Genomic DNA, 72,089 nt, shown 5'->3' with positions numbered 1-72,089 from the left:
AAAAGAGTTGTACCGCTCAAAGCAATCTATTTAATTTTATTCTGTGAAGTTCAGATTCTAAAATACAAGAGTTATATGGTGCAAACAGTGAGATATAAATTTTCTGTTATTTCTTCATAACACTACTGGTTCACCATAATAGCTAAGACACAATTCTTTCTGTACTTGCTACAGTTGATAGGGTTGAGATATTTGGTATTTTCTGCTGCTCTGAAACAAACAAAAGAGAAATCAAAGTATTTCTTTATGTGTGGATTGCACTCTTGTATAAAACGCTTTTATATGTTTGGTCATTCAAGGAAGCAGCAAACACCCACTTAAAATCAGCTGGTAACTGCTTTCTGCTGAGTGACTCATCCTGCAAATCAATGAGTCTTATTGTTGAGACTTCAGCTTCTAATTTTTTTTTCAAGTTGCCCTGAGTGTTCAGAGGTGAGCCCAAGCAGTCTGGCTATATAAATCAGGTGTTGTTTGATGCTGTCTGTTTTTATGAGACAATGGATGACATTACAGGTGTCATCCACATTGCTGTTGATGGCAGCAAACAACTATTTTCTCCTATTCATCTCTTCTCATTACCTTTTCTATCAGTCTGTCCAATGAGCAGTAATCCAGTTACCTTCAGCAACAGGAAAGGTGACAGTTTGCCAGCACAAGAGTTTTGGGACATGGATTAGCATAAGAGGGCTTCAGTATTTCTGCCTCAGGATGCAAGTGTGTGTGTATATATATATATATGTGTATATATATATATATAGCATGCACAAGTGTATGGACATATATTATATTGGTGTGTATGTGTGTTTAAAACCACTGCACCCTCACTCTGGTCAGGAGGATGCACACATGGCAGCAGTGACTGGGACCACCCCCAGGCTCCTGGCAGATCACTCAGAGATTTTCTCTCAGGTACCAAAGGTGAAAGGTGTTTGCTTCCTTGCCATGACAGATGGAGTTGCTTGCCTGCTTTCAGCATGGACACTAGCCCTCTTCAAGCTGCCTGTCAGCCAACATCCCAGTCCCATCATGGAAGCATCTTTTTGAGTCAAGGTCAAAGACCCTCTCTGCCTCTTCTCACCAGCCTGCAGCTGGCTGAGCTTTTCCTCTTTGACTTGCCCTCTTATAAGGACAGTGCAGCAGAATCCTCTTTCTCTAGCTGCTGAAACCATTTGCACGGTCACAATTAGAGCTTAAACCCATTAAATTATTTCAGAGTGACAAGACATCCTTTTGTGTCCTTTTGCATTGAAAAGGTTTTGGTGGTGGGTGGCCTGCAGAGGTGGTTTCAGTGCAAAGACACCAGGAACTGCTCCATGTCACACAGTGCCACTTCCAGACAGCTCTGAGACAGACTTGTCGCTGCCCAAAGCAGAGCTCCTCAGTGACCGTGCAGGACCTCATGGCAGAGCAGGTGGAGATACCTTGAAGAAAGCTGGAGCCTGCAGAGAGGCCATGCTGGAGCTGTAGCCCACGGAGAGAACTCTGTGTAGGAGCAAGTTTTCAGGCAGGACCTGTGACACATGGGGACTCAGGGGCAGTTCCTGAAGGACTCCACCCTGTTGAAAAGGACCCATGCTGGAGCAGTTCTTTGAGAACTGCATCCTGTGGGAAGGACCCACACAGGAGAAAACTGGTATCCTGTGGGAAGAGGTATCCTGAAGAATGGGATTCTGTGGGAGGGACTCCATGTGGGAGCAAGGGAACAGTGTGAGAAGGAAAGGCTGGCATACACAAAGCATTCTGTACTGACTATAACCACAATTATTGATTCCTGTGGTCTGCTGAGGGGAGGAGAGAAAAGACTCAGCAGTGAATTTGAGGCTGGGAAGAATTGGAGGTGTGAGAAAAGTGTTTCTAGTTTTGTTTTTTCTTTATTTTATCTCTCTCTGTCCTACCCTGTTAGCAATATATTCAAGTAATTTCCCCAAATCAAGTCTGTTTGCCCATGATGGCAATTGGTGAGTGATGTCCTCGTCCTTACCTCAACCTATGATTTTTTTCTTTTTTATTGTATTTTATACCTCTGTTGTGTGAAAAGTGTAAGCAGGAAAATGACTAGAGAGACATCTGGAATTCAGCTAAATTTAACCTGCCGCAGTCCTTTGAAGTGAAGAAAATAATTATTAATGCTTACAATTTTTAGATGTGGTTCTTGGGTAGAGATGGCCTTCTGAGAACACCTGAATTTTCCTATGCTAGCACCTTTTGCTCATCATACCAGCCATCTCCTGCACATTCCCATCTTCTTTAAACAGCCCACAAATACAGGACAGCCAAAATAAATCTGTTCCTTCTTGCAAAATTTTCATTCCACCTTCTCTTCTAATCTCAACTAATCTTCCCTATGGAATTGCTCAGTAGGTCTTGAGAGCAAATAAAGCTCTGCTAGAGCTTGTGTCACCTTGTTTTATTCCATTCCTCAGCACCTCTCTCTCAGCTGCCATACTTACCTGCAAATTGGACCAGTGTGAGATCTTGCTCTGCTCTGAACCTTAATTATGCATTTAAGGCAGAGTGAGGAAGAAAGCTACCTTAAGAGCACTGTTCAGACTTCAGCTCATGGAATCAGTGCTCCCCTTCCATCCCTGTAGTGTATTCCAGTGCTTGAAGTGCCAGGGGAAAGCAAGGTGGTTTCCTCAGAGAAGCCAAGAAGAAAGGCTATACTCCCAATTACTGCACCTTTGCCTTCCACAGTATTTTGATAACTTTATTCCTTTCTCATTATGTCCAGGTGATATGATCCCTGCTTTCCACTCAACATGACTAGAAATAGCCAGGTTCCAAGGAGATAAAGAAAAAGATTGAATGACAGGGCTCTTTATAAACCAAGTCAGATGTGCCTTTGCTTCCAAGATGCATATATAATGGGAAAGTCAGGTGGGAAAGACCAGCAGCTAGTATGGGGCTGAATGTGAAGCAGACAGCAGTGAAAGTCACCCAGACATGTACAAACATGAACAAAGCAGGGGAGAGCAATGAGTCATTCTGGAGCAGTAGAAGAAACAGATTAGTTAAGTATTTTAATGCCATCTGGGACTTTCTCCTCAGCCCCTTATACTGAATCTTCCTTTTGTATACAAGTGGGAACTATTACCTTAAGTAGAGTTAAATGAAATATTAACCAATTAAAAACTGTATTCTATAGAGAGATGTAGTTTATGGATGGCTGCCATTCAAAGAAAACTTTAACACTGGAAAAACACCTGACATATTGGGAGTGGAACACAGATAAGCAAAGTGCTGCTTGAGAAAGGATCAGAAACATTATTTAATTTTAATCCAGCCTGGTGCATATTCTGGCCAAAGATGCCCTCAAACCTTTGTACCTTAATGGCTGAGATCTGGAAATGCATGTTCTCATGGCATGAAGGGATATATGCTGGAACTGCTTCTGCTAGAAGTATTTGCTCAACATCAGAACAGAATTTTTCAAATGTACTTTACGTTTACTGTGTGGAGACTCCTTGAGCACTTTCCTCCTCAGGGACACAAAAAAGTGTCTATGTTGCAGTGAAACACATGATGGATGGTTTTGTAAACACCAAAGCTGGCTTTACCAAATGCAGTCAAATATTGATATTACACTTCCAAATACTTTCCTTCAGTCCCAAGTCGACTTACAGCCTACATTAATCCACAAACTGCAGAAGTCCTCACTGCACTGCCAACTTTTCTATTATGAGCTAGACATGATTATGCTTAAGTTATGCTGAGGTCACATCTTTGGCTGCAGCAAAACTTGCTGTAAAACAATAATGACGTACAATCAAGAAAGTCCCTTTCTTTGGCACAGAACTGTCCAGCTTGGTGGACCCTGCCAGTTCTCAGGATATTTGGAGTGAAGTCCAGCAATTGCATGTCCTGATCTTTAAGGCCTGCCTATCACAAGGAAATTTGCACAATAAATAGGAGAGCTATTTATAATGCTAGGGCAAGGCAGAACTTTCATTCTGCAAAACGAGAGTGCAAACTGCCCCAGTGCATGTCTGTTCTGCCTCAAAAGCAGTCAGGATTGCGAGGGGGAGCTGTTGAGTCAGGGCTTTTCATTACAGTGCTCAAACCCCTATTTTTAACTAATCAGATACAAAAGTGGTTTTGAAACTAAGGTTCTAATCTGCCAGATTCAGGGGGGAGGATGTAAAGCTGATTTACCCGGTGTGTAAAGAGGATTTATTGGTGTGGATGGTCAGAAGGGTGTGAGAACTGATTCACAGAAAGAAAACCAGAGAGGGAAGATCAATTTGTTTATGAATATCAGTTTCAGAATTAATGAAGCCTGCTTTCCCATGAGTGTAGGTCTCATGGTTGATTGACTTTTTAATTAAATAATATCAAGGCTGCAACATGAACTCAACCCTTTAAAGATCCTAGTGAAACTGCAGAGGGTACACTGCCTGACTGGAGTCCCTCATGCTGACCGAGGTAAGAATTAAGACAAAAGAACTCTCAACAATTTCCCTGCATAACTGACCACTGAGTCAATGAATAAACACCTTGCTCCAGTTTCTTAGGAAAACAAGCTTAAAAATGATAATTTAAATAGGACAATATATTTCTGATAAAACTCTCCTCAATACATCCCTTGGATTATGGGTTATGTCTCCATCACCCTTTGTCATTTTTACTTTACACTGTACATTCTCCAGGACAAGCACTATGTCTGCTGCTGGTCTGAAAAATACCCAGAATATTTTGGGTCCTAACACAATTAAAACAATGCTAATAATGAAACAGGATGGCTTCTAGACCAGAACTTGCAGTCTGAGATCCTAGAACAGCTGGATGTCAGGTATAGATATTGACCAGAACTGTATTCAATTTACAGCCCTATACACCCACAAGAAATCCATTACTATTTGCAGAAGTACTTCAGATGGCTTTACATTTTCTCCTGAATTGCTGAAGTCAGAATCTGACCCATGCTGATAGATATTATTGGATCAGGAATAAGAGTGTAATAAATCATAAACCAGAGAGAGAGGGGAGTTTGGTCTCTCACCAGTGAATTTAATAAAGTGCACTCTAAAGTAAGAGTCTTTGTATTATTCACTTTCTATTAGGTTATTTTCCTTTTATATGTCCTCCCAATACCACGCTGGCATGTAATTTTCCCCCACTTCTATCTCCTACATGTAGAGAGGGGAATGGATCTTTCTCAGAGCTATGCAGAACTGAAGCCACATATATTTAAGTCAGGAATCTGATGATATTCTCCTGACACAATGGGCTGCATCTTCCAGCTTATTGCATCTGTGTATAAAAGTGGGATAAACAGGTGAGTCACTTCAGATGCTAGCACCTGGCCAGGCTTAATTGTAAAGTGCATTCTCACCCGGATTTCCCTTCCTTAAACTGCACAGGTACCATTCAAACTTGCTCAAGATGAAGATTGAATTTATTGTCCCCACCTTACTTCTCTTCCCTGATGCTGTGGAATATTTGAAAGAAGTTTGACTTAAATAAACAAACACACAAAGTCAGATGAGAAGGAGGAATCTCTGTGAAATCCTCACAGCTGTAGTAACCACCTTCTTCCTTTTGCAGATTCAGGGGACTGGAGGACAGGCAGATGGGAACTTTCTCTTTTATTTATGTGTTTACATATCATTGACATTTTTGGAGACCATGTTTGATATTCTTGACTACTGATCATTGGCCACATTAGGGTGCCTTTTTTATATTCCTTACTCTTACTCATGTGTGTGCTCTCACTTTAAGATGAAAAGACAGCAGTCTGGACAAAAACCCATTCAAAAAGAATATGAGGTGGAAATAAGGGAGTGATGCTGACTTGGTGGTAACCATATTTATTCACCTGTTCCATATAGCTTAAAAAACTTGCAGCAGACAAAAAGAAAGAAGCAGAAGAGCAAGAAGTAACTGCCAGTTTGATTTCTATTCAATACTAAAAATAAAGGGAGAAAAAAAAAATCCACATTTAAATTTATTTCCTTTACCTAATTTAGCTGATTAAAAGTGCATAAATCTGCTTACTCTCCCTTGCTTCTTCAGTTTTGCAACAGAGACCCTTCACTTCACCTTGAATTTCCCAGCAGTGCAATCAAGAATTACTAGTAATTATTCTAGAAAGTGCTTTATGGATCTCCATTGCCTCCTTCACATTTTCCTGCTACTCATCTTTCATGGGAAGCTGTCTTGTACATTCTGGAGACAGACTTTTTTGTTTCACTGCACACACCTTCTGCAAGACTGAAAAAATCTCTTCCCGCTGACAGATGATAAAGATCTGATTATACAGACTCACCCAAGCATCATGGCAACTTGCCCTACTATCAAGGGGAATTACTAAAATGATTAATGATTATTAATGATTATTAACGTATGGAGGTTTATAGGAATCTCATGAAAAATACTTAGACTATTTTGGGGATTGGTTGAATCTAAAGAAATTAACTAAGATGTCTTACACAAGATTCTCAAGTCCAGCTTATGAGTTTGGTGGAAGATTACCTGGGAAATAAAAAAGGTCAGAAGGCTGAAAAAAAAGCACTTCCCAAAGCATTTTGTTGTCATTCATTCATGGTCTAGACAGCAGAAAATATTCAGAAATGCTGTCCTCTCTCCCTCTCTTCTATTTTTAAAGGCATGGAATTTTAGACTTTGTGAATCCAGATTCTCCTTCCCATATGTAAACTAGAATACCTTTGAAAACTAATTTCTATGATCAGACAAGCCTATCCAGCACAGCAATGAACACAGAGGATTGCTAATATGCTGAAGTCAGGGAAATATGTATGTGCAGTACAATATCATTGTAAGTTCACTGGAAGAGTAATTTAACTTCATAAATGCAATGTATCATTGCCACAAACATGGCTCTAATACTCAATTCTGAGTAGTGCCAAATGCCACCTGGAAAGTGCTGGTAGGCTGTTGACAAATATGTTCAGCCCAGAAGATTGAGGCCTGAGGGCAGGCTGTATCTTTACAAAGGCAGTTCAATCACTGAGCTGTCTGAGCTGTCATTACACATTGCTTTCTGAAACAGTATTTTCCAGCCTCTAACTACCTTTAATTATCTTTTGTTTCCCACAGTGGGGCTCAGAAGAAAAATTGTTAGCAAAGCTGTGTGTATTTATGCCTGCCAAAATCTCCCTGCAGCTATTTCCAAATGGATTTTTTCTATAGAAAACTTTAGGCTCATACCTGCAATATCTATGCAAGAAAAACAAACCAATAGGAAGAGCTGACTGAGTGACTGAACTATAAAATTGTTCCCTCTGAATTGAGGTTTGACCTTACAGTTCTAACCCCCTTACTGCATCCTCTAACTCTACATCCTAGCTGCAGCTGGGCCTGGGACCAGGGATCTGGACATGGGAACTGGGCAGATCTGCAAGGCCTTAGGTGCTGTGCTCCCAGGAGGGTGTGCACAAGGGGCAGGTGTCTCAGTGCAGGGAGGAGCTCCATTCCTTTCGCTAGGAACTGTGCCACAAACACTGTGCCACTGCCTCAGGTCCTGCAAACATTGATTGCAGTCTTCTCCTTATTGCAGGGAGTGTGGAGCAGTCTCCAAGGGCCTGTGTCCACACCAGCCAAAGGTTTTCCCAAAGACCGACTCTGTGAAGCCTCCTAAGTGCAGAACCTCCTGCTGTAATCCCACAGTAACCACAGGGGTGAGGCCCCTGCAGCTGCTGGGCACGGGGGTGTACCTGCGGCATGGCATCCTTAGATGTGCCTGGAGCAGCTGCAGGTGTTTTCATTCCAGCCTGACAGCTGTGTAACCCACATCCTCTGATGACCACCCTGTAGCTTTGTGTAAGGCAACGCTTACACAAATGCTTACAAGAATGTGTGGGTTTACACTAATAATAAAAACCACACCCTGGTCCACCAGAATTTCCCACTCTGTGTCTTCTTGGCAGCTAAAGCAAGGGCTGGCAAATCTGGACTCACTCACATGGACTTGGTCTGCCTGATTGGCCCCAGACCACTGGAATCTCCTCAATTTTTCACTGAGAACCCTTCTAGGGTTTGGTCATGCCAGAGGGTCCAAGAGAACCTTTAAAGAGCAGGGGAAGAAAATGATGAAGGGGGAATTAGGATCCCTCACCTCATACAGGTGGTGTGAGTTCAGGAGCTAATGTCCTTCCTTGGGGTACAGCAGGAGACAAGATGACACTGTAGATACATAATTGTTTCCCAGTGGGGACCAGAAATAGTGGCTGCTGCCCAGGACAGACATCAGACAAGATCACTGGGACACTGGCATTGTGAGGCATCCCAAATGAACAGAGAATTTTTTTGAAGAGATGTGCCAAACACAAGTAAACAAGTCCACTGGGAAAGGAGCAGTTATGGGAGATGCTGTACTGCAGTTTGGGCTATTTAATGGCTTCTGCAATATTTTTCAAGCATGGGGTACTCTTAAACATGTTTGTTGAATCACCCCAGAGGACATTTCAAGGCTGAAATGTTTGTCCTAATGTGTGAACAGGAATATCCCTGAAGGTCCTCCACAGGAAATGTAGGCAGTCAACAGGGACTCTAAGACTCAAAACAAAAAAGTATTAAAGTAATGCTATTGGAGCTCTCTAAAGTGATACATGGAAATCTTCACAAATGCAAGACTTAGTGTGTTAAAACCATACTCATGATGTGAATAGTTCTGTACTTTAAGGGCAAAACCTTTTGGCTGGTTGGTCTATGCTGAGAAGAAAATTTTTGATTTTTTTTTTTTTTCCTCCCTGGAAAGGTAGAATGAACCAGTGGGGAAAACACACACACACACAAAATCTTTCAAAAGCTAGCTGCCTTCAAAAGATTTTTTTTAACTTTCTTTGGGGAAAAAATAGCTCCATAAAACTTACTTGTTTTGTTGCCATGGGATGACTTTTTGAGGAATTATAAAACCATCCGAGAAACACAATCAGTCTGCAGTAAAATGAAGTGCTGAGGCAATGTAGCATATTTAAAAAGCTCTGACAGCATAAAACTAGAGTCAGCATGAAATATACAGACTTACCTATTATGAATTTATAATGAACAAAAATTAATTCTGTTTTAGATATCTATTTAATGGATATTCTCAATACACAGCTGTTCAATGTGCCTTTGAGAAGATGATATGTTTATCTTTTCGTTTATAGCAGTACACAGGAGCTCTTCAGCTCTGTGTAAGTCAGGCAGAATATTTCTTGTCATACAGAATATGGCTGAATTGAATTTTTCTTTAAACAAAGAAATTAAAACTTCCTGATTCATTAAAGGGGTCCATTACCTTCTTAGCCTTAGATCACTAACTGTACTTAATGCTTATCTTTGTCTTTCCAATTCTTCCTGCAAAAGAATTCTGCCCAGCCAAAAATAAATCCCAAATTTCCTGTGATGGCTCCAGAAAAAATGACCTCAGGAGAATAGTTATAGATGTCACCTGCCTATGCTTCTAAAAAATTTTTATTTGTTATTTTACCTTTGATATTAAACCATCCCCTGACTAGATCTTCTTGTACTGTTTCTCTATCCATCTTTGCCTTGTTTCTCATGTATCAAGCGAGCCCATGTGAACCTCATGATGTTCAGAAAGGCCAACTGCAAGGTCCCCTGTGCCTGGGTTGGGGCACCCTTGGTATCAATACAGGCTGGGGAATGAACAGATCAAGAGCAGCCCTTGGGGTTGGGCAGGACTTGGGGGTACTGGTGGATGAGAGGCTGGACATGAGCCAACAATTGCAGCCCAGAAAGGCAACAGTATCCTGGGCTTCATCCAAAGCAGCGTGGCAGCAAGGCAAGGGAAGTGATTCTCCTCCTTCACCCACCCTCAGGAGACCCCGCCTGTGATGCTGCACCCATCTCTGGGGTCCTCAACACAAGAATGACACAGACCTGTTGGAGTGGGTCCAGGGGAGGTGGGTCCAGTGATCAGAGGGAACTTTTCCTACGCAAAAAGACTGAGAGAGATGGGATTGTTCAGCCTGGAGAACCTATCAAAAAGTCTTCCCTGTGGCCTTTTAGTACTTAAAGGGGTCTTATAAGAAAGACGTGGCCATTTTAGCACGGCCTATTGCAATAGGACAAGGGGTAGTTGTTTTAAACTGAAGAATGGTCTATTCACACTACATAAAGGAAAAAAACTTTTTACAAACAGGTAACGAGTTGCCCAGAGAGATGACAGATGTCCCAACCCTGAAAACATTCAAGGTCAGGTTGGATGAGGCTCTGAGCTGATTAAATTGAAGATGTCCACGGCAGGGTAGTTGGACTAGATGACCTTTAAATGTCCCTTCCAAAGGCTGATCTATGATAGCAAAACTGCTTTCCATAGAATAGAATTGAAGAAATTTCCTGTGAACTTATGATTCATTTAGGTGAAACAGGAAGACCAGGCTTTTATAGCCTGGAAGACTCAGCAGACTGTGTCTTTCATGTCGTTTGTGTGAGAGCTTGCCAGAGTCGATGGTAAGTGAGTTGGAAAGATGATGCATATTACTCATGCTAATTGCTGTGACCGCCCCAAGCCTGACATAAACAGCTGGTGTAATAGAAAGATCCATAGCCCATGTCTGATTTCACATCAGCCAGGAGACATAGAGTAATAGGGCTGTTTAATATTTTCCTAGAATATATTTCTGACCCATAACTGTTGTCAGAATATGCACTGACATGCCATGCCCTCACATACAGTATGACAGTGTGTCTGGATATTTCGTGTCACTCTTTTCTTGTAGTGGCTGCTAAAAGTGGGAGAGTGCATGCAGAAATCTGTAAGGTTTGGCAGCAGATATCTGAAAAAAAATTCCTTTACAATCAAATTTGGATCATATGTGCTGCAATATATGCTGTTAAACCCTTGCTCTTCAAGCAAACAAAAACCTACATAAGTCATACCAAATTTTTTATCAACAGCAGAATGATATAAAGAATTTCATACAAAGTGGTACTTCTTCTCTGGGAAACAAAATGAATAAAAAATACAAAAACCATCCTGTCATAAGCAGAGAACATTGCCTGAGATTCAGAAAATTAGTAAGAAAACAACAGCATCTCCTCTGTATACTTCATTATATCCACAAGTACCTAATCCAGGCTTTATAAAGTGTTTATACTCTTTCAGAAGAAAGTTGCATAAAAGTACAAAGGTAGTTTAGAGTAGTTTTTGATTGATAAATTGCCCTTTCAAAAACACATTTTAATTTAAAAGCACATACTTTTCTCAGGAAAACACATCTTTACTATGTGCTTTCATTTTTGATGGATGATTCCGTAATGTCTTGCCTTTTACTTTCCAGGGCTTGAGTGATATGAAGGCATAGGGCCTTGTTTGTTGTTTGTAATTCACAAAACTCTGTACAAGAAATTTGAGGAAAAACATCTCGTCTCTAATAAATCTATTTGTTTTCTATTTCTATTTCAAAAATCTCTATTTACTACTACTGGTGAATGTTTTTCTGTTTTAGGAAAAGGAATTGACATATGTTAGAAACTAGATAATAGCTGAGTTGTTCAGTCAGATCTCACCATCTTTTCCTACCTGTTGCAGCTGTAGTTATCCCAAGTCTGGATTGTGGGATCTTGTTCTACTTTGCCCCTCCTGCTCTTGGATCCCTCTCTCAATATTGGGATGCTAATTCCACCTCTGCACTGCGGGTCCTTCTGTTAAAGCTGAGTGTGCTAACCCCCTCTGACAACCAAGGTCTGGTACAGAGCAGTGCTGGCTACGTATATGTTATTAATGTGCTCAATCCAAGAAATTAATAATTTTATAAGGCAATTTCACCTCTTTTACTTCTTTTACTTTACTTATTTTAATGTTATAACACTCTATATTGGGTGTATTTCACCCAACTGGAAAATTAATCAAACTGTAAGATAAACATAATTTTTTGAGAAATGAGTCTGGCCTCATCCAGGGCATGACTCCAAATGCTACTCACTGGAGGCTGCTTGTGGAGATGAAAGGGTCGGTAAGGTTCACTCAGCTCTCAGCATCTTCTGTTAGACTGTATAGGATAGAGTGACTTTGTGAAGCACAAGACCCTTCCAAGCTCATCATAAAAGATGTGCTAAGTAGATGCTGCTGAGAGAATAACCAGCACAGCTCCCACCCATCCTTTCACCGCCGCCCCTTGGCACACAGCTCACTCCTTGCGCAGGGCCAGCCAGCTGATGGTTTGCCAGCAAAGGGGATTTTGCAGCTGTGTTGTGCTGCTAAAGTCTCCAGCAGTGCCCCTGGCTGACCTTCTGCCTCAAGGTCTTTCTGGTAATCTAAGCCACCAGATGCCAGCCTGGAGACTGAAAAAAAGAAGCAGAATTATGACAGAGAAATTAAATTTGCCTTGGAAAAAGGAAGGCTGTTTTTTCTGACCAGTTTCTGTGAGTGAGTGCTACGTGCAGAACACAGACTGGCTATAAAATCTTGAATTGCTGGATCCATGGGGTCTTTCATTTATTTTCTTCTAATAAATCATCAGTGTGAGAATAGACTGATGAGTCAGACCCTGCTGACAAGAGCATCTTCTGAAGTGGCTGAGGAACCAGCAGAGACCTTGATGATTTCAGACAATTTTTGATCAGTATTTATGCCTCTGTGAATAAAAGCTTTAAACTATGCCTCCAAACTAATGCTTGATGCACTGGGGATATGAATAAGATTTAACACCCCAACAGGCATGGGGTGGAGGACACGAGGCTTACCAAGCCATCCACTGCATGCTTCCAGCCTGCTGGAATACTTTGATGAATGTAAAGCCTGTTGATGATGGTATTAACCAAATGAGATGGAAAACGCTGTCTCCATTGAATAAGGGAAGAGATGACATTGTCACATTTAAATTTTTCTCAACGAATGAAATAACTTGGAAGATCCTGGTTTGTTTTTTTAAAATGAATCTGCAAGGACACAAAATAAAAGTAGCTATAAACCTAGCCTGATAGATTTTCAGTTCCCACTGATCCTCACTTAGTGATACTACAATATAATCTTTTCCTCTGGGGCAGGATTTTCAGAAGTGCTCCATGTTCTGTAAACCTTCTCTTCATGAAGTGGATGACAAATATGAGATGTAGATTCACTTTTAGGGAAGATGGGAAATGTAATGTAAGTGGGGATTTAACCCCATGACAATACACAAATTCTAGGTGGTGTGTTTTATGTCACCTGGAAAAAGACACTTCATCTACAGTGGATCTGCATCTCTGCATATACCTGTGGGAGCTGAGGTGGGCCCAATAATGAACCTATTCATAAAACCCCAAGTACATTCAAACTGCAGCTGGATGAATACACGTGTGGGGACCGAGTGTAAAATAGTCTGACATTAAAATGAAACTAATTTGTACAGCTATGACTGTAAAAAATTGCCATAGCTTTATTGTCTCCTTTCTTTTGCAAGTTCACACGTGAAATGCCAAGCTTCCCTTAAGACATAGTTTCTTCTTTTCAAGATATTGCATAAACTGTTAGATATAAAGGTTTAAAAGGCTCTTGCCTCCCTTCAAAATGTATCTTTTGTCTAAATGGCTATATCTAATATCTTATAAAAGGGACCTCACTGGTGATCCTTTAGTGTGACAAATGAAGGTAGCTCATGTTTTTTACAGTACAGGCACTTTTCTCTTATTAATGCTGCGCAGTAAGAAAGAATATTTGCAGTGCTGCAGTGGTGAGATGGATGTTCAGGATAATAACAGAGGAGGCCTACCATGATCCTTAGGAGATTTTGTCCTTTAAAATAATATATAAAGCTGTATCTAGGAACATGCTGGAACTATGTATATTTATTTATAATGTGGCTGTATCTCATCAGTGAATTTCCCTTAAGAGAGAAATACTTTCTTCAAGGACATCTATTGCTCGAACAACCCTATGGTACGCACTTTTCTACTTTAGCCCTGTAGTCAGTATACAATGCAGAATTATACTGAAAAATCACATAGTATTTCTTAGCCTACATGCCAAAATTTTAAGGGAAGTAGGTGAAAAAATACACCAGACCATTAGAGGAAAATAAACTGCAGAAAAAAAATACAAACACCCTTTTAAAAACAAGTTATCTCTTCTATTTTTTTTTTTTTAATTACCTTTCATGTTTGCATGACAGCACCAACTTCCTAAGACAAAAAAAAATCTTGGGCCTCCTGCTGTATTGCACTGATGCCAGTAATATGGGTTTAACAGTCTTGTTTTGAATTTTGCCTTGAGCTACATTTCTCCAAGGAGGTTATACCCAAAGCCAGACAGACATGACTGTCTCTGAGGGCAGTGTGGAAAAAAACTCACAAAGAGAAGGCTTCTAAGACCAATTCCCCTCACCTCTGGTCACTGCTGTTACACTGGACAAGACTAAATAGAATCAACCAGGCAACTTCAAAGTGAAATCCAGCTGTAGAGGTGGTACAGCAGGCAACTGACTGCCAGTGCACAAAAGTGCTACTTCTGTCTATAAAGTGTCATACTGATGACTCATCTTGTCATCATTACATAGAAAATGAGTAAGTTTCTTAAATATGTCAGATAATCTGTTGAAGTTTGATTTAATGGCAATCAGTATAATCTATTACACATCACATTAATCCATTAATGAAGTAACATCTGTAAGTCAACTGGCTCTGCTTTTATCTATATTCAAATGGTGCATTTAAAAAGAGTGCCCAATAAAATGTGACTATTTATCAAGCCATAAGTGTTCTGCTTAGCATTTAAGGCATTGTTCATTAATAGTCTTCCATTGTGTGCTTTAATTGGGCTCTGAGCAGATGAATAGCATGCCTGTGCAAAGTGATTAATTAATAGTTTTTCAGATACGATTTTAACCACATAGCTTAAATGGTTGAAAAGTTTTCTTTCGTAATGGGTACAGGCACCTGCATAATGTGTGCTGAAGCTGTTTCTCCAGCTGGAGAGCTCACAGTTACATGCAAACAAGCCCTAGCCATTTCAGTCAGACAAAAGAGCATCATCAAAATGACTGGGCTGTCTCATACCATTAAGTTGAGGAGATACAATGTGTGACTGAAATGGGTAACTACAGAACTACTCCTTTGCACATATCTCTGACATACTTTACACTGAATGACTAAGGAGAAGGGCTGAAAAGTTGAGATTCACCTCGGCAAACATAGAATCATTTCACTAAACCGAGTTTCCTTTAGAAGCAACAGGAAGAACAGGCATTTTCAAAGTATGATTCACCATACTACAGGTGACTAGAACAGCTCACAGAAGTTGTGTGTTATTAGTGCTGTTATTGCTCTTTTGACTACAAGCAGGTTGTCTGACTAGCTTAGGTGCAAACACCTCCGCTGTAATAATTTAAAGTGAATGATGAGTGTATGCATGGACTGAGGATGGTGTTGGAGTAGTAGGTTTGTTACTAGTGTCCATCTTGGGCACCTGGACAGTGTCACAACTGCAGTGTCACAACTGCACTGACTATAGATATATGTGGTGTGATAGATAAGTAATGTGATTGTTGACTCTCAGAATTAAAAGGCAAATATTTTATATATGTTAAGTGAATGTTTAGAGATTTGAAGTTCTGTTTTACCCCCCCCCCCTTACACTGTTATCATGGTTACTGTGGCAACACCTGACCTCCAATCAAGATGTAAGACAGCGATCTCCACCACTGGACAGCCAAGAAGGATTTGATTGACAAGACTTTGGGAGGGGCTAAATGGTTAAAAGGACAGAGCATCCATTGTGTGGGTGACCGCGGGGTGGGAAAAAAATCCTTTGCTCCTGATGCTGTGTATTTCCTCTATTCAATCTTCTGTTGTATTTTTTGATAAGGTTTTAATAAATCATGTTAAATTTTTGGAAGTGAGTGGCATTTCTCACATGTGGCATGTGGCCCTTCTTTCCACAGTGACATTGAGATGGCTGGGCTCCATGGCTCTGCAAGCTGTTGCCTTGGTCACAACAGTAGTTTCATCTTGCAGGCAGACAAACTCTCTTTTTAGCATTTCCCCTGACACCTGTCCTCTTCTCCTGACATTGCTCTGCCCCTTGTAGGGGCAGTTTGCTTCAGAAAGTGGCATCTGCCTCTGCCCCTGCCACCAAGACTCCCACTGCTGACAATGCCAGGTTGAAATCCTTCCTCAGGAAGACATGAGAGGGAGTTGTTCCCTTTCTCCTACTGGTCAGCAAATACAATTTCCACAGCAAAAGGTTCAGACCAGGAGCAGCTGTTCCTCCTTAATCACAAGTATGACCATCAGTTCCCTATCCCTACTTGTTCTTCAGCGATCTTTTTGTAGATTTTCAGTTCCATTTTCACTAACAGAAACAAAATGCATTCACAAGTCTCCATCTCTCCTTTTTCAATCTTCTTTCTCCACTTTCTCCTCCTAGCTGTTGCTGAGCTGCTTTTCAAAGTTTACTTGTAAGGCAATCATACAGCTCCAGCAAGGCTACTGAGATAACAAGAGCATATGTATGCACATTCAGTTTGCTGCTTACTGAGGAAAGTTTGTGGGGATGTTGTTGTTTTAAGCCCAGCTGGAGATCAACCATCACACAGCTGCTCATCCAATAATCCCTTCCTTCCCCCCTACCCCAGTGGAACTTGGAGGAGAATCAAAGTTCAACCTGTATGTTGAGATAAGGACAGTTTAATAACTTAAAATAAAGGAAAATAGAATAATAATGTTAAATAATAATAAAAGGAAGAAATCAAGTGCTGCAAAATACAATTGCACACCACCTGCTGACAAATGTCAGACCCCACTTCCTGAACACAGATTAGCCTCTTCCAGGTAACTCCCCCTAGTTCATATACTAGTTATGATGCTCTATGATGCTGAACATCCCTTTGGTCAGGGTCACCTGTCCCAGCTATGCTCCCTCCCAGTTTGTTTTGCATCTGTCCTCACTGGCAGACCATGAGAAAAGGAAAAAAACATCCTTGACTTAGGATAAACAAGACTTAGCAAAAAACCCAAAACATCAGTGTGTTATCTACACCATTCTCATTCCAAATCCAAAGCACAACATTGTGACAGCTACTAAGAAGAAATTAACTCTAGCCTAGGTGACCGCCAGGACAGGGGAGATAAAATAACATCCCTTATTAGGACAATTAACACAGCCACAAAAATTACAGTAGGTTTTGGGCATCTAGTTCTCTCTCTGAGCTGCTGTTCAGGTTACATAGTACTGATGATTTAATATATGGAGAAACTACAGGGTTTTACTGTTATTCTTTGTTCCACACACAATACTTTAACAAACAATCAATGATGGCCTTTCCCATCTCCCAAGGTGTGTATAGTCAAAGATAATTTATGTTTCACAGAAAGAATCTCTTTTGTTCCTTGTCTTGTTTCCTTTCTCTCTAATCTGTTACGATCTATTAGACAAGAGAGAATTAATGGTGCAATTTAGGCTTTAAGCCTTCCTTTCATAAATTCTTAATTGAATGTGAATTTCAGGAATGCAAGAAATGCAGAATGAGGATTTTCATCTGTAAGCTTCAGGTAGAAATTTCTCAGGCTGATCTGCAAATAGTGCAAGTTAATACAGTTATGAAGTGAAGTCTGTGTGGAGTTATGTAAATTTACACAAGATACACAGGTTTGTTTGGTTTGTTGTTATGTTTGGTTTGGGGTTTTCTGTTTTGTTTTGTTGGGTGGTTTTGTTTGTTGTTTTTGGTGGGTTTTTTTTTGTCTGCTTTCCTATTTACAGTGTAATCTGTATATTCTACAGGTTTCAAAAGTGACCTAGCTTTGAAATTTTGTGGGCAATGACAAACACTCATTTATACAAATGATCCAGGGGGATCACTCATTTGTCAGCCAAGGATAGGGTTTTATTCCATTCTTGATACGACAAGAATCCATTAAGTGGGTCTTTGATGTTATTTTGGCCCAGTTTGATGTCATATTCTATCAGTGCCATGCCTTTTGCTTTTTCGTGGTGTGGAAAGCAGGTACAAAGTCAGCATTAGGAGCAGGAAGATAATCAGAACCTATACATGAAAATGAGACAGGAATTTTTCTGATTGATGAAAAAGAGGGGAAATCAGATGGATTATCTGTCACTTTGACATCTTCTCCTTGTTCTATTCTTCATCAGTGTTCCATTTCCTTCACCTGCTTCTTCACTTTTGTCTCTCAATGCTTTTCACTTATGTTCTCTCTTCCTATGTAATTTCAAATATGGAAAGGTAATGCAGACTGATGTGCTACCTGCAACCACAGTTCATTGTTCTGGTGTGCTCTGCCCTTGTTCCACACTGGGATGACTTGTCTGTTTCACGTCCTATCTGTTCCACATGTCCTTTGAGGACCCATTCATGGATGTCTTAGTTTCATGACCATTACTGTGTTAATAAAAGTCCACATTTATAAATGAGTAAACAGAGATTAAAGGGTCTTATCTTCACTAATTCAGATGATGATGGCCTCCTGTAGCTTTGGAATGATCCCAACTCACAGGTTTTGATGTCTGCCCTAGCCAAGGTTCAGCTTCACATTGGGATGAGCTCCAGGGGCACACACACTTTTCTACTTAGTAATACTCAGCACCCAGTGGTAAGCAATTGTGCAGGCTAGATATGAGTCATGATGTTCTTTAAAGCCTCTCAGTGTATTCAAGTGGAGTATAGGAACCAGTTTGTAAGATGTCCCACAGTGAGTTCTCATCCCTCAGAATTGTCATTGCCCCTGTGGAATAATGGCAGTGCCTTCCCTTTGACAGCTCTTTGCTGCTTCATCTCATCTGTGCCTATCTACTGTCAGAGACTGAGCACCCTTAGTGTAGGTGTGTGCTGCAATGGGAAATGGTCAGCTCTGTTCCCACTCACTCCCAGTCACTCAGTGATCCTGAGCTGAGTACAACCGCAGAGAAACCCAGAGCTTTTTCTGGCTCTTCATATTTTGATATAATTTTTTTTTTAGTTTTTCCAAGAGTCTGCAAATGGCAAAGACAAGGAGGAAATACTGTTCATTTTAATAGCAGGACACCTGTTCTAACACCACTGTCTTTCTTTGCTTTATCAAGTCTTTTACTTTGCTTTCTTCACACTTCCTAATACAATGGCCAATTGCAAATGAATTCCTTGATATTTGTGTTGAATAAAGTAGGTGTATTTGGAAACATTGGATGTTACAAAACAATTGAGATAGTAGCATAGTTACAGAAAGTGTAAAAAGCAGCAAGAAAACTATGTTTGGCATTTGCTGATTTCCAAATTTTTGATTTGTCAATTTATGCTGAGGAGATCTTTTGCTGTGAGGGTTTGAATTGAGCATCATTTCCTCCACTGTATTAGTAGGAGGCAATAGGAAGCCTTGGCAACACATCAAGGCATATTAATGTCTGAACTTGAACTTTCCAAATAAGCTGCTGCCAGCTGATGCAAAGAAATAACCCAAGGAAGAGCTGTCACCCTGCACCATGCTGGGCTGCTGAGCCACCTGCTCCCTGAGAGTGTACCTGGTGTCCTACTCTGCTGCCTCACCCAAGCTGAGCTTTGTTTGCTGGCTCTGTGGCCCCCCCAGTGAGACTGGAATGTTTATGTCCCTCCACTCTTCGGCACGAGCTGAACTCACAATTCAAGTATGACAACTGGATTTTTCTGTTAATATTATGTACCAGCTAAACCAGTAAAGAATTTTACAAGGTGTTTCCTGAGCCCAGATGGTTTGGAAAGATCTGAATAGTGTCAACAGCAGGGGTTTCTCCATAAAATGCCCCCAAAATATTTTTTAACAGAAAATGTTAGGTAATTTATTTTTATGAGCTTTAACCATCATTTTCAGTAAGAAATTTACTGTAAATAAATTGAGTTTTCCTGGTGTAAAACTAAACACAGTGGCAAGTAAGATGCATCTGTGCAGCAGTTCATAACTGATGTATTAGATTTTGTCTTTCACAAGAAATATACTTGCAATTTAAACTAAAACAATCCAATAAATATTCCTGTCTAAGTTCGAAACTTAGAGCTATTTTTCCTCCAGGATCTGTAACTCAAACCCTCTTGTATATATGAAGACTAACTTTTATGCCTTTAATTTTCACTTTTCAGCTATTCAATTTTTAAGATATTTACACCTAAATTTATGACAACAGGCTTATCTGAAGTGGTTGCACCCCGTTGAATATGACACAGTTAAAAAGGTGAAGACTGTAGCATTGGACTGACAAAAGTTCCTATCAAACATTTCCACAAATGCCAAACTCATCCTTTCTGGTGCTGTGACTCACCTAGTCATCTTGCCTCAAGCAAAGGCAGAAAGATAAACATTCAGTTGCATCCTGAAGGACACTATTTATCATTGCTTATATCAAGCTAAAACAGATTTTTCATCTCTTTTCTTTCTGTTTCACAAAAATTAGGTGGTATCTTAACTGTGGAGGTAGTATTGGAGACAATGACTTTAATGAGTACCTCCTAAAAGACCAATACATGAAAATATTTGGATTTCTGTACTTGTAATCACTATATATAAAATACATGCCTCTACAGACTCTGCCTGGATAACAGTCTTTTTACAGAAAGTCATCCCTCTCTGCTCCCCAACAGCAGGCTAGTCAAGTTATGATATTTAAAAAGTGGTAAATAAAGACAAAATTTTCTTTAACAAGACTGGATGTCTTTTTCTTCATGACAGAAGTATTTGAAATTAGGGACTTGGAAGTACAATTTCAATCACAATTACATTGTCAGTACTGTAAAGTTATAATCACCATAAGAGCAATTGTTGAATATATCTTATTATAGAGGAGAATGCCTGAACCAATCAATAGAAGAAGAGTGTTAAGTTGAAGAACCAGAGCTTCTGCTATGAAGATCAAGCCAATAAAATGTTCTGACTTTCTCTGTGTACTTACAGCTTGCGTGGAAGTTTGGACACAATGCAAAACCAATAGATCATATGAAACATCCAGATAATAAAGCTACTTGGTCATTACCAAAGCAGGTCAGGCTTCAGCCAGCAACCTCATCCATTCTCTCCAGTCATCCATTCCCCAAAGGTCTTTTTTGATGAATTTTACCAGTTTTTTTGCTTCAAGCTAAAGCTGTCTCTGCACTGCCAGGTTCTCACCATGCTGTGAGCATTGCCAAGTCAGCCATGGAGCTCACCACACAGCAATCTCTACTGATGTTTTGTGTGAGACATCTAATTGGTTTTGCTTATTTTATGCTGTGAGAATTACAGAAAATGAACAACAGCCCACTGCTCAGTGTTTGCTGCCTCTTCCCAAGAGGCACCTAGATTAAATTATTTTAGAAGCTCAAAGTACAATTTTAATAACATCTTGCAGCTAAAGAAACTCCTCAGTTAGCTGCAGAACAGTGACTCTTTATCAGTCCCACTCCCTCTTGCTGCTCTAGCTTTTGGCAAGATCACTATCTTCCTGAAGTGATGAAAGACAATATTAAGTACATACATCAAAATAAAAGACATGGTGAGTTGTTTTTTATCTTAGTGTTTATTAAGACTGGTCATCCATGATTTATTAAGAGTGATGCTTTTAATTGATAGTAGTGAATATTAAATCTCTGTCATAATAGATCATATCAATATCTCCTTGTATCCAAGACTAAAACCCAATACTCTGTTATTTACTTCTTATAAGGAATATTGTGCTGCATGTGGGAAGCCAGTCTTTTAGGTTTTACTTCCAGACTGGAGTGGCAGTTCAGAAATATGGGGTGATATCTCAGATATACTGGTACAATTAGAAACCAATTAAAAATTTAGGAATTAGGCAGGCTGGTGAGAGAATGCTAGGAGAGAGAAAGAGTGAGACATAATTATCAGGCAGATGTGCAGAGAAGCAGGTAGAAGTCAATAGTCTGGGCCTTCACAATATTACAAGAGCAGTTTCAGCTCTTTCTGGTAACACTTCCCCTGTTTTCCTCTCAGATGTTAAGTCTAGAATCCGTCAGTAAGAATAGTGCAGTGAGAATATGGCTTGTGGGGAAAAAGTGCCTTGAAAAACGTCCAAGGTCCAAGGTACTCAGGAGTGCATAGATTTGTTTTGGCATCCAAACTGCCATCACATAAACTTCAGAGCATTGGACCTGTGTTTCATACTTGCAAACTTCTCACTTTTACAGAAGAGTGTAAAATAACCTGGTTGTTTCCCGTGCCCAAAACCTATGTGTGTTCAACTTTGTCAGTGTCCAGCCTTTGATAACAGCTGGCTAGCTTAATCTTTGTGATAAGAGAGAGGCAATTCACATGGATCTGCTGAACCTTCGGGCAAAATGCTGAAAGTACCACCTGTTCCCTGGAAGCTCAGGGCACATTCATACCTCCCACTCAAAGGAAGTTAGGTGATTTCATGTAGGGTGGCCTTAAACACTGATTTGGTTGTTCCCATTTTTATCACTTCCATACTCCCCTGCCACTGATGTCAGTCAGCTTCTGACATGTTGCTGGCTGCTCCCTTGGAGGCTGGCACTTGCTTTTATCGTTCTCACACGGAGAACAATTTCTTTGCAGGCATTACCATGGGAATTTGTTGGGTACATGAAAATGCAGGAATGCAGCAAGAGGCAAACTCCAAAAAAGTGATCCAACTTCAAGGAGAAGCAATCTGCATTACCCTGGATGACTTTGCCCCAGTAGATACTTAAGATCCACATTTATCTTGAAGCAGATTTCTGTCCTATTACTCAGTTCTTTCTGAGTTATAATTTCACCCTTAGAGGAATGAATATATAGTTGCCAGTGAAAGTAACCTGTTCTCAGGTGTAGAACAAGCAGGATTAGAAAAGTCTGTCAAGATCTGATTACTAAGGTTCTTAGAAATGCCTCTGCCCGAATTAAGGTGCAAACAAGACCATATGCCTGTGACAATAGTGTGGGTTTTATTTGATAATAAATCTGAGAGAGGGAGAGAGGGAGGGAGAGAGAAAGAAATAGAAAATAGGTGGGGGTGACAGAAAGAGAGTAACAGGGATGGAATAAGGAAAATATCACCACTCCATGGATCCCCATGATGTTCCATTGATCCTCTCCAGCTGGTCTTCTTGTTGTTGAAGGTCCCCCCTAAAAGCATGGAATCTGATGGGTTAATATGCCCTCAGGCCAGGTAGGAAAATCCAGGCACCTCCCTGGGGGGGATTTGCCCTTGTCTCTTACAACAGACTCTGGGTTTGCTGCATCACGTTCAGTCCTGTGGTGCAAGGCTTTATCTATGTCACTGTCTTAGGAAGACTGACTGGTTTCCAATGCATTTCTGTCATCAATAAAATGAGTTAAAATATTTGGCAATGGAATTACTGCTGCAGTATCTTTTTCCAGAAGCAAAGGTTGTGCCTTTGGCTATCCAATAGGTGCAAAAGCAGCCAGCCAAATTCCTGAATGCTTTCCTCCCAGTGACTTATTCCTTTCTGGCACACTAAGACCAAGCCTTGTGCCGGTCTTAGGCCCTCGTTCCTAAGCATTAACCTCCAAGTTTGGTCCCCCTGCAGATAAAACTCAGCTTGGCTGGTGACATCAGGCACTCTCTGTATGAGCTTTTCATGCTGTAGCTGCATACTTGGTTACAACACTAAGCATCAGCACAAGTTCTCTGGTCCTGCTGCTGCTACTGGCAGCCACTTCAGGGAAAACTGCCTTGCCTTCTGCAGTTTGTTCTTAGTTTAATCTTTTTGACACAATAACCCAATCACTGTCTTTAATTAAGACTAGCTTCTGATCTCCAGTTTTGGCATTGAAAAAAAATCCTAATCAAACATTTAAACAGAAAGTTTTTATTTCCCAGGGTCAACTTCAGCCAAACACTCTTCTCTCCCCCTCACATCAAATTCCCTTATTTTCGCTGTGGTTACACTCAGACTCTCCCAATGCTTTCTGTGAAGAGATAGGGAGTATAAGCTGTTTGGATTTTGTGCATATTGTTTTTTTCTGCTAACTTCTGCTTCTTACTAGCTTTCTTCTACCCTGTTGTGGATCACCAAAGACTGCAGTCCCTTGGGGATGTCCTAGTCCTGGCATCTCTCACACTGGTGTTGGAGTGGCCTGGACCCATTATGTGCATTCCAGGCAGTTCCTATCCTCTCCTTCCATACAGGACACCTGCAGACCCTGCTGCCTGAACCTGCTCTACCCAGAGGAGGTTATTCTGGAACAACAGAGCCCTAAGGGGAACATTTTCTCTTCTCCTAAATTCATTGCTCTGTTGGTGTCTAATTCATTTCTCTAAAACCATAGCCCTTTAGCTTTAGTTGTTATCCACCCTTCCAGGTGTTCAGCTGGGACTTGAACCAAATGAAAGAGGAGGAAATTTACAGCAAATCCCAAAACTGTGTTTTGGCTAGGTCTCAGTGCTACAGGTAACTTTTTAAAGTGCTCACACACAGCAGTATCTTTGTCATTAGCCATTTTCCATGTCTGATATTTAAAGCAGGTACTTATGGTAACTTTAGGGTGACTGCTTATTAAGATTGGCCCTTAATAAACTGGTAGGGAGGACCCAGTGGGGAACACAGCAATGAGTAAATGTTTTTAAGAATAAGTGCTTATGACAGAGATTTCCAATAAGAATTGATTATTCACAGAATCCTTGTGGCTTTAAATAAATTGATTGAATCATCTGTCACAGCCAAGCTTGGAAAAGAAATTTCCCCAAAAAGCAGATTACATAAAATATATATTTATGAAAATTTTATGCTGACAGAAACAGCCCATGGATTGCCATGTCATATCCCCTTTCAAATTTTCAGCTTTTAAAAGACATGTATTTACTTATTCTTCCTTTTACCAGTGATTTCTTATACAGATTGACAATAAGATACAACTCACATGTCCCTTTTTGCCTTTTCTTTGCTTTTGCATTTCATTTTGCCATTGTGTTTGAAGTGGAATAATGTACACTGGCATAGATTGTGTTTTCTGTTACTTTTGATTACTCATCAAATCATTCCGGAGAGTTTGTTGGGCTTTTTTCCTAATTATTTGGTTTGATCTCTGCTTGGGGAATAGGGCATTCTTTGCTTTGCTGTCCTGAAAATAATTGCATTTGCAGTGATTGTTTTCTAATAACAGTTCTGTGGAATAAGTTCTTTGAGGCTATATCCGGCTTTATTTATGAGAACAAAATAATTCTGCCCAAATAATAATTGAGTAAGGACTTTGTGTGTTGGTTCCCTATTTGTAAAATATTTATACACCCCATGACAGCTACTACATATCTTCACTTCTCCAGTACGATGAAGAACAACTATTATGTCAAACCAACTGTTACAACATTGTCATCCAATCTGGACAGCAGAGTGCCTTGGTATGGACATGAGGCTTTCCAGATATTCATGAGAGCTGATGGCCCAGACAGGGCAGAAAGATCTGCAGTAGACATCATTCTGTAGAATAACATTTTGTTGGGTTTTTTTAATTGTAATAACAGCCCAAGTTGATTGTGAAACTTTTGGCAGCACTGAAAAACTATTTCCTTTCCCCAAGTATTCTCATTTATTTTATACTGGGAATATTCAGGCTCACAGAAAGGTAATGAGAAAGAATGACAGTGTTTTAACTGGGTTCTCAGCATGTATTTGGGTTTTGAATAATACCTAGTGATTATGTGGCATTCATTCAAAGTGTTCCACAGGTTCGTGCCTAGGTATCCTGCAGTGCCACTCTTCCTGACATTCATTTTGAGCAGAGTTCATAACAGTTCAGACAAAGGCTTTCCACTGATATTAGTAGTAGATCTGAGCAAATAATTCCTGCACAGAACAAAGACCCTATCATCCTCCAGTTCCTCTTTATTCTTGTGCTACAATTAACATTCAAAGTAATATTTTCCGTGGTATATTTTCATTTTTAATTTACACTTTGTGAAATATCGAATATTTCAATACATGTGTTTTTCAAGTTTTCTCTTCTCAGCTGCATAAATCTAACACAGAAGCTCTGTCCTTAATTATTTATGCTATTCCAGGGCACCAGTGTAATTCTTTTAATATATCTTGTGGGTTTAATTTTTGCTTTTTATATTCTATAACCTGCAAGAGTACGGTACAAGAACTTTTAAAAGTTGCTTCAAGAAATAGGTTTTGTTGTTTGAGAAGTCAAGAATCAAATATAATATTTAGTATTATCTCTGGAGAGTTTTCATTCTGAGGAATCATTGTGACAAGCTGTAAAATAAATGAAAATATAAGTAAACATCAGGTATCCTTGGATACAGAAAATAAAAAAAATGGAAATAAAGCTTCCAGAGTTCTGTTCTTCAGATGTCAATTACAATTATTTATTATTATTATTTGTCTAAGAAAAACCTCATTGTCAATGCAATATATTGATCATTATTTTGACATCTACTAACTGATCTGCCTGCACATACACATTTCAGAGTAGTTATACTGATTAATGTGTCGTTAGCACTGTTTATTAAGATGCAGTGGTTTGTTCAGATTATCAGAAACCCAGAAAAAATTATAAATTTGGATATCATTAAGGTTAAATAGCCATAGTTTCTGTTTTTTCCTCTCCCTCTTAAAAAATCAGGCCATTCCTTTTATTTTGCTGTACTGACTTTTACATGTTCTTCTCTCCTTTCTCCCTTCATAAACCTATTTTTCCATCAGCCAGCAGGGAGTTATAGTCTGTAATGAGAAAGTTGCCGCTTTTGATCCTTTTATAAGGTAACTGTGATTAATGTTCATGGGTATTATACAAAAAGGAAGTGGACAGAATTTATCCCCAATTTTAGGATCAACAATTAAATGCTTAGGTATACCTTTGTCATGGTTTGAGAGGAAATGAGGTTTTTTGGGATGGTGTAGTCAAACCAATATGTGTTCAGATTTTAATATTGGCACTTGGTTTGTCCACTGAGGGCATGGATACACTTCTGAGAACACAGGGGGTTAAAAGCTGTGAACTCCTGGGGGAAGTTCTTTTTGGTTTCGGTCTTGGAGGAGAGCAGACCTTCCCCTGCCCAGCTCTGAGCTGGGCGGGGGAGGGGAGGCCGTGCGGCCAGAGGAGGTAGACCAGGCTTGGGACAGAAGGGAAGAGGCCCCTGCAAAATGGAAGGGTGGAGGAGCCCTGTGAGGCTTCGGGTAGTGTCCCCCCGGAGGGAGAGAGAGGGAGAGAACCTGTGCCTGTGAAAGCGCGCCTGGCCTGAAGGAGAAGGTGGGGTGCCTGGCAGGGCAGCCAGCCGTGGGAGTTCATGGACAGGCTGAGCTTGGGACTTTTAACCCTTCTTGTAGATGATGGAAACCTTCTAAATGCTGATCTTCCTGGAGTTGATGAGATTGCAAGTTGGGGCAAGTGAAAAATGTTGAGATAAGCTGAGAAGGATCTTAGGTGGGAAGAGATGATGGAGTGGCTTTTGGCTGGACTTTTCTTGTATAGCCATGGGCAGAACCACTTGTGTTCCTGTGACACAGAGACTGCATCTAGGGGCAGGCAATGGCTCAGAGCCAGGAGAGTGTGGTGATGTGAAAAAGTGCATGAATAGAGATGATGGGTGAAGAGGGTGGTGGTGGTGCCCTCCATCTTCAGAGAAGAAGAAGAAGAAGATGATCTCTGTTCAGGAGACCCCTCGGCCCCAGGGGGTGAAATTTGAGGGAGACAGGTGTCTCAAAAAGAGAGAGAATGTGCTCTTTTTGGAGCTGGGCAGAGCATCTTTAAAAGAGAAAAACTTCAGAAGCAGCTCTGGTCCATATGCAGTGGTGAGAGCACTGGACATGGAAAGAAGAGGTCTTGATGGCAAATGTTCTCCGGGCGGTGCCGCATGTGACATGGAAACACGAGAAGTTTCGAAGTCTGGTGCAAGAGGGACTCTTCTCTTCTCGAAGAATTGAGAATTGATTATTAGAAGGGTAGTGATAGACTGAGAATGTGATCTGAGGGGTAGTAACTGAATTGAAAATCCAAAGTTTTGTTTTACTGTGATGTGTTGGGAATCTGATGGGGGGAGGAGGAGGAAATTTAGAAAGTTTTCATCCTGTGTTCTGTGTGTTTCTCTTATAGTCTTAGGTTAATAAAGTTTTTTTTCTTTTCATTCTTAATCTGGAGCTTGCTCTGCTCTGTCTCTGATCACATCTCACAGTAGATACCAAGGAAGAAGTATTTTCATGGGGGCACTGGCATTGCGCCAGGCTCAAACCATGACAATCTTACTCAAGTAAACCTTCCAGGGACATAATTTACTAAAAAATAGATGAACCAAACAAAGTGGAAGACTATGAGGATTGAATTTATTGCTATATATTTTTCCTGACATCACTTATTACTGCAGTGGTCAGAGCCTTCCTGGTAATTACCTATTGATACTCTTGAACATGTTGGGTTTGGACCCCAAGCAGTGGAAAACGTGATTGCAAATTCCCTTAATTGCAGCCAAAGTATTTTTTGGCTCATCTGGCACTTTTCCTTTAGTTATCAGTCCTACATGGACCTAAGATCATAAACTCAGCCCTTTTTAGCTCCCAACTCTAGTCATAACCCATGAAGAATCCGCAGGATTAAAAGCAATCTTTTTTTACTGCTTCCTCATCTGTTTTATAGGCTATCCTATCAAGAGAGGTTTAAACCAGGTATTATAGAGACTTTGTATTGATTTCATATGGGTTTGTTCTTTAATTTAGATGAAGTAAAAGATGTAAATGTCGATTGAAATATCAAACTTCCATGTGCCTTTACTTTAGTTTCCTTGCTATTTTGGAGCATTCCCTGGGTTACTGTGGCAGTAATTTGCAGTTTCAGACTTCCCCCAGAAAGAAGTGGCCAGTGAGGGACATTTTCTTTATCTGAAGATGTTATATATTTTTTATATGTCACCAAACTTAAAAAAAAAAATCCTATTCATATTTCTGCAGCAGAATATACGAGGGTATGAACTCCTTCTTTGCCTAAGAAGGCTCTGGTTTGGACAGTGTGATAATGAAGTGTAACAATGCTCTGTTGTCAGGAATGGTTAAGTGTAAACATATATGTCCCCAAATATCTTCCATACTGCAAAAAATTATGAAAGAATTCAGTTCTACACTCAAAATGGTCACAGGAAAGAAAATAGGGCTTGGAATTTGAAGAAATATAGAGAAAAACACTAATCCAGGAGATGACTGATACTGAAAGATGCTGAAGAAGCAGACATGCTCTTTTATGTACCTTACCTTTTCTGTTGTTAAATATTGTAATATATTCAGCAAGTATTCCTGATAGGTTTAGATCATCTCTATCTGATCAATGACTCTTTTCTGAATAATTCATTCAAATATTAATGACAAACCAGATCAAATAAGTTATGGGTTCAGTATTTTTTCAGTGCTCACTGGACCTAAAACCTATTACAGGCTTTAATTCATAATACATACTGTTCTATATATAACAATTTCACAAGCACCATGAATTATGGAAATACAATTTTATCAAAGGTGACATTGTAAACCTCAAAAATTAGTCTCCAGCAGTTCAGAGAGACACAAATATTACAAAATAGAGTGATAGCCCCATAATTCAAAGCACACTTACATTTTAATTACTATTAACAGTAAATCTTCTTTCTTCTTTACTACATAGCCTTATTTGTCCTCTTTCTACTTCAGTCCCTCTCTGCATAATCACTACTGTTCCTCCCTATGCTGGTGCTTCTCCCCAGCTCCCACTACACCCTCTCAGTAGACATCAGTGTGCATCAGGGCAAAGCTAATATCCATCTAGGAAAAATCCAAAAATTCTTGCTTATAAGGCAAGAGAGCTGTCCTGCTGAAGCCAATGGGACAATGACACATCTTGACCAGTGCTCAAGGGACTTGAAGGCTGCCCAAGGGGTGGATGCCAGAGTGATCCTATTGCCCCGCCTCTTTCTATCTCTCTTTCATACACTGTGCACACACTAGATTCCCAATGTTATTTAATCATGTCCTGTTTTTTGCAGAAAAGGGAGAGAAACTGTTTTCCCCTACCCTCCACACTGGCAATTGTTTTTCAGTAAGTCTGTCTAATTTTAACTTTGACTAATAAATATATGATTTGAAAAATAGAAGATAGCTGGTTTTGCTGCCATTCAAGAAAGATTATTTTCTTCCCTCTCTGAATAATTGTACTTTTCTGAATACCTGTCATTTTACTTCTTACTGTTCAGGAAACATTTCCAGCCTCAGGTTTTGAGTGTTTACATTGTCATTGCTCTCACAGAATGGTGAACAAAGATTGGAAAATAAATCCTGTGCCCTGAGGCATACTAGCTTAAAAAGAGAACCCAGTTCCACCCCATAAAATACACCTATCTTGAACACATCAAGAAAAGCACTTTAACATTACTGACTTCTAAAAAAATTGCATTGAACCCCCTCCTCCCCTATCCCTGTGTAGCTTTCTTTTTCCCCAAAAATTTTGGTTTAACACTATTTTTGATGGAAATTTTGAGGCATGAGAAATTAGAAAGAATGTGCCCAGTTGTGTTTGGTACTCTCTAATTTTTCTCCTCCTTCCCTTTCCCCTGCCCTTTAAGCTCCATGGTTGCTTCAGCCTCTCTTTCTCTGCAGACTGAGGCCAGACATGTTGAGGAATCAGCTTGTGGTCCCTTGACCACAGTTACAGAGTCTCAGGTGCAGGAGAAATTTCTTCCCATACTTAAAGAGTCACTTCAATTTTCTTTCAAAAGAGAGGACTGTCTAGAGGTCAGAACTGCCAGAACAGTTTAGTTCTGTTTAGAAAATGTGTTCTGTGTACATTGGGTTTAACCACTAGCTGGAGTACTGCAGATACTGTGATGTGACTGCCTCTCTTGTTTTTTTCCCAGCTCATTTTATAAAAGCCTGTATGTAGTTAGTGCTGTTACTTTGAGAGTGTGTCAAGTTGGCAAAAATAGCATCTCAGGTTTCTCTCCTTTGTAGTTGTCTAGTTGGGAGAATCCCTCTTCTACCAGTAGATTTTAACAGAACGCAAGCTACTCTGAGAGTCACAGACTCTTAATATGATTCAGCTTCCAGATTAATAAAATTACTCTCTCTAATGAAAGTTATCTTCTCTTTCATTCATCAGCATTCTGATTTTGCTTGAAAAGTGCACTTTGGAAAGTGTCACACATTTTCTTCTTGTCTATTCTAAAGAAATTATATATTTTCCTTTAAAAAAATCTGAGCTCTGTCAAAGCACTGGACATTGTAGGTAAATATAAAGATAAAACAGTTTTAGGCGATGCTGTCTGGATCTGAGAGAAGTTGATGTTCTGATCTAAGTTGGACCTACCTTGAATGGTTGGAAACAGGTGACCTCTCAAGGTGTTTTATAAACTTAACTACTCCATGAGTCTATGGTACTCTCCCTACTAGGAAAACTGCTTCCTCTCAGTGATGCCAGTCATCTTGAGGCTGGTTCCTGGGACTCCATGAACTCAGCTTTTTTTCATTCTGGATGAAGCTCACAGCTTCACTCTGCATCACTCGGCATTTGAAATACATATAAAGCAGATACTACTTAGTTTAAAGCATATGGAAACGGTTCTTTGTACCACAAGTACAAGAGAATATGCATAAGATTTCTTGTGTTTGTGATATAAAAGATTAAATGAACAGTGCCTCATTTTCTAAAGAGCAAGAGCCAGTAAATTGAACAGGAGCAATGCCAACTTAAAGGACAAGAAGATGTATATGTCTGTTTCAGGGCTCTGGAAGTGTTTTATCAATTCCTCTAGCCTGCCTTTTCTCTGTCACAGCAGGAAAGACTTCAGAGAGGAATACCAGAGCAAACAGATATACAAACACTTAATGACAGCAGTGGGTCTTATTACTACAATACACTGCAGAAATGTTATTCTCACCTTTAGCAATTTGTGGTGGTTGACATTTAAAAAAAAAAATCAGAAGGAAGGGTGTTGTGCTTTGTGATATCAAAGTTCATCAGCACCAGGCACTGTGAGAGTAGATTCCAGCTGCAAGTGTGTGAACTTTAATCCATCTGAAGCTGTTTTATCTTCTAAAAGAATTTTTTTCTCTTCATGTGCCTTTTCTCAACTTTTTTAAAAGCCCCTTTTGTGTCGTCTGAAATGCAATTTCACAAATGGACTGCCAGGATACATTGAATCCTAAGGCTCTTCCACCCAGAAAGGCAAAATTAGAGAAGGATATTCACCCCCAAAGCACCTATCCTGCCATAAAAAGATTTTTATTGTGGCAGCTCTCTTTTATCTTACCATACTTTTAAAATAGAATGCTGAGTTATTTTCTTAAAAGTCTCAGAAAGTGCTCAGGCATTTAGAACCTTCTTGACAAGGTAATGTCAGTTGCCATTCCCATATATTTTGAGTGATGGCTTATGTGCCATCCACTTGTGGGTGGGGCACTTAAGGGAAAGCCAGGACTACAGGATTGTCTGTCCCTGTAAACCTTCACCTCAGCTTCTGGCAAGGCAACCCTACCTGACGTGCCTGAACTACAGCTGAGAACTAAAGTGCAGGGGTTGAATTGTAATGTATCTCCTGACAAAAATTAGGGGGCTCCAGTTTTTATGAGAGCCATGAGACATTGCAATATTATCATCAAATCAAGGTATTAACATTGTCAGAAAAAGGGCTCGCCTCAATGCCAAAAACTTGAACTCATTGAAGTCCAAACATATACCCTTCACCCAACCTTCTGCTGAAATATTTAAGCCTTAGCAACATTTCAGTTGTTGAAAAGTTCAGGAATGGAAACAACTACTTTTTTCCAAAAAACGATGCTGTTGCAAATAAATAAAGACTCACTGGTAAATTGAGACTATTGAGACCAGAGTATGGTTAGACTCCTCAGAGCCCCCTCTCAAGTAGAGACTTACCAGCCATTTGTGTTTATAAAGTCTGTCTTAAAAGCCTCAGTCCAAGACCCAGAAAGCTCTGAAGGGACAGAGAAGTTTCTTTCAACTTCTTAAAAAGTTTATTAAAATCTTGTGTTCACAAGGACAAAATCCAGTTTAGGCAAGTATAAATGTGTTGTCTGCCACAATCAGCAGATTTCTTAAACTGGGCTGTTCTTGAAAGCAATGCAAACACTTTCAGGGTGGGTGCAGGTTAAAAGCACCTGGCCATGGGGTCCTCAAGCTCACATTGCTTCTTTTAAGTGCAGTCACGATTTAGGGATAGAAATCCTTGAAGGTAATGACTTCAGAGCCAGAATGAGAAAGTAGATATTGGACCTTTACTCTACAGACACAAAAGGATTTACTGTAAAGGATTATTGCTTAGAAGTTCATTGTCACAGGCTGTAATCAGGTCCAACAGCATTAGGCTGTGGTCAGAGCTAATTCCTCAGATCAGTTTAATGGGAGCAGACAGCAGTGAAGCTATATTGCCATGATGCCCTCTAAGCCTGGATACAAGTAGAGAGCAAAGAGGAGGAGCAGAAGTGTGACATCTGTATAAACACTAAATTAGAAGAAATGTTAAATATTAAGATGAATCCAAACAAAAAAAAAAAAAAAAGGAAAAAAGTAATTTAGAGATTTTCAGTTCAGTTAAGAACCCTTCAAATTACTCTATTAATGTTAAATTGGGGTGAAAATAGGTCTAATACATAGTAATGAAGCTGAAATTTAGCCTGCAGAGTTAAATGGGCAAGCCCGTCATTCGGTGTTAGTGTGAGTGGAAATCAGGAGGGACAAAGGGTGGATAGACAAAATGATAGCATTGGCAGACAAAAGCTGTGGCAAGCTGTTCACCAGCTATTCAGTCTCTGCTGAGCAAACTCATCACTGGCTTGCTCTGAAAAGCTCACAAATTCCCTGCCTTTCACCTTTTGGACAGAATGAAAGATATGCTGGCCAGCTGCCAACAGCTAATTCAAGTGCTTTATTGAGGAGTACGACAGTAATTCAGCCAGGGAGAGACAAGGAGTTTGTGTGGATCCAGAAGAGAGTCTTTATATTTTTCCTGGAGATTTCTCAGTTGACCCTGACTAATCTCCTCTCACTGGATTTGCACCCCTAGAAACCTTTCTTTGAAGAAAGTTTGCTCACCAGAGGAAACTGTCCAGACCATCACAGGTTGGAGAGACAGCCACTGAAGGGAAGAAAATCAATCTTTGCTCACCAATGGAAATTCATGAAAGTTTCTCTGAAGCCTTAGAACAACCTGCCTTTTTAGCACAGCAATGTACACAGAACATAGGGCCAAACCTGGCATCCTCATCCGTCCTCATCCTAGAGAACATGGAGGGTTTTCCTGAACATTTGGCTAGGTTTTTCTTATTCTTCCTCAGCCCCTTGTACTGCCCAGTGCCAGCATTTCATTGAGATAAGAAGAGACAATTTTTCCCATAGGGAGTCATCCCCAAGGTCAAATCCAAACAAAGTAGTTCCCGAGTGACAGACTGGAGCCATGGCAGTGCTCTGTGGCAGGAGGAGTGCCAGTGATTGGCTGCACGGACCAGGAAGGAAATCAGAGGGGACAAAAGGATGCAAACACTGCCTCTTTCTTGTGCCTGAGGACAGAGGGAGGGAGAGAGCTTCAGACCCCCTGAAAAGGCTGTGAGGGACCTGGGGTTAAGTGTCTACTGTTTGAAAGTACTTAATTTTGTTCCACGTTTTTAAATCTGGGGGTGCTGGTGGGAGGTGTACTCCTCGACTTCTGTTTCTGCTTTGAACACGATGCAAAATTCACATCCCTTAGGATAAAGTCTGCCTTTACTCTTCCTCCACCTTCCTGTCCTCAATTACTTGCAGTCCAAGGTCTGATCAAATTATAAAACACATGAAAATAAACCTTCTGTTCAAGAGGCAAACCAGCCAGACTTAGGTTTTGATTTAGTATAGACTATGTCTTATGTTAATAAATTATTTTGTGCATTTGTTTTATGTTGCCATCCTGATTTGGGTATCTGAACAGGTTATACAAGTTATTTAAATGTTATTTTCCTTCCAAAGTTTATGCCTCATTCCTACACTTGTATCAATGTACTGTATTTTCCTGACCCTGTATTTAGAAGTGAAAAATATGACTATTAAATTTGTATGACCTTTACCATCCACAAACATATTAGGCTCATGTGTGGCATTTGAAAAGAGTTATTTGGTCTGCAGTGACAACTGTATAGGGGAGAGTTAAGTCAAACGTGCAGTATTGATGGAAAAATAAGTTTAATAATATAAAAAACCATTTCAGATAGAAAGAGCAGATAGCAACTCAGTCTCGTTGAGATCACGGCTTATGCTTTTGTGCTCCCGAAAGTGATGTTTGAGAGCTGTAATCCTCTGTCTTTGTTTTCCAATCCAAGAAGGATGAATAATAAGAGAAAATGAGAGGTCAGAAAACAGGAGGAACCTCCCCAGGAACCTCTAAATACCTGTGAGTACATGCATGCACACCTGCACAGTTTTAGATTTGTTTTAAATACCCAGGTGCAAATCATTGGGAGAGAGAGAGAGCATGCATGTGTGTGTGTGTTTGTGTGTGTTTGTGTGTGTGAATTAAATGTGCTAGGTAAAAAATATCACAATGATAATGCACATTAAAAAAAATCTTCTGCTCATATGATCATTAAGGTGATACTATTAGCAGAACTGTAGGCTGTCACATCTCTTGAATTGCTTGAATAGTTCTCATGTCAAAGGTGAGTTTCTGAGACAGGCACGCTTTTTAGTCTGGATTCCTAAGGAAAAAGGTGCACGTTCCTAAAGTACATGTAACAACAAGCTTTTTTTTCGAATCCATCATCCCCCATTTCACAGAGGCAGGTAGATGTCTCAGACATGATAATTACTGGCAAAGCTGCTCAAGGTGAGGGGCTGCTTAGAAGAGAGACACCTGCTGCTTCTTTCACTCGGGGCAGGACAAAGCACTCAGCTCTCCTCCAGGCTGCCCAGCTCAGCAGCCCCAACCCTGCATGCAGGATCGTCTGGGGGCCCGTGGCACACTCATATTCCCAGCTGGTGGGAGGCAGAGTTACTCAGGGGATGGGGAGAATGTCTGGGGACAGCCAAGGGGAATGTGTAGAGGATGTGGAGTGCTTCCCAAGGCAGTTAGAAGGGGTGGGAGGGGGTCATAGGAAGATCTCTGCTCCAGTGGTCAGCTCACACTGTTTGCCTTCTTGCCAAATAACATTTCCTCCATTATTCTCACTACCCTACTACTCCATGATAATTTTTTTACTGCTACCTGAGTAGTTCCTTATCTGAGATGTGTGGTTTATCTTTTGTTCTGACAGAACCCAGCCGTTTTTCCTCACCTGATTTTCTAAGCAGAGGATATGGGTGAGCACATTTGTGTTTGCCTTCATCTCCTCAGTAACTGTAAAACTTCATGGCTGACCTCAGTAAAAGGATGGAGGAAGAAAGGAAACCTCAAAAATGCTAAATTCTTATATTTTAAATGAAATTTAGCTGCAGGTGAGAAGACGGATGTCTTTAATATTCTGACCAAGGAAAGGGACTACATGTCACATCCTCAGGCAGGGGAAATCTGTAAGTTAATGAATGAGACTTTATCACTGTCTTTGCTGCAGAAAAGTTACACTAGAAACCCCAGTCCAGCCCGAAATACCAACCCTGTACTCTGATGGAGGATTTCTTCCCAAAAGGTGAGACTGGGGAGACACAATTTGCTACAGAGGAGCATAAACAGTGTGTTTTCTTTCTCAGAACACTTTTTTTACTTTCTTATTTTTTCTCCCTTCATTTGAAATGAATCATTCAATCTGTGTCACTCTTCCACATTAGATTGTACCAGTTTGATTTTGTTTGATGCAGGGGAGAGGGGAAGCAGTGATGGGATGTGACATGCACTTTATCTTGAGTATTATTTGTCTCTACAAGCCTGCGGTGAGATAAAACCTCAGAAAGGCCCATGGTAAAGGACAGTCATTACTTTGTCAGTGCTTACGCAAATGTGTTGGAAGATTACATTTGGAAAAAAGCTTTTCAGGCTGTCACAGGCTCCACACACATTTTCTCTTTGAGAGCCGAGTTAATCAGAGCACACTGACAGACAGGTGGGGATGATGCAAATTTACAAGTTAGAGGCATGGTGACTGACAGACACAACACATAATACATGAGAGGGAACAATATGTGAGAACACTGTCCCCAGATTTACAGTATTTTGGCTCGATATTAGAGTATAATTCCAGCTTTATTATTAAGTCGTCTTGTATAGTATATTATTTCAGTGTTGCTAATTTTATTGAACAAGTCAGAAAGTATTCCTCACTGTAAGAGAATAATGAGTTTATGGGTTTGGGTAGAGAGGAGAGAGGGCACTGCTCTTTTCTTAGAAAGTGTCAAAGTCACAGGTAGACCACAGGACTCAATATCACCACTCTGCAATGGCTGAGAAACTGTCTTGGAGAAACTAGAGGACAAAATTAAATGGGTGTATGAATGTATGAAAGCATAAAATCTGACATTTCCTATTTAATCACAAATCTGCCACAGACCTAGGCATAGTAGAAGGAGGGGAATCTGTAGGAGTAGCATAAGTAGATCTGCACTTTAAGAGTTCATGAAAGCCACTTGTAGTGGTATTTATGGTGTGTTACACCATTTACAGCATTTTCTCTGAACATTCATTGTTTCTCTAAAGAACGATGAAAGTGCTTCCTTCTGACTTTAATTCAAAACTATTAAGAACTTGATATCTAGGGCTATCTATAATAGCCTTGATCTTTAATGTTGAATAATTTCTAAAAAGTCCTGAAATTCTGGAAGGTTGGGCAGTGTTTCAACAATGAGATATACTGAGGCAGATATAAAGTGGTGAAACACAGCAGTAAGTTGTTATTCTTATTTTACAATATACCTACACTTTGTATTTCAGGCCTTTAATTTCCTAGTGAGTCTCCATAGCATATTCACTTTTCTCCCTGGGAAGATTTCAGTACTCTGGTATTTCTTTTTTTCATATGTTTCCACTTTGCAAAGGACATCAATTTAATCAAAGAGTAAAAAAAACCTAATAATACCATACGAGAGGGCTGACATCTGACCAGAGAACTCTAAATAACAAACACTTGAAGTACTCACCATACTCAGGCTCAGATATGTTTGGAAAAAGCTCTTCATCAGCCAAATAATGAAAGCCACGATAAATTCACAGATAAGTCTCTAAGAGATAAAGGGTCAAATCTGATGAATGAATTGTTCATGAGGACCGTTTTGATGAGCTATAATTATGTGAGCAAAATCCCATCATCTTTTGTCTCCTGATTGCATGATAACCACATAAAAGGAAGAGAATAGAAAGGAGATTAAGTTCTTGCAGTGGGTAAGAGATGTTGCATTGATTCTAAGTTGTTGCTAGGTAAATAATTAAACCATGATTTCACTGTTGATTTTATTCGTCTGCTGTGTGTAAAGGTTACTTAGATGCATCAGTGAAAATTTAATTAATATATTTCTGGCACTGCTCAAATAATGGAAATCCATGAAAATAAAATTACTGTAGTGGTTTGAAACCACTCATTAATGATCCGCCTCAGCTTCAGAAAATGTCTCAGTAGTCTAATGGTCCTGACAGCTAAAAACTTTTTTTTTTTTTGAAGTCTTCACCACAGTTGCTGCAATAAATAGATGAATGGATGATGTAGCTTAACCAACCAGATTTGGTGTGTTGAGCTTTACCAAGGCTGTATACTCACCTTGTATATTCTTGGTGTCCCACCTGGCAAAGCCCTTGCCTGTGTAGATCCAAAGCATTAGCTGTGCTCCAACAGTGCACCAAGGGAAGGGCAATGCTGAGCAGACTGAGGATGTCACACAGTGCTTATCAGTGAAAGCTTTCCTTGCCCACAATAAAACTTAGCTGCAATGTGACATGCACCTATGAACTGCAGGAAAAGACAAAAGGCAGTGAAGGTCTGAATGATGAAGCCTCTGAGTAATTAGCATGGTAAAACCTGAGGCACATTTGTTCACCACATCCGTGCTAATTGCCCATTTACCAGGCTAATTTAACATCAGTTATTTCTGGGTTCATTCCATCATCAGTATATTTCTCTTGTAACTAGGCTACTGTAATTTCAACATCAACTGTGTTTTGACTTACATTCACTTGTAACCCTTAAATATCCACAGGGGAGCTCAATTTGCTGTGAGTTTTACTGTTTAAATATCTTATATATAAAAGCTGGGGAATTTGCATTTCAGATACCAACATACCCATTTCAAGCAGACATGATATGGTAACTCCTGATCACCATGTGGTCGCTCAATGTAGTTTTGGCAGTTCTGTTTTCTGCAGATTTCATACTATTTCATTTCCCCCAAAATTCAATCATTCAAAAAGGTTGCCCAGTCATTAAAGTGACTCGTTTCTTTTGTGTATTTGAATGATTGTGGTAAATAAGAATTAGAAAGGACAAATGATATTGTGTAATGTGAAATAGAATTTGATTTGCAAGGAGATCAACTGATTGATCTGGTGTGTCCTTTCCAATTTTGATGTGTTGGCTGCTGTGAGAGTTATAGACATTCATATTTTTCATAATCTACAAATAAAACTAAAAAAAAGTATTGCTGTTTCTCTTCCTGTAAAGATTTTGTAGGATAATAAGTTTCATTTTTACTTTTGAGAAAAGATGAATGTTGCCCTTCACATTTATGAATGCAAATGAGACATTTGTAGGGGTTTTGACACTAAAACATTATGCTTTTATTTCCAGCTATGAATGGAAATCTTAGTTATCCTGAAAACCTAAAAAGAAGATGCTGTGGATTTCCTGGTAGTTGTCTGAGAGAAAAATGACTTACCAAATGGTGCCCAAATGGTCTGGACTCACTTGGCATCATAAATGCTCTGGGGATTTTGGGCCATAACCAAATGTACAGGGTCCCAATGTAGTAAAAACATGATAGGTTGTTTTATTGATAGTTTTCAGTGTTGGATTGATGCATGATTGCAAAACTTTTTACAGTAATCAGTGATAAGTGAGAAATACCACATGTACATGCTTAATATTATCTACAAAGAATGAGGATGTGTATTTCTTACTTGTATGCTTAAAACTGATGAGGTGAAAAACACAGAAGAGATCAAAAAGTGGCTCCAGATAGTTTACTTACATGTCAGACCTGGTATATCCTCCCTCAAAGACAAAAGTTAGAAATACACAGTGCAGCTGCCGCCTTTCTCTGGAGACACCAGAAATCCATGGTGTTTGATATTCTGCTTGGAGAGAGCTATGAAATCTTAAGCACTCTCCAGTAAGGGGACACTGAGCTGTCTGCCTGGAGACCATGGGGAAAAACAGTGCCTGACTCATCCTAAGGTAGCTTTTCTATCCATGAGGACAATGGATGGGGGAGTTTGTTGTACCTCCTCTGAAACCTTGATAGGAGGTGGGTTTTGTCACTGTTTCTCACAAGTCTTGTCTAAGATTTGTCACATCTGGTGGAATTCAAAAAGGTATTTATCCCTGCAATTTCCATTTGTAACCAGGGTGGATTTAGGGGTCCTATCAAACAGGGTCCTAAAACACAAGTGAGACTGGGATTACAGCCTGGAGCCTCTTCAGAGGAGACCCCAGGCAACTGTGAAGGTATTATAACAAATGGAGTTTTAACAGAAAAAAGTGGAAGGTACAAGCAAAGATGTTCTTTGCTTGGCAGTGGAGCACTGTCTTGGCATCTGGAAGTCACTGCTTGTCAGCTGAACTTTTGGAAGTTGTAGGTGTGTAACCAGTCCCCAGTACATCCAAGAGGAAAGTTCTTAACTCCACAGCAGAAGAGTACAAGAAGGAAATGGGTTACATTGGGTTACAATGCCCAGCTGCATTTTATAAAAAATAAATGGGTTTTGTGTCTAACTCCTGCTTCAAGAGGTGAATCTTGAAGACAAGAAGATGGGTTTTGTTCTGTATATCTATGTTCATTTACAACTTCCTGGCTCCTCATTTGTCAACATGCTAAGTGTGTTCCCCTAAAGTAAGAATTCTATCAGATATGAGGGTGGACAGCCCAGCAGAGACCAAAGTACTTTGCTGGGAGTCATTCTATTTAATGGATGGAGGACACTAGCCCAAAATTTCTGTGCTTTGTGGAAAACAGTGTACATACAATTCTTTCAAAAAGAGTCAAAACCTGGATAGTTGCCTTCTGTCATTTCCTCAAAAATTTGAAATAGAAGAATAGGAAATGGAGGCAAAGCCACACACAGATATTTTTGAACCATAGACTTACTGGCTTTTTAAAATCCCTGCCCCAAATTTTCCAGAAAAGGAGATGTTTAACTATAAAATTAAAAATTGGCTATAGAACAATCTTCAGAAAAACAAACATGAGAGGATCAGTCGGTAATTCCTCAATAAAAAGAGCCTGAAAAGTAGAAACCAAGAAAGTTACAACCTTTTTCCATGTTAACATTATCATCAATACACCACAAAAATGAGAAATGCAAAGCAATTACTGCAGCAGGAAAAGGACACAAAAAGATGTATCAAAATGCCTTGAATCTATCTCTGCATTTGCATACCACTACCAGAAGTGTCTTGAAATTTGCTGTGAGCATATGGAGGACTTGATCAAAACCAGAACATACATTTTACACAAGGGGCTTTGTACAGATGTGCTAAATTTACAAAGGCAACTGAAGGACGTTTCAGACAGAGCTGACAGATTACGGGCTGCTGCTGTTACTGTCACAATCTCTGTGTAAATCTGGTTTAACAACAAAGAACTGACATCACACAAGGACAAAATTGAAAAACAATTCAGAGGTGCTGTAGAACTTTTCCCGTTACAAATACCAAGGCAGCCAAACACAAAGGTCCTTAAATATAGGGGTCACAGACTGAAGCCAAAATGGAAAAAAGGATATATATCATGTGAAAAGTCTTATTTTGCATTATGTTTTTCATGCATTGAAATGATGGATATAAGGAAATATACAGCAGCTTAGAATTTGTACCTTTGTTTAAAGGATTTGTCATCTCAGAATCATTTGAGTGATTTCAGGTATTTTGACTGAAATTTTATAGTGGTTGAGAAGATGACGGATAAAGTTACATGGCAAAACTATAACCAATTTCAAAGAAGTGTCAAGAATGTGAGGCTAAATTGAGTAGGGACCTAAATATCCCCTTCTTCTCACTGTCTTGGTTTAAAGTAAAAAAGCACATTTAAAAGACAGTACAGCTGTAGTTACTGGAGGATTCTATCTGTCAGATTGCATGAAGGCATGAAAGGAGGTGTCTGAAAAAGTCAGATTTTGTCAGAACTTTAAAAACAAAAAGCCCAGTGCTTCTCCTCAGCTAGTGACCTGCATCCACTCACTTTTGCTTTGACACAGTAGCAGTCCTAGGAAGTAGCACTATGCTTCCTCTGCAGTTGCTTTCCCTCTAGGTGGTGCCCGTGGCTCCTGAAGTCTGTAACTGATCTCTTCTGCCTCCCAGTAGCTCTTCTTTCCCTTGGATCCCAGTGCCTTCCTTGAGTGCTCAAATTTCCAAGGCACAGCTTCTTGAACTTTGCATCCACAGACAGCCACAGCCTGTCATAGTCCTAAGGTCAGGAAAATATCTCTGCCCTCTTAACAAAAAGCCTGATTACAAGTTTGACAGCGGTGGTGCTGACCAGAAGGCTTGAGATGCTGCACAACTGGAGAACCTCACATATAGCATTGAGGGAACCAGAGAAGCAAGCTTACCTGTGTGGGTCACTGGGAGGACTTGAGGCAGCAGCAGAGGAAATGGTGGTGGAATCAGGGAAGCAGCTGATGGCTGAACTGTGGCTGGGAATCCGTTTCAGAATGACAGATGTAAGAAACTTCTGAAAACCTTTAATAATACTGTGATAGCAGTAAACAGGTACCAGGCACCATGCAAATGCCAGCAGCTCCTCATAGAGCTCATTTCCCAGGTGATTTTTCTGTTTGGCACAATTGCGCATGGATTACCGTGAACTCCTAGGATGAATTGACCCTGCTCCCTGCTGTTCCAGGAAATGCCATCAGCACACCTGCACTGCTTTCAGGAGAAGCAGTAACTTTTTTGGAACTAGTCCTGTTTATATCTGCTAAAGAGTGGCCAGTAACGTATAAAACCACTGTAATAATGGTCTAAGGAAACTCAAAAGTATTTGTTTGTCCTTCTTTCCCTCATCTCTGCTTTTTCAGAGTGCTTTAGTTGGATTCAGACACATATTGTGAGGGCAGAGCAAGTAAAGGATTTTCTGTTTATTTATTTATTTTAAGGTATTTGTTTTGTATTCATTATTAAAAAATGTACCTGAAGTTAATCTATACACCTTCTCCTAGGAATTATATTCTTCACAGGTCATTTGCACAACAAAAGGCTGTAGTCCTTGCAGTCTCAATCCTCGATGCAGGCACTTCTTAAGGTTATGATATTTTTCACATTCAATATGGATAAACCTATTAAAATTAAATTACAATTATTAAAAAATATTAACATATTTCTAGACACAGTGGCAATAAAACTGTGTGAAAAAAATTAGGCACCATTGTCTATTAGTTCTGCAAGATGAAAAGCATACCAAAAATGTCAAAGTCTTCTAGGAGGTATTTAATTAGAGTAATTTAGCACCATGCTGTTGTTACTGTGTGTGACTCACCAGTACAGAGTACAACAGGCCATTTAGATCCTGGTGCAGTTTTGGCAAGTATTGGTTACAAGTTTTTAATTTTCCAAATTACTTTCCTGAGTGAAGAAATGGGAAAGTGTTCTAAACAGAGGTTATGAAACCTCTTCTGCCAGTTTACCTCTTTATGATGTTATGCAGGTTTCAGTTTTCCATGGATCTGTCTGAGACTAATCCTGACATGTTTTGGGCCTGTACCAACATTACAAACACTACGCAAGTGAAAAAAAAAATTACCCTTCTTAAAGTAGTGTCTACTTCCCTAAATTTAGGACAATTTCAGTCTAACATAAAGGCTTAAATTTCATATTTCATTGTTTTCTTAGCCAAGAAATCACATTAACAACTGATGAGATGTGGGATAATTGTAACACTGGGCTTCCCTGACACTAAAAATGATAGAAACAAGGATCATATCAATTTGTCTGTAGTTCCACTGAGGTAGGTCAAGAAAGAACTTTCAACACAAAACAAGCAAATGCTCGGAAGTCAGTCAACACTTTTCCCTCCAGCACAACTGTTTGTTGGAATGGATTTTTTTTTTTTATTCCCATATTGCTGCAAATTAACACTGAAGCAGCATCACTTTCGTTCCCTCACTTTGATCATAAAAAGTTCTTTATGAGTTTTAGAGTGAAAATTGTGTCTCTACCATGTAGTGCTCAGTGACTCCACACCTTATGAAACAGACACACAACATCTCCCTGTGAACCTGTCTTGGATTTTTCCTGTGTTTCTTTAATCTCACTCAGCCTGTTGAAAAACAGATTTTACAGCGAGAAACTTCCCCATGTTCTTACATGGGGAACAGATCTGCTTATGTCTCAGCAGATCTGAGGAACAGAACTGCTCTGTTGTTTCCATTGATGCATCTCCACCATGTTCAGTTTCAGCTCTGGCTCAGGAAGGTTCCACACTCCTTCCTGTGAAACAACAACACATTTTTATGTCATAAGTAGCAAGCACTAAAAACATCAGCATCCATCAAGTTCCTTATACCATCTTGGACACGTAGGTCCAAAGAAAGAGGAAGAACATGGAAGGGAAGGAGGCTAAAGATAGCTGTCTTTTCCCTGTAGAGATCACATGGGATACAGGATAAAGATTGTACTTCTGAGCAGTCTGCATTTCCAAAGCAAACTTTCTCCCTAGTTAACTCTCTAACATTCACTTCTAGACAAATATCTTTAAAGCATGCCTATCCTGGAAAGCTGTAAGACTGTGCTGTAACATTTTAGATAGTGGAGATCTCAGCAGCCTGGGAGCATGCAGTGATGAACTGACTGGCAGGATTTATCAGGCTGGGAACCATGGTCTTGTGCTGCTGCCTAGAGGAGTGCTAGAACCAAGTCCTTTTCTCCTGCTGCTGCCTAGACCACTGTCAGGTATCCACCTGGGATACCTCTCAGCAGAGAATCCATTACACAGGGCAGATATTCTGAATCCACATTTCCAGTCTCTTCCTTTATCTTCGCCCACTGTCCTGTATTATCACATCCACCAAGAGATTTCACAGCCACACACTTCTTCCTCAGTTCGTGTTCCACATCCTACTTCTTAGCATCCCTGCTAGCTCTATTTTTAAGAGCTTTTCAGTGTTAGTAATTCTTTGGTCCAGTTAAGAGTGAGAAGATAACCCCTGACTAGAGGCTGGGTGGAAATAACCTGTTGACATTCTTCATGTGACAGAAAGTGACTGAGTAATTCATATGTGTGGAAAATTTATAAAAATACATAGACACATTTCTAGTGTTATTAAGCTTTAGAGACTAGGCTTTCAGCTGGGCTGAATTTGAGATTTAAATCAACTGAGTTATTAGGGAATTCTGGAGTGTGTGAATAGCTTCTAAGCAGTGATAGAAGATCTCTACAGCTTCCCTTCTTCCTACCTATGAAGAGTGTGTATTTTTGGTGACTCTGGTTAATGATTAATGAGACCAATTTTTCAAACATAGCTCATGTAATTATCTTTGCAATGGTTCAGTTTGCATGCCAATTACCAAATTCCAAAGTGAAGATGCACTTGAAAGGTTCTCAAAATTTTTTTTATTCCAATGACCTCACTCGTCTGGTAAAATCTATTACCTCTCTCTGTAAACCTAGCTTAGCTTATATGCTTAGACTGTCACTATTAAAATAAATTATTACCATATATGTTATTTATGTAATGTGCTTACTTCAACATGATCAATTTTCTTTTACCAAAAATTTCCCCTCAAACTTCCATTTTCTTTTGTTTTAATACACAAATGGGGACTGTGTTCCTGAGATAAATTCTGAAGTGGGTTCACCAGAATTAGCACTGCTATGTGGTCACTACACCAGGGTAAATGAATTATTAGATCTGAGGCCAGGTGGCAAACCTCTTGTTGCTGGTAGAACTTGGCTCCTTCAGTGTCTGCATGTCTCAAAGCATGCAATGGAGGAATTAAAGGGGGAGGGTGACCAGCTGATTGACTCAGCTGTTGAGAGCTGGGAGCACATGTTTAACCTTGTGCCTGCCACCAGAGCATGAGCCCTCCCAGTGCCTCAGCATGCCTCCTCACACCCCAGCCAGTGCAGCGTGGGACTCAATTTCCATTTTAATTGCACAATCATTTATCAGCACTTGCCCATAATAAGCAGATAAAGTCCCTCATCTCTGTTTAGCAGTGGATAATTCACTCATGTCTGCTAGTCCTGATACTGTCTTTTCCAGGGGCCATACCTCAAGGTTTTTATTCAAGTTCCAACTTAGTTCCCACATTGACTTATTTCCTGTGAAAACAAAAAAGGAAAGTAGTGAGTCTAAGGCAATCAGAGGCTGCTAGTATTGCCCAAAGTCCCCATTAAAGATATTTTTTTTCTCCTGAGATAGTTTATTTTTCATCTTTGTTTTATTATCTGCTCTGAAGGCTATGGTCTTCCACTGTTACAGTTTTCACAGCCACTTTTTAGTCAGCTTATTATTTTTAAGGCAGATTGTCTGCTTGGGTATTTTCCACATGTGCTATTTTTATGCAGTCCTGGTTTTCCCAGATCACTGTGCTGATTTCCACCCATGGAGCTGGAATGTCAGAATATGATTGCACTCACATAAGATTGAATTCATCCCACTTACTTCGTCTTTCAATCTAGGACATGTAAGCACATGTATCATTTGAGAACTACTGGTACAATTTCAAATTTGAACTGTATCTGAGTTAGTTTAAATTTAATTAGCTAGCCCATCAGTATATTCTTAGGTTTTAATATCACTGACACCACAGCCCAAGCAGTTTTTCACAGGGACTATGCACAGTCTCTCAGGCTGCAGACAGATGCAAGCAGTAAAGTCCATGTTCTGCAATTTCTGATGCTTGAAAAATGACACTGGGTCGATCATGCTCACTTCTTTGCTATGAATTTTTTTGCCTAACTTCTCCTTTTAAAAGTTCTCTTTTGTTTTCAGCTGTCCTAAAAATGTTGACTATTCCACAAAGTTTGTTCTCTTTTATTTATTAGAAAAAAACGAAACCATCTTAGGTTTAAGAGTAAAGGGATTTTTGTCAAAATTTGATAGCAAATTCCCTATATCATGGACTAGAATTAAAAAAAAAAAAAAAATTAACAGGAATCCTGCAAAGCCACCTGTGCTGTCACCCTAACTATTCCTGGATCACCGTGTTAAGAAGAACATTTGAAGCTCTTATCTTAACAGAGAAAAGATCTTCCTATATTACTCTAAAACAATCTTATGAAGATTGTAAAATGATGAATATTTACTTATTTTTTATTATTATTAAAAATATATTATTGCTATGTTACTTGACTGTGATTGTTCCCAGTTATTTTTCTCAAGTTATTATTAAAAAGCATAATGCATTTGAGGGTGTTGAGGACTGAGAGAAATATTCCTCCTTTTTTTTCCACAATCTGTTTAAAGTCTGAAAGGTATTAACACCATAATGAAAGTTATACAGATGAATTTTCAAAGACTTCAACAAAAAAAGACTAAGTCACCCATGATTGATCAAAGGGATAAGTGGATTTTCCCTATTAAATCTTGAAAGACTTGATATTCAGTATCTAACTGGAGCATCGATTTTAAGGGAACAATTTTCATACTGTTAGACTGGTGAAATACTCTAAATCTGATGACTAGACTGATGAAAACTCTAAATCAATATGATGCAACTAGTTTTTATATTGGGCATTAGTCTTCCCATAACATGTAGCTACTATCGGAGTGAAATAAAAGCAATGCCTTTTCATTAAATGGATGCAGTCTTCAGCTCACACCAAGATTTCTTATTCATCACCTGCTGTTATGGAACTTTCATTGGTCGTCATCATTGTGTAGGGAAGTACATATTTAAGTATTTTAAGATGTTTCATGTGCAGGAAATCTTCTAATTTTGGATAACTTTCTTTTGATCTCTAAAAAAAATTTCCTGCTATGAAGTAATGACATTTTCAGAACCACACAAAATACTGTACTAATACAACTAGAGGATAAAAAAAATGCTTTTGTTCCATAAGGTAAAACTTCTGAGTTGACTCCAGATCATATCCAAATTTTTGATATTGTGCCAAATTGCAAGAATGGCTAATCTGATCTGTGTTTTCTCTTCAGCCTGGAATACTAAGTTGTTTGGCCAATTCTAAAAAATCGTGGCTAGTCGCCACAAATTTTGTCAGCTAAGGCAGAGCCTCTAATCTTGTTGTTGGGGAAGATTTTATTTAGTGGCACGTTAATTTGCCATTTGGTTTAAAAGGAGTGTCTCTGTTTTAGAACATTTTGGTGATGATCATGGGAGAGTGAGTGATTTTTTTATTTTTTCATCGTATTTGGAGCTTGCAGAAACTGAGGGAATAGAAAGCTCATCCTAGTTCAGACAATTTAAGAGCAGGACTGACTAAATACAAGGCTTTTAAAAACCTACATGCTGAGTAATCTGTTGACTGGGCAACAACCATGAGTTTGCTTATGAGTTAGAAGAGTCAGAGAGAGAGAGAGAGAGAGAGAGAGAGAGAGAGATGGAATTTGGGTTTTCTACTGTATTAGGAAATGTTTAGGAGGATGGAGAAGGCTGCTATAGCACTAGCAAGGAAAGTAGCAAATATGGCATAGGCCATGGAGGTGGCTGAATGTTGGATCTGTAAGATTAACACCATTTCAGAGCTCATTCTTTATAAAAGGTGTTTCCTGACAGAGCTTCTGGTGAGGTTTCAGTCCTTAGACATAAAAGTGAAGGCAACTACAGACCTTAAAAAAAATTTTAGGGGTATGAACACCTGAAAAGAAATTCTGTTTAAAAGAAAGGGGAACACTAGCATCACACATCTTCCAAGAAAACGCCTGGCTATGTGCAAGAGAAGTCAACCACTGGAACAGTCTCATTCTGTCAAGGAAAAAACCCAGCAGCCTGATAAAATGGGATAACAAGAATCATAGGATCATAGAACATCCTGAGTTGAAAGAAACCCACAAGGATCATCCAGTCGAATTCCTGGCCCTGCACAGCAGCATCCCCACGAATCACACCCTGCCCCTGAGAGCCCTGTCCAAAAGCTTCTGGAGCTCTGTCAGGCTTGGTGCTGAGACCACTTCCCTGGGGAGCTGATCCAGTGCCCAGATATCCCCTGGGTGAAGGAACTTTTCCTGATATTCAACCTAAATCTTTCCTGATTCAGCTTCATGGTGTTCCCTTGGGTCCTCTCACTGGCCATGAGACAGAAGAGATCAGTGCCTGCCCCTGCACTGCCCCTCATGAGTAACCTATAGACTGTGATAAGGTCTTGCCTCAGTCTCCTCTTCTCCAGGCTGGACAAACCAAGCATCCTCATCTGCTCCATCTACAGCTTCTCCTCAAGGCCCTCCACCATTCTTGTTTGTCTACTTTGGACACTCTCCAATAGTTCAATATCTTTTTTATACTGTGACACCCAACACTGCCCCCAGCACTCGAGGTGAGGCCCCAGCTCAGACCAGAGCAGGACAATCCCCTCCCTTGCCCAGCTGGCCATGCTGTCCCTGGTGTCCCCAGGAGAGGGCTGGCCCTCCTGGCTGCCAGGGCACTGCTGGCTCATGTTCAGCTTGCCATTGACCAGGACCCCCAGGTCCCTTTCCATGGCACTGCTCTCCAGCCTCTCATTCCCCAGTCTGTACATCCAGGGTTTTCCCATCCCAGGTGCAGAATCTGGCAGATGCCCATTTTAAATTTTATACAACTAGTGATTTCCCAGCTCTCTAATTTGTCTGGGTATCTCTGCAGGGTCTCTGCTTTCAATAGAGATGATGCAAAGAACTAGTCTACATTGAACAGACAATGAGATGATAAACTCCTTCAGAGGCAGTGTCCAAGAACAAAAGGAGAGTGATCCAGAGAGCAGAGATAGCCAAAGGCAGGATGCAGTGCAGGAAGAAAAATGAGCAAAAAAATAATTCCAAGAGAAATAGACGTGTCTGTTGCTAGTGCCAGAGCATCAGCAGAGCCTCATTACTGAGAGGAGTGAGAAGGCATGTTATGAAAAAGAACCAAACAGTGCTTGAAAAGCAACTGATTTAAGGAGAAAAAGACCACTGGTTGCTCTTCACATCAAAGCAGGCAGCCAGGTTCTTGTTATAGAAAACAAACTGTTTAATGCCATGAGGAAACCTAGTCCAAGAATGAAAAAATGGGGATTATTTCTGTCCTGAAAAACAGATTGAAAAGATTAAAGAGTTTGAAAAGTAGTAATATACTTCTTGATGATTATAGTATATTCAAACCTATGCCAGTACACTACCTATTCATGAAGTTTGACATTACTTTTCCAAAAGGGTATTGTCAGTCAGTTAATTGTCAGAGAAAGTTGAGAGTCTCAGGTGACCTCTACTCCCTGCAAAACACCAAAACCACTTAAAAGTGTCTCTGTCTGTGATCATGTGACTTTATATCAAAGCTTCAGCTGCAAGTTAAGGAATACACATAAACATGCATGTTCTGTGTGGGAACTCAGTTCATAGTTGGTGGAAACAACTGAAATGTTTGTTTTATGCTTGTGAGGAGACTGAAATTCTTGGGAAGGTTATGAAACCAGACTTTGCAGGGAAAGTGAGAAAATGTAGGAAAGGTAGGGTTAACAGGAGTGAAAGCTGAATTCTTACATTCAGAAAAGAGAAATGAGGGAGTTGGTTGTGCTGCCCATTAAGTAGCTGATGAAATGAATTGTACTGTGGCAGCAGGAATAAAATGAAATCTTTTCTTATAAAGATTACCCCTAAGAAGGATGATAAAAGCAGAATTACAGACTTTTCAGAGCTGGATATGGATCTAGCTAATAATGAGAGAAATACATACAAAGAAATGGTGGAGATGGGGGCGGGTGAGAGAGAGACAGAGAGAGAGAGAGAGAGAGAGGAAATGTCAGCTTCTCAAATACATGCTGGAGGGATAAAAAACCCCACCAAAAAACCCCAAACCACAAAAATACCAAATATGGTAAGATCCAGACATCTGGGATATTATATTTAGCAAAAAATTTTGACAAATAGTCAGTGAAACAGTGATGCTATTTTAGATTTGGATTACATGAGCGGCAACAAACATAGAGTAAATACTCATAGAAAATAATCCTGGATTGGGTAGATGTGACAGATTTTGACTTTTTTTAACTGAGAGATTGAAACATTAGGATAAAACACTGTATGACTTTCTAGGTATAAATGTAAAGAAACAGAGAAAGTTAGTTTGCAAAGCTAATGGGAATTAAACTCAGAGTTCTCATTAGGTGTGGGTAGAACTGCTTTGGGTCTGCAGTGCAATACTCTGGGTTTTTATTAAGAAGGATGAAGTAGTAAAGAAGAAATACAGTTCCCCTGGAAAAATATAAAAGAGAAGTGGATTAGCAAGGAAATTGTATTTTTGTAGTTAAAATGTACAGAAATGGAAACATAAATGAAACTAAGGTGGGACTTGAAAAGAAAATTAAGATAAATTGCTATGAGTAAGAGAAGAGTAAGGAACAAACTTAAGGCATTCACTTTTGCATTAAGTATCTTCTGTAAAGCAACTTTGGAGGCCAAGACTCTGAGCCAGATGGTCCCTTCAAGCTCTCCGTCTCCTTCCCATTCAATTTCTACACTTTCCGTCTGGCAACAGGAGGAGGAAAATAGTGGAAAATTAATTCTAACATTAGCTAGCTTTTGTCTCTGTGTCTGGCCCCATTAAGTCAGCCTGCAGACATGAATGTACCAACCTAGAATAATGTTAGCATCATTGCCAGGAAATACTCTCCCATTTAGGGCCATAGGGTTCATTCTGATGCTAATGAATCCCCTCAGTATTCAGCAGAATTGTCTGCATGATATCAACAGCTCAGGTGTACAGCCAAGCAGATGCATGACTGTTACCATCCCTTTCCTTATGACAGGTTGAAAAAGCCCATCCATGATGGTCAAAAGGCACATTTGAGGTTCTTCTGAGTGCACAAAAGATTCACAAAGCTTAGCTCTATGTCTTTTCTTCTCCAGGATGCACAGTATCTCTGTCAATGAAATGCACAATCTCTGCTTTTTTGTCCAAGTAGTGTCCATCCTCATGTCATCAATTGACTGAGGGTCTTGCCCACCTGCTGCCATTCTAAAAAGGAATAGTTTCTTACCAACACAAAATTCAGCCCAGTACATACCAAGATTTTTTCTGTAACAATTAACAGAAAGACTTTTAAAAGTTAGCAGTTTTGAGGGCTCCCACAGAGTTTTGAAACCAGGCATAATTCTCTTTGATTTGTGATTGAGAATTAGCAAGTAGCCAGAAACACCCTGATTTCACTTTTGATTGGCAAAAGGACTGTGCATGTTCCCCTTACTGAAATAAGCACATTTTATCTGTTACTCATCAGCTGGGAAACCGCTCCCTACAGCTACTGTAAATTTATGCATGTATATATTATTTTTTCTTACAGTTACTGTGATCAGGAGCATAACATCGATTTTCTGGAATTAATACTGTTTCCACATACAATCTGGGTCTACCATATGGTCATAATCCTCTTCATTAGTAGACAAAACCATAGCTGCTAGAATGGATTTATTTCAAGCACCCCTCTGTATGTCACCAAAGATATGGTGGTCAGTAAGATGGATACATTTCAGAGAGCTTTCAGTTGAATTAGTTTTAGGTGAAATAGGATTTTTTGAGTGGACACAGGCCTCATACAGCCCCAAAACACACTAGGAGAAGTTTAATGAAAAATATAGGTGGTAATTGAGGAAATGTGTCATTCTGCCTTGGAGAGTTTAAGGAAACACATTCTAATTGAACACCCCCTCTCCCCCAGCTTCTATTTCTGTAGGCTCAGCAAGTTTCCTGACAGTAATGGTGAATCCATTACTTAAATTATTATGGCTATTTAAACATATGCTAGATAAAAACCTCTTGTAAAACTGAAGTTCAAACACTGATGTTCTGTTGTGTGACTTATCCTCAAAACAAAGTCTAAAACTAAAACTGCAATTTGAGCTGTAATGTAACCAGACAGCATAGATCAGCAAGATCATCTTCATTAGTGACTGTATCCTAGATTAGTCTCATCTGTGGAAAAATTGGTCATGACTGACATTTACAAGTGAATAAAGGCACTAGCTGGATAACAGAACAAATGAAAATAAAAACATTCTGGTCTCCTTGTGCCTAGACAGACAACAAACAAATTTGGGATAAAAAGTCACTAACATTTAAAAACATTGATTGACTTGCTTTAGGGAATAGTTGCAGTGGCAATCGTTCCAGACAAAGAATATCACCTCAGCTGAAATCTGCCACCTCCATACAAAGTGGGTAAGAAGTGAGACTACCTATGGCAGAAAACACTCCCAATAGGTGGAAGTGTTTCAACAGCCCTTTGACTTTTATATGCGCCTTGGAGAAACTGAACCGAAAAACTTTGAGCAAGAGCACTCATGGCAAACTATTTCCCACAATTTTACATAGCTTGGTCAGTTTATTTTAATGCATTATAATAACTTTTATTTCTGGATTGTCTCAGAGGCAATGGATAATGATGTACTATGATGCCAAAAGTCATGCCTTAATGTTGACAGCTGATGTTTCCAATATCTTGCTTCCCAGAATACTTATCCAGTTATTCAAATCTCTTGGGTCAAGGTTTGCTCTGTTAGCATATGTGTCTCACTCATTTTCAGATTCCTTCCTCTCCTAGGAAATTGAATTTTATTAATAATATTTGACAGGATTTCTGTGAGCTTCTATTTTAACTCACGGTTGAAAATGCTTAGAGTAGGAATGCTTGGGAAAAAAACATCCAACCCTTAATAATCCCCCTCCATGTTTTGTCAACAGCTGAATGCAACTGAAATCTTTCTATGTTTGAAAATTTGGGATTAATTCTAATAATATTCTCTGGTGTAGTACTTTAGCAATCCTTTTGGTTTTTATTCTTGACAAGATATGAAGAAAAGTTTTCAGGAGAAAAATTTAGTATATTTCATATGTCCTCACACTTGCACATGTCTCACAATCTCCAGAAGAAAATGCTTTCTCTTCTCTTATACTATTGAGCAGGGTGACTTTTCTGATTTATTTTTCTCATGCCATTGAAAAGCGCCTTTTGAAACCAAAAAAGCAACACGGAATTTTGAATGTATGAATTCTGACATGTTAATTGTTTGCCATCAAATCCAGGCTTGCTGACAAAGGTTTGGTATTATTCATGTCCGGGATTCTGCATTAGAATAGTTATTTCATATTAAGTGTAAATTTCTGAATGGCTCTTCCCTGCAAACCTCTTGCTGCTGTGTTGCTAAAGCTCACTAGAAGCCAGCTGAATTAATCTCAAGCACAGCAGAACCTTCTGTAATGCCACATCAAGAATTTGCCGCAGTGACATTCCTGATTCTTTCCGACAGTTGAATGACACACAGCATTGCAAATTCACAAAGTAATGCTGGGGGCTTTCATGCAATGTGACTTTTCATCTTCCCCACAAGTGCTTGCTCACATATTTTTTTCCATATTAAATTACTCATAAGCATTACTGATGTAATCTCTTTTTTCTGCATTCACATGTGTCTACAAGAATTAGTTATTATCCTGTCTGGAATTAAATCTGGACTCCTCTCTTACAATTAAACAATTATTCTTGCATTATATATCTCCCTACATTAGGTGCAAAGGAACACATTATCAAAATTGCTCTAGCCTAACTTAAGGGAGCTTTCCTAATTTCCATTCCACTATCCCTATATTCTGGATGAAAGATGGATGTCTTGGTCTGCATCCAAGTGAAACAGTGGTGGCAATTACTGGCAGGTGCATATATATGACAGAATCAATATACTTTATTAAAGTTTTCCCTCAACTTGATTTTATGAAGGTAAAGTTTTAGCCATTTTTAGCACATGATACAAGATCCATTTTTGTCCTTCTTTACAAAGCATAGGGTCTGGGACCTCCCTAGTGACTAATCTTTAAATATCACTCACTCACAACCCTTGTGGTGCAGCTTATTGGACAGCAGAGCAGGTGCATGATCCATGTGATACTCTGGAGAATGCTGAACCTTGGAGAGAAGGTTTGCAGCCACATCTGAATGGAAATTTGTGACACTTGAGAATTCACACTTCCCGTGAAGGTTTGCTTAGCTTTCAAGGCAGGTCCACTTCCATTATATTTGTAGGATGTGTTTGCATGCCTCTCAGACATTACAGTGATTAAGATTAATGACAGAAGTTAGTCGAGAACCATCATGTTCTAACTGAATCTTGTAGACTAATATAGGAAAAAAGATTATGTATTAAAAAGTTCTGGTGCAGGCAAAGTGCTTCAAAGAGTCCTGCTTGACCAACCAAGGGTCAGAAGATGCCAAGCCATCAGTATACACCTAAACACGAAATAAAAAGGGGCTGGATTTAGACCATTCCTTATGAACTTGTAAATCAGACACAGAGTGTTCACACAGATTGCCTTGCTGCTTTTCAATGACAGTCTACTGAGAAAAATCATAGTGTGTGCTTTCAGCAGCCTCCAGCCTGCAGGGGAAGTATCTTCCAGGTACCTTCACAGCAGACATTTGTGACAAATGATGTGTCCATTTTAAATCCTTTGCTCATTGGGAGAGTCAGGCATATGGAAAATTGTAGTGTCCCTGATTGCAGAGCTGCAGGCTTGGTGCTGTGGGAGAGGGTCTTGTGTATACACTGGAGGGTCTCTGCTGTAGTGGAAGGCAGGCTTGGCTATAGCTATCAACATACTCTGGGTCCAAGAAGCGTTTTCCATCTCTCTTTCCATTTCTACCATGAAAAGAGTCCTGGTGACCTGTCAGGACAAACTCTTCATGTGTGCTATTCCTCTACCTCCAGCCTTTCTCCATACACCTGCCACTCCTTTAGAGGTGAATATTTTAAAATGGGCATTTCTATCATCTTCTCAGTCAATTCCTGCCCCACAGTGAGTGAGACAGCACACAGGTTTTGTCTAATCAAGGTTTAAATTGAAATTTTACGGTGTACATTACTGTAATGTCTCCCAAATGCATTCATATTGATGGTTTCTTTTAGTTAATAATTCTAATCCTTCCCCCCTTTTGGAGAAAAAAGGCCAACAGAATCTAATCCAAGACCTAAAATATCTGGTTCCAGTGGAGAAGCAAAGGGCTCTGATGCTGCCTGATAAATTCTTTAATAACTGGGCATTAGGAGTCCCAGCAAGGCATGCTCCAGCTGCACCATATTACCCTCTGATGCAAGTCCCAGAGCTGCTGCCTTGTCTGTCTTGGCTGCCTTAGCATTTGTGCTTGACAGGGATTTCTGACTGACTGAAAATCAGCTATTGCAAAACACATGGGCCCCACAGATGGGTCAGTAAATCCAAAGTATTTTCTTTCTTTTAGAGTTTCCATCAGTCCCACCAAGGCTGTGTGTGACATCTGCAGTTGCAGATGAGACACTTTTTAGTGGTTACTGTATTTTCACTCTCGGCACCAGTCCCTACTGTGCTGCCACATGTAACTTTTCAGCGGCTCCCTTTGTACAGTGTGGGGTTTATCAAAGGCAAAGCCATGTTGTCATGAATGAATGATGTCCTCATGGCACATGGTACTCTGTAATTTATTTTGGTTCTCTATGAGTAACTCCTGTAAAGGGATTTTTGTAATGTTCTGTATTTGTATAATAGGTTTCTCATGGCAGTTTTGAACACATGTAGTCAATTTAATTGATTATGCCTCTATTAAAAATAGTCATACAGCAGTGACAGTCTTGACAGCCCATCTGTAAACAACAGAAGCTATTTAAACCCAGCACTATGATGTTAATTAGTAAAACACTATTTGTGGCTGCATATGAATCTCTTGAGTGAAATCCTCATACTTTCACCACAGGATGTACGGGGGAAGGGGCGTGAAGTTCTCCTTTAGAAATCCTCCAGGCATGAGGAACACCTTTGCAAGGGAGGAGCCTGTGGCAGAGGAGCTTTGATTTTTTTTTTTGTTGGCTGGAAGCCTTATGTTTTTGGAAGCACAGGCTGGTGATTTCTGCAGCATATGCCCCATCCAAACATTGGCCTCACCCTTTGGCCATTATCCCAAATGCCAGTGGAGAGCAGAAGGGCAGGAATATGGGCACTTCCATTTCTGTTGAAATGCCACATGTTCCTTTTACGTTATGGTGACATTTCTGGGCCAAATAAACTGATTTACATGGGAGATTTGCCTGGGATGCAGCACAAAGTAGGGATGTTGTAACAGTAAAACACAGGCATTATTCCTGCAGCTCTTTCAGGTGCAGTATCATTGTTTTGAAGAAGAAAAGATGCTACAAAAAGAAAGGGTAGGACTGGAGCAGCTTTAGTTTGACAGCCCCCTTGTCACCACTGGAACAACAATGATTTATGCTGTTTGAGAGTGTAGGCCACTGAATTCTTTCTTGCATAACTAACAAAAGATTTCCCTCTTAATCTAATTGCTTCTTCCCTCTTAACTCTCCCTTTCCTCTAGAGCTTCTGCTTTGAGTGGGTTTTAAGGCTTATTGCAGATAAAATGCAAGTGCACAGAGAGCATGTTAAAAAGAAAAGCTGATGTCAAGTACTGAGCAACTCCTGGAAAGCTACTGCTTTGTTTCCTGAGCATAAGCTAAGGGACCAACCACACTTTTGGGCCCAAGCCTCAGAGGTGCTAATTATCTGTGAAACCTGAAATGTGATAAGTCAACAGTAACTTTCAGTATCTAGCCTTTATATCCAAAATAGCTGTTTGATGAGATGCCTTCTTTTTTCTCCAAGGTATTTTTCAGGGTTGAAGAAAGCAGTAGTTCAGTGACATTCTCTAAACTACAAATTTTCTATTTAATTTTGGTTCTTCGAAGGTATTTTTGACAGAATTCCTGTGCATGATTCATCTGAACTAGATGACAGGGAATATACCTCATATCAAAAGGAAATTTCCTTCAACCCTTGCTGAAGTACTGATTGATACTATAATATGGATCAATACTTCTATTACCAGTACAGTATGAAGTGATCAGTGATCTCCTCACTATTTTAAACATTTATCTTCCTTTTGAATACTATGGAGCTGCCATGTTACTATTGAAGTCACCAGTTATGATATATATTTGTGATATATATTTATGATATAGATTCGGGTTTTTTGGTCCCATACACAAGCCAGGATAATTCCACAAAACCTGATTATTTTTTTCTTTTTTTTTTTTTTTTTTTAATTGGAGCCTTTCTTACTTCTTTTGACTTATTAATTTAAAAGCAGCAGAAAATTAATCACAGATCACCACTATGACCTACCATTACACTTCAATCCACTTTAGCCATCCCAGGGATTATTTGTCCATTAATGGCTGACAGCAATGAGTGTGCATCCGGCACTTACAATTTCTGCTTGCTTCTCACTTTCAGCGATGACTTCATTCTGAACATTTTAACAGTGTAGAATTATTCAGTGTAAAAAACACTTTCCAATACTTGCCCAGCAGTTGCTGCAGTCTATCATCACAGCATATGTGAACTATTGCATTTTAAAATGTTTTTAGACACAAGTGGTCTAAATCTGTGGGTCCCAAGAGGTGCCTAAACAACAGTGAAACTTTGTGCCCTAAAATCCTTGTGGTTGCAACAAATATCCAAAATGCAATGTACATTTGGTATTATACCTATTGGTTTAACCATTTGCAGAGACATGCCAAGACCTCTAATGCTTCTTCTTATTTCTTTTACTTCTTAGAAGCAAAACTATTCTCTGTAACATTAGACTTTTACCACGTTTAACTGAATAACTGACAGAATATTTTTTTGGTTGATTGGTTGTTTTTTGTTTTGCCAATGGGCTCTCACTGCTATAATGCATGAGGTACACACTGACACAGCAAAGAGTATTTTTGCTTCATCCATCTAGATGCCTTACTCAACACAACATTCATTTAAACTTGTATGTTACCTACATTTTGCCGTTTAGATTTCTATTTTTGGGCACTTTGCCCCCACCCTTCCACTTTAGGCCCCTGTCACTTTTAATTACCCAGTTCATCTGTCAAAGGGCTGCAGTTTCTACTTTTTTAGTCAAAAGCTTGCCAACAACTTTTCCTGAGATCATGTGTATTGCAAACTAAGCCAGTATTTTATACAAACAGCTGTGGCAGAAGTGTTCCTTGAAGGTTGCTGCCCAAGCAGTGGAGCAGCTGATCAGGCAGCTGGCCAGGGCTGGCTGCACTGAGGTGAAAGTTTTCAAAGGTGCCCTAGAGCTGGACACTCAGATCCCAATTAAAAGCAATGTTTGATGCATATATTTACTCTTTTTCTCTTTTGAAACTCTAGTCTACCTCATGTATTTAGCCAAAGTTAATTTTGAGACTTCTGTACACATAAATAATATCAGAATATTTAAATGAATTTGTAAGGATGATAACAGGATGATATTTTTGTACATCCAGCCCCATCAGCAAAGGGGGGTATTTCTTCCCTGCTCCTTACTCCTGTGTGTCAGTCAGGAAAGCTATGTCTGTCCTAGCTAGTATTTCATGTTCCTATGTCAGAAGGATTTCTCTCCTCTCCTCTCCTCTCCTCTCCTCTCCTCTCCTCTCCTCTCCTCTCCTCTCCTCTCCTCTCCTCTCCTCTCCTCTCCTCTCCTCTCCTCTCCTCTCCTCTCCTCTCCTCTCCTCTCCTCTCCTCTCCTCTCCTCTCCTCTCCTCTCCTCTCCTCTCCTCTCCTCTCCTCTCCTCTCCTCTCCTCTCCTCTCCTCTCCTCTCCTCTCCTCTCCTCTCCTCTCCTCTCCTCTCCTCTCCTCTCCTCTCCTCTCCTCTCCTCTCCTCTCCTCTCCTCTCCTCTCCTCTCCTCTCCTCTCCTCTCCTCTCCTCTCCTCTCCTCTCCTCTCCTCTCCTCTCCTCCTCCCAAAAACTTTTGAGGTGCCACCAGGCTTGTGTGATGCTGGGAAAACTTTCAATGTAGTGGGTAGCTTTTGACAATATTAAAAAGACTATTGTGGGCTCCAACAGACAATGGGCCACCAGGACAGCTGAGGCTGGGATGACAGCTGGGGTCATCTCCCTGCAGGTGCCTGCCCTCTACTGAGGCATGAAAGTCAGAGCTACTCGTCAGTATCTCTATGCTCTGAGCTTGAAGTTTTCAAAAGCTGACTGACAAGCAGAGAATATGGGACAGGTAACTAGGTGTTGGTAACCTCAACAGCTGAGAAACCTGACTGCAACAGAGGGGCTGGAGCCCAAAGCAGGCCAGCAGCAGTTAAACAGGGCAAACAAGCCCATTATTGTCTTGCCTCTCTGTTTAGTTGAGTCTAAGGGATTTCCTGCAGGCTGCAGTCACCTCTACCAACATCCCATTTCCACAGCACACAGGAAGATCTCTCTGGGTTTCTGTGTGCTCTGTGGCAGGTAGGCAGCTGGTGAGAGAGGCTTTGATGAATTGCCCTGAGAAGGGGGAAGAGAACAGGAAGAGATAGGGAAGCCCTGAATAATCTCATACATAGCTGCCCATGTCCAGGGACACAGCTTCGTGTGCTGTTGCCCATATGCACAGGTTTTGCAATGCTAAGCTGCTTGTTTGGTGTGTCGGGCTTAGCAGAAAGGTGATTTGGATCCCAGAATCACTGTATAGCTGTGGAGAATCACTGAATTGGATCCCAGAATCACTGTATATGGCTGAGGAGAAGCTGGGAAGGGAGAAACTGGAAGGGATGATTTAGTCCAGATTAAACTGCAGGCAGTGTGAGCAATGTATTTCTCCCTTTCACATTGAAAATCTTATTTCTTTGACTAGCAAGTCTTTACTTCTCTATCTCCTGAACGGAGTAAAACTTCATTTATTACCTGTCCCTGAAAAAGTGAGGTCTGTATGGGAAACTGATTCATGCAGGACATTGTTCCTGTGGGGACAGCTAATCTGTGCAGCAGGCAGGGTGGTCCGGGAGGGTCTGTCATCCTGCCTGGATTGCAGGTTGGAGGCTTGCACTCTGCATTTGCCATTGCATCATGGTGTTATTCATACAAGGCAGTAATCCTCCTTAGAGTATAATTAAGCACAGTCTGCTGAGCTCCCAAAACATAATTACCTCTCTATGGGTCTGGGCTATGTTCACAGGCTAAGCCAGGGCATGACTCTGCCTTTCAGGGCCTGGGTCCTACACACTCTCCCAAGAATGTTTTTTCTGTTCCTTCTTGACAGGTAAATGGGAGGAGTGAAAAATAAGCATTTCCTTGACACAGGCGTCAGCTGTACCAAGATGACTGTGGTGTGGAGCTGAATAATGTGATCTTCTGCCCCTTGCAGGCTCAATAAACTGCAAAGAAATGTGTCATGGTTTAAACTGCAGAAAAAAAAGGCGCCTACATAGATTTCACTGGCCTCATCAAGTTGAGAAATGGGGCTTGGGCTTTTCCAGAGACCTCAGACAACTTTCTCTTTCCAAGGTAAAGGTGTGTATGCACTGTCTGCAGGGCCTAAGAAAAGCATTTTTGGTAAATCTCATGGGGGCAATCTAAAAAGGGTCTGAAAAATAGCAGGGATTCTCATCACTTGTTTTGTGCTAAGTTTTTCTCCTCCTGCTGCTTATCTGTGCCCTTGAACTCTGCCCATTATAATCAGCTAATAAAGGAGGGATATCTGTCAAGTTTCCAAAAGGACAGAGGTAATTGTGAAGGGGTTTTGCCAATATTGTCTAATAATTTGTCCCTCTGTGCATACACCATTCTTGGCTATGGGCCAGGAAAAGCCAGTGTGTTTCCAGGGAGATTTGAGCTCTGCTGAGTGCCATATATTACAGTAGGCTCACAAAGAATAAATTTCTGTGGAACAGTTTAGATACAGGAACAGGCAAATTGCCACACTAACACATTCTATGTCTCTGAAGGGAGGAGAGAGAAATATTCATACAGCCTTTTGTGAGCTTCCTATTCTGCATCATTGTATAAACCTTTCGGTCAAGAAAATCTTAATGGTGTTGGATCTTAGCTGCTCACCTCTTTTGTTCCTCAGCAGGAAGGAGCAGGATCTGCTGGATGCATCCAGGGCTGTTTTAAGGCCATTTCCCCCCAGCAGATTAGCCAAAGGTCTGATCAGTTGCTTGACTGCTTTGGAGATGCAGATTTGTGATATCATTAACTCTAGAGATGAGAGAACACCCTGGGCAGGGCTGAGCTGAGGAAGGAGCTACCTCTTGTTAATCAGATTGATTGTTTCAGATGATGCAGATGGCCTCACTTGCTTTAGGGGGAGATGACTGTTTTGGCAATAATTAGAGCATGAGTTTTTACCCCTCCACAAGACTGCTGTAGATCAACATCTCGTTAATACAAAGTTGGACTTTCACATTTCACCTATGCTGGGAGAAAAAGGATGCCTGTAGAACAAAACCCCCACCATTTTGCTCCATATGATTTTATTCTTTTTTTTTTTTCCACCTCATATTACAATCTCTATGGTGAAAGATCTGTATTGGTAGTGAAAGTGTGACTTACACAACTGGACTCTGATTATGGAAGTTTTGACTGCTATTTTCAAGGGTAACAATTAAAAGAATGGTTAATTCAATAATAAAAAAATGACCCAAAGCAGAATTAGATCCTCAGTATATTATACTCAGCTTGTAACCACACAATGCCTTAATAAAAAATTATTCAACTCCTCCCTGCTATTTTAACATAGCCAATAGAGGTTTGCTGCATCATTACATGCTTCAGCCACAGTGTAAACTCTTGCCATCACGTTTTATATCTGACTCCCCCTTTAATTGGATTGATGAGGAACTTTTTCTGCTCCCACCTACATTAGACCAGATAAATTAAATGCAGTAATAGGTGTCTGTGCTGCTCCCTGTGTTCCTGTGCCTCCACCTGGGTGCCAGGCAGATGTCTTGCTATCATAGGAGATTCTAAAGATGACTTGGAGGGATTGTCGTGGTTTGAGAGGAAATGGTTTTTTTTGGGATGGTGTGGTCACGCCAATCGGTGTCCAGATTTTAATATTGGCACCTGGTTTGTCCACTGAGGGCATGGATACGCCTCTGAGAACACAGGGGGTTAAAAGCTGTGAACTCCCACTGGAAGTTCCTTTTGAGTTCCGGCCCTGGACCAAAGGAGACCTCTCCCCTGTCCATCTCCGAGCTGGGCAGGGGGGAGGGGAGCCATGTGGCCGGAGGGAGGTAGGCCAGGCCTGGGCCGAAGGGTGGAGGAGCATTGCACTGTGAGGGCTTTGGGCAGCCATCCCCCATTCCCCCCCGGAGGGAGAGAGAGAGAGCAGCCTGTGCCTGTGATAGCACGGCTGGAGTGAAGGAGAAGGGGGGGGTGCCCAGCAGGGCAGCCAGCCGTGGGAGTTCATGAACCAAACCGGCAGAGCCTGGGACTTTTAACCCTTCTTGGGACGATGGAAACCTTGCAAATGCTGATTCCTCCTAGAGTTGGTGAGATTGAGAGAAGTTGAGAAGAATTCTAGGTGGGAGGAGATGATGGAGTGGCTTTTGGCTGGACTTTTCTTGGATAGCTATGGACAGAACCCTTGAGTTCCTGTGACACAGAGACTGCATTCTAGGGGAAGGCAATGGCTCAGAGCCAGGAGAGTGCGGTGATGTGAAGGTGTGTGAACAGAGACGAAGGGTGAGGAGGGTGGTGGTGGTGCCCTCCGTCTTCGATGAAGAAGAAGAGGAAGATGATCTCTGTTCGAGAGACCCCTCAGCCCCAGGGGGTGAAACATGGGGGGGACAGGTGTCCCAAAAGGAGAGGGACTGTGCTCTTTTTTGGAACTGGACAAAGCATCCTTAAAGGGAAAAAACCCTAGAAGCAGCTCTGGTCCATGTGCAGTGGTGAGAGCACTGGACATGGAAGGAAGAGGTCACGATTGTAAAATGTTCTCCAGGTGGTGCCATACGTGACACGGAAACACGAGAAGTTTCGACTGTTTCCTGGGTGAAGTCTGTAGTGCAAGAGGGACTCCTCTCTTCTCAAAGAACTGAGAATTGATTATCCAAAGGGTGGTAACGGAATTAAGAAATTTGGTGGGGGGAGGAGGAGGAAATTTGGAAGGTTTCCATCCTGTGTTCTGTGTGTTTTTTCCCTGTAGTTTTATGTTAATAAAGTTTTTTTCCTTTCAATCATAAGTTAGAGCCTGCTCTTCTCTGTCTCTGATCACATCTCGCAGCAGATACCAGGAAAAGAGGTTTTCTCATGGAAGCACTGGCATTTTGCCAGGCTCAGACCATGACAGGGATGCTCCTAGTTCCAGTACTTAAGGAGTAGTAGGATTCAGTTTTGCAAGCCCCAAACAATAAATAGTGGGATTTTTATTGGGAAAGGGGAGGTATATCAGATTCTTTTGGTATTTTCCCATGTGTCTAGGTGCATGAGAAACTCATAGTCTTCATCATTTTTGCTCTGAACAAAGATTCTCCAGAAGGTGTTAAGCTCCACAGCTAATGAGTATTTCACAGATAATGCAGCGGCTGCTGGCTCTCCTGGTGAAGCATTTCTGCTGTGGTATGCACCTGCATGTTTCCCAGTGCACAGCAGACACAGCTAGTGTTCAAGGCCCCCTCCCAAAAGTCAACGTGGACATGGTCTCCCAGCCTTGCACATTTCTCCTCCTTCAACCACCGTTCCTACAACTCGTCTTGATGCCTTAAGGTTTAGCTTTCGTATTTTCCAGATTCTGTACTGCATTAATATATAACTCTGGATTTCATATAAACTGGTAGCAAGTTCTCCTCCCAGTTTAGTTAGACAAAACAATCCTTTTCCAGCCGAGAACCAGGGGCATGTTGCAGCTTCAGGCCCAATAAGTATAAACAACAGCAAATTGAAGAGAGCAATCTGGGAGGATGGGACTTCATAACCTGAAGCTGTAATTGGACAATTAACCCCAATTTGAGGTTGGACCAAAACTTAGAAAAGTGTGAAAACTCGTGACTCATTGTCCATCTTGGGTGTAGCCTCTGCCAGGCTCTTGTACTTGCCAAGGGGTATCCTTTGAAGGCCTTTTTAATAAATACCTACTTTATTCCTTTAACACTGTCTAACCTCTATTCTAGGTAGCTTTTCAAGGTATCATTCTTCCTCCAGACAGCTGAGGCCAAGCTGAGGACAGGGCAATGTTCTGCTGCTACCTTCCATATAAGGTTGTGTATAAAACCTGTGGTTAAAATGAAATAATACTTGAAATGGAAAATTTTCAGGTCCTGTGTTTTAAAAGTTTACAAAGCTCCAACTTTAAAGCACAACCAAAATGTGGGATTTTTTTTAAGTCTTTGCTCCAGAAACATCTTTTGAGCAGTCCTGACAGCTTTCAGAAACAAAAGAGCCTTCCAAGAGAATTTTAAAGGTTTTTTCAAAAACACTTTTGCCTTTGTATTTGAGAGAGGCTTTGGCAGCGCTGTAAAACAGCATTACTTCTCTTCACTCCCTCTTCTCTTTGTCAATCATCTGAATTTACACTGCATTTAGAGTTTGTCACATGAAATACTGGAGAACTTAAAACCATTCCTTCTAAACTGGTAATTTTTGTATGGAAAATCTTGCAGCAAGGCTATGTGAAATGGACTCAAAAAAAAGGAATAACTCAAAGAATAATGAAATTCCAAATCTAAATATGTTAAAGAGCAACCAGTTTCCTTATTGTTGTTTCTACAACAGACTTTTTGTTCTTTTATGAGGAGGAATACAATTGCTAGGCATTCTGAAAGGAACTGCTGCTGGGCAACTCAACATGTTTTTTTCAAAAATGGATTTTGCTGTAAAGGATTTGATTGAAACACCCATGTGAAAGCAAGAACACAATTCCCAAATGATTTTTGTTTGGGGACAATATCAATAATAGTAACTGCACAAACTAATTTGGAATGCACAAGGATCAACATTATGTATGTATGAGAAGGCCAAAAGAAGCAACACAATCTTAATGTGAGTGGTGTATTAGTAATTTGCAATATATTGGTTAGAAAGCCTATCTTACAGCCTGGTGAGGAGAGGAAACACACCTCTTCTAGCAGCAAGTCAGTCCTTCCTTGTTTGCTTTCCTTCCTGTAAGTATGGGACATTTCTGTAGAAAATCTGTGGAAAATCTGTAGAAAACAGAAGTGTGGTTCAGCTAGCCAAACACAAGTCTACTGTAACTTCATATTTATTATGAAGTAAGGATTACCTTTCTGTCTTTATTCATCTATACAGTTTTTATCAAGTATACATTTAGCAGAACTTTACAGTCCTTTACAACATAAAATGATTCATGGAGAAATTACAGTTAACTAGGTCTATGAAACAGACATTCAAGATCTGGCATGGAAAATGGAATGACTATGAATATACACCCTCACATCAACAATATGTTAATATTTCTATTTTAGTGTTTACAGATATTCCCACAACTTTGAACAGTTTTGTGTCACTGTATTTATTTGTTGAATGCACACTGTATTTATTATATGACTATATAATTATTGAATACAATTACGTATGCAGAATTAATAAAACACATGAAAAATTTTCCACAGTCTTTTAGTGATTAGTAAGATAAAATAAGAATATTGCACCAAAAGATGTGTATTTGCCAAATAAAAAAATATAAATTAGTTTGACCAGAATTTCCTTTACTGCATGCTCACAGTAAGAAAACAGAAAATATATTGAGACAAGCACTCTGAGGTTGGATTCATCTGGTTGCCTGTAGATGCTAGGAATTTATATTCTTTTGATTGTGAGTGTGAAGTAATTGAAAAAAAATCTGGGATATGATTAATCCTTTTTAAAGATAGTCATCTAGAAAATAGACATCTAAAATAGATCATATTGATTTCACCCTAGAAACGCTTACTTTTAAGAGTAGATGGAATTTGTCTCAAACATAAATATTGGTTAGGTAAGAGGATTCTCACCCTTTTAAAGCCTCTGTATTGCTGAAGAATAGAAAGAATGAAGTCCTGCCTTCCTCGAAGTCAAAGGCAAAAATCCTTTCATCTTATGAAAGCAAATATTTCATCCAAAATTAATAAAACTGCATCAATAAACCCTTATTCACTTTTTTTTTTTTTTCCCTGCTACTCTTCGTGCTTTTTTTAAAAGTGTTTTAGGATCAATACATGTTTTTTCATTCTATCTCTTTCTCTCTCTCTCAGGAATCTGCATCTTGGGGTTTTTTCAGGACTTGATTCTTGAAGCCTTATGACTTTTTGCTATCATGTTTAAAGACTCACTATAATGGAGCCAGCATGTTCACATTAGCTGTCTTCTGGAAGAGGAGAAGTGGTAGAGTGGAATAAGATTTGTAAAACCAATAAATTAATTCTAGCATTTTCATTGAAGCCCATTCTCTTGCACTGGTTACTGTTGATTTATTAGATATCTGAAGAAAGTATTGCAATGCAGGACTAAATGTAGATTTTCTGGGACATTTCTTTTGGACCCCAGACTGGGATGTGCAGGAAGGCCTGGGTCCTCACTTCTCTAGAGCTGGCTGGCCTCAGTCAACTACCTCACTACATAACACTCAACCCAGCATCTCCTTCACTACCTTTATTTGCCATCAAAAACAAATATATTACTCTTTCAGCTGATAAATGTGAGGAATGCATTGCTACCCAACAGACAAGTAGGTTTTGGCATGAACCTGCTTTGCACATTCAGACGTGACTGAGATAATGAAACACAGTTGATCAACACTGTCCCACACCAGTCCTTTGGTGTGCACATGGTGAACTTTTCAAGTAGCCTTTAGTGTTGTCTGGGGCAGCTTTGCTGTGCTGGAAAATACTACAGTGATTACTGGTGACCAACTAGACTATCACAGAACAAAGGGAAGCTCAGCCCACTTGTCCTGTGTTTCTGCACTTTGTTCTTTCTCTTGAAGACTCCAGCTAAGCAAAAAGTGACGAAGGATTTTCAGGGATTTGCAACCTTTTATTAAATGGTTTTATGTATGTATCTTGTCTGTTTTTAAGTCACAGCATTAAAGGCTATAAATGCCAAATTTCAGGATCATCTTTATTGCAGGAGATGCAATTTTTTCTTATGAAAATAATCTATTTTCCCAACAAACCTTACCATTTCAGACCACCACTAAGCAGCAAGAGGTAAAAACAAGTGTCATTTAGCAAGAATGCTTTTACAAACAACTTCAGAATTGTTCTTATGGTGTTAAGTGACAAATCAGAAACAGTACTTGTAAGGAACCCTTGAGTACTGGGAAGAGGCAGGAGGGAGCTGGTTACTGATCCTTCAGTTCCTGCTGCAGAGAGTGAAATCAGTTCTTAGAGAAGCAAAGTGAGTGACTTGCCAGGAGAGTGAGACACAAAAGGCATCACCAAGACCAAGTAATTAGAGAGTGTTCCAATATGCAGAATTACTGCCACCATCAATCAGCACCCATTGCTTTTAATTATCACTGGGCTTAAACAGCATCCCCAAACAATGTCCCATTAAATGATTTTTCTGATTAAGCACAGCCCAATTACGTAGAGTGCACTGTTTGGCACTTGAAAAATGGCACCATTTATGTACAAATCGAATAGAGATAGTGTGCTTATCAGATCCCCATTAAGGAATCATTTGCTGACATCAGAATATTCTCCTACTGGCACTCTGGAGTGATATATGTATGAAAAAAGAGAATGATCTGACTACGATATTAAAGACGAGACAAAGCAGACTGTGCTTTTATTTCTCTTGTCACCTGCTATGGAACAGGATAATTTGCAAGGAGCTGGTATTCAGGGAGCCCTTTATGGCTCTTTCAGTTGATGAAACAGAGATTGAAAACACTAGATAATCACTCAGAGAGATGAGCTTGTGCAGAACACTGGAACTTTTACTTTTGATTGTTTAGTTTTAGGTATTTAGTAACACTTTATCAGAAAATTGCAAGTAAGTTGAAGATGATTCTTAAAATGTTTGTCACAGTTTCTCCCACCTTTCTAGCAGGTACTTTTAAAATGGCTGTAACAGCTAACCTGTTATTATTTTCATATTACATTAATAATGGCTGTAATAGGAGGTAGTAAGCTTTCCTCCTAAAAGATGTGCATTGATGCATAGTATCAGACTCTGCATGCAAAGACTGTTCAAGTTCCACATTATTTCCCAAAAAAATTCTTGGTGACATGATTCAGATTTTGCATAAAACTGTTTACAAGAGGCTACAAGTTTCATGTAGTGAGTGTGAAATTTACTTACCTTTGTGAATGTAAGGTGCAACTGTGCCTGATTTCTTTACCAAGAGTAAGGTGCAACTGCCAGCTGATTACTTTGCCAAAAAAAGTCCCAAGTGTATGCATATGTGTGTGTATATATATATATATATATATATATATATATATATACACACACACACACACACACACACACACACATATATATATATATATATATATATATATATATATATACACACACACACACACATATATCTGTGGCAAGTTATTTCAATGAAGAAATAATTAAAATGAAAGTTGACCCGCTTCCTAGATTTCTACATGTATCCTCTTCCAATCACCATTCAAAGTACTATTTCATTCTTTGAGTTTTGAATTGCTGCACAACCTATAATGTTTTGTTGTGTTGTGTTTTTTTTTCTTTGGGAAGTTCTCTAACAGATGTGTTTTCAGTTAATTTTGGCTGTGGTCAATCGATTTGGAAAGACAGTAATGCCACAGTTCTGTGCAGATGTATCAGAGGGAGCCTTGGGCACAGAGTGCATTTGGCATTTTCTAAGGGGGGAATACTTGCACATACGCAAAATCTGGAGTTTTAGCAAATCCTCTGCATGTGGCTGGTGTGTGTGTTTTCAAAAGTAGGAAACTGAGGGCATGACTAAATTTGGGCTGTCAGAGTGATATTTATATGGGAAACAAAGAGAAGAGGCCTCACTTTTTTTTTTTTTCCCCTGAGTTACATTCTTTTTTGTCTTCTTCTAGTCAAAAGATGTAGATAAATACAGTGATATTTTTAAATCCTCTGTTCAGCCATTTGTTTAGCTGCCCCATCACAGTGCAAACCACTGCTGTCTAATCACTCTGTGCTTTAGAGGAGAAAAGCCTTGCACTGCCCAGAACAGAGTCCACATGAAACTTAAAATGTCAAGTAAAAATAAAACTTGAACGTCTCTTCTTGGAATTTACAAATGCAGATCAATCTGTGTCTTTAAATCATTCCTTCCATACACCTTTGCCATTCCAGTGATTTTGGGAAGACATGTAATGGCTGAGGAAATGTGAGTAGAATGTATAAGGAGAGGAAGAAATCAAGCAAATTTTACAAATCATATTGTACCCTGAAAACTTTCCAGTCTGGTTTCCTAGACTTGAAAGATAAAGATGGTTTAAAAAACAATTGGGATTTTTATCTAAATTTCCTAGTCTATCAAAACCTCTGAGTTGTAGCCATCATATCTCGAAAACACCATAACTGGAACTTAAGATCACAGGGTCTGACTCTGCCCTTGCAGCATGAAATATGCAGTGCAGACAGTGAATCCATAACTGTATAAAACTGGAGAAATTTAAGATATTGACAGAGCACTAACATAATGCAGTCAAAGTCATATGCAAAATTTCTGCTTTTTGATTTACGGTTGCTATGGTAATGCACAGTATATTCTTGGCCAGAGTCAAGTGGCATGGCATGCAATGCAGTGTGGTGGTGCACCAGAAACTTGAAAATATTTCTAAATCTGAAACAATATGAAGAAATATCAAGCCATGTAATATCTATCACATAATTAACCAGACTGGAAAAGACCTCTGAGATCATTGAGTCCAACCTATGACCTAACAGCATATAAGTGGTGTCTCTCTAACTTGAGAGACATAATTCTCTCTCAGATTTTTTCCTGGAGAAGCACAGAGATCAAAAAAATTCTTATCTCATTTGCTGCTCCTGTGTTTGTGCCCATGTGGAATGGATTCTGGAGATTGTTTACTCGAGGTGACCAATTGGATCCACATGTGTGGGTAGGGACTCTTGGGCAGAGAGTCACAAGTTTTTCATTTAGAAGTTAGTTAGTAGTTAAAGTATGATCTAGTGTAGTATGAATCTCTTTAATATAGTTGTAATTAAATATAATATAGTTTAATAAAGCAAGCGTTCAGCATTCCAAAACCATGGAATCAGATGATAACCATTTCCTTTGTCAGGGGCACCCTGATTTTACAGTACCTATAGGACTTGTTCTCCCTTCACCAGCCTTGTTGCCCTTATCTGGGCACATTAGAGCATGTGCAGAACCTTCTTGAACTGTCTGTAACACCTCAGTGCTCATAAGAATTGCTGCCAATTAATCTGTCTATATGAAAACATTTTACTGCCGTTGGGTTTTATTGCCACAGTTCTTATATTGAGAACCTAAAATGCATTCACAACTTTTTGCCCATTCTTTGACCTTGAACAGCCTATCAAAAATTCTAGATTTTAAATAGGAACTGTAAAAGCTCAAATATCGCTCAAATCCATGCTCAACCTGTGCAAGACCCACTCAATATTAGTTATTACAATGTTTGAATGGTGTGAAACAGAGTTAATAGCCATTATCCAGGTTTAATTTAAATATCTTTGAAATTTGCTCTGAATTCTAAAAAGAACAATTTAATACCAGCTAAAATACCCTAGGAGAGCTCCAAAAGAGAAGAAAACCATTCTGACAAAGCAATTATATTGGCCCTATTCTAATACACTATGATTTAAAAACTAGCAATGAACCAAATCTAATTTCTTCCCCCAGAAGCTATTATTATTTATCAAGCATGTTTTGTGAACCATTTCAAAGATCAGACCAGTAAACAGTAAAAGACTTTTAATTCTTAGGTAGCAGAGAGTAGAACAACAGATGTCCTACAATTCAGCTTTTTGTCAGAAAAAAATCCAGCCAACCAATATTTCTTCCAAGACTAAGTTTTGATTAACTATTTATTCTAGAAAGTTGGGGGTTTTCTTTTTCTTCTGCAGGTGAAAATCTACTGAGAAAGAAAGAGAATGGGAAATACTTAAACTCTAATACTGGTATATTGCCAAAAATATGTGTTCTGAGTCTTCTATTAATTATTTTACAAAATCAACCTATTATGTGTGATATACCTCTCTCTCTAGTGCTTGTTTCTTCACTAAGAAACAAAACCCTCTCTCCTTTATCTAAGTGATAAAAGCTATTGTTTCTCTTAGTGAATGCTATTTATTGGAATATACTGGTGTCACAGAAAAA

The sequence above is a fragment of the Haemorhous mexicanus genome, chromosome 2 (genome assembly GCF_027477595.1).
Source record: "Haemorhous mexicanus isolate bHaeMex1 chromosome 2, bHaeMex1.pri, whole genome shotgun sequence".
NCBI lineage: Eukaryota > Metazoa > Chordata > Aves > Passeriformes > Fringillidae > Haemorhous > Haemorhous mexicanus.
The sequence above is the reverse complement of the archived record's forward strand: the minus strand, read 5'-3'. Positions refer to the sequence as shown.